Below are 72,089 nucleotides of genomic sequence, written 5' to 3' on the forward strand. Positions count from 1 at the left end.
GAAGAGTCTCAACTAATTATGAGTCTTCAAACCAAAAAAATCATATACTTATATTATTTTACAATATAAAAGTATTTAAAAATATTATTTACATATATAATTTCAATTATTTTATAATTAGTTTAAAATAAGTTTGGATAAATTTAGTCATCAATGTTATAATATATTTTATATGTTTATATTTTAATTATTTTTATGTAATATTTATGTCACAATAGCGTATGATGTCAGAAACTATTTTCATTTGCTGGTCGTGAATTTAATTCCGGTGCAGCCATTTAGTATTACATTAAATCTAGTACTATTATCCGACTCTAAATTTAAATGAATTTAAATTATTTGTTAAATATTTGTATTTAGTAAGTTTAAAGAATATCTTTTTAAAAATAATAATTGTAAAAAGATAAAAGGATAATGGATATATGATGATTCCAAAATATGCTCCAAATATTTTGTAAATAATAATTAGAATAGTGAATTAAATAGGATTTAAATTTAAATTTATAAAAGACAAGTTAAATTTCAAAATGCGAGTTAGAAACAGAATTGATAGCGAATATCGCATACCTTCACAATAATAATTTATAAATTTTTAAGGATTACCAATTTCCTACTGATCGAGGATATGACTGGCTTAACTTGCTCTGAGTGTTAATTTTGTTATCTTTGTAATCGCATCGCTGTTGTTGACTGTTTACTTCCACCGAAAAGAATTATAAGTTAAATATCTGAAAATATTCGAATTAAGTTTTACTTTTACCTTTGGTTAACTGCTAACCGTCTTGCTTAGTTACTTAACCACCGCTATCTGTCTACAAGAATCCTAATTAAAAAAACAAGAAAAATCATTTCTCCGTACTTATTTTCTCCATGGTTTTTTATGGAGTGAAGCTTAAGAGAAATCTTTCGAGAACTCAACGGCAATGGAAAAAAGAGGAGAGAATCGTAGACGAAGATTTCGATGGCTTTGAAAAATTATGATCGTTAAAATGGTTTCTTATAATTTTTGCTGAAACGCATTGGCAGCATTGAAATTGAAGCTAAGAATCCGGCAATGTTGTCGAGATCCGGGGGGGAAAGTTTTTAAGACGAAACTGAATTGATTTTCTTTCTCTCTAATTTTATTTTTCTCGCCATATTTCGAACATTTGATTTGGAAGAAGAAAAAGATCGAGCAAAGAGTTAAAAGCAATGGAGTCTCGAATGGATCAATACGAAATCATGGAACAGATCGGCCGTGGTGCTTTCGGTGCTGCCATTCTCGTCCACCACAAATCCAAGAAGAAAAAGTATTCTTCTAATTTCTACTTTCCAATTTTTTAATAACGTGTGTTTTTCTTCTTCTATTCTGAATTTTTTGGTGTTTTTTTTCAAAAATTTCAGGTATGTGTTGAAGAAGATCAGACTGGCGCGGCAAACGGAGCGTTGCAGACGATCTGCACATCAAGAAGTTAGTTAATTTATTTTGTTTAAATAATTTAATCTGTAATAGAGAGTTTAAATTTCCTTTAATTTGGTTTGAATTTTGTGGAATGTAGATGGCACTTATCGCGCGAGTTCAGCATCCTTACATTGTGGAGTTCAAGGAAGCTTGGGTTGAGAAAGTATACTCTACTACTCTTTTTTTCATTTGCTAGGATTCTCGCATAGAAATATACTTTTAAATAGTAGCTTGTAGAGTACGTGACTGCCTTTTATTGATGCTGATTTTGAGTTTTGTGATCGTAATGTAGGGTTGCTTTGTTTGCATTGTTACCGGATACTGTGAAGGCGGTGATATGTGAGTTTCCAAGCTTGTATGGAGAACTTTGCTTCTCAATTTCTGCAATATTACCAATGTGCCAATATTGTTCTTTTTGTTATTCTTTTACCACAGGGCTGGGTTGATGAAAAAATCAAATGGGGTCTATTTCCCCGAGGAGGTAATCTAATTTCACGATACCTGTTGGTTTTCCTAGTTTCTTATTGAGTTATGACTTGCAGTTAACACCACTGATTGTAAACATGTTCCAGAAACTCTGCAAGTGGTTTGTGCAGCTGCTTCTGGCAGTTGAATATCTGCATTCAAATTATGTTCTGCATCGTGACCTAAAGGTCTGTTTTTAATTAGATTAGTCTTTCTAATAACTTGATGATTTATGGACTCACTTTTTGCACTATCTTGGCAGTGTTCCAATATTTTTCTTACCAAAGATCAAGATGTCCGCCTTGGTGAGTTTGTCTTTTCCTTTTTATCCTTGGTTTCTTATGGGTTCTCTCTCTTTTTCCTTTTCTTTATCATCATTGAGTTATATTAGATATCCTACCTGACTACATATTCTTTGATTGTTATCCTAAACTATCTCTCTGGTCTGTCCTGGTTTAGGGGATTTTGGACTTGCCAAAACTCTAAAGGCAGATGATTTGGCTTCCTCGGTATGTACTATGTCATGAACTACTTTTTGATGAACTTTTTAAAATCTTTTCCAACCATCTCCAGTGATAGAAAAGATGTTTTTGATTCATTGTTTTCTACCATTTCTTTTTATTTCTTCCTACAGTTGGGTAATAAGATCTGCTACTTAGCTCAAAAACAGAGCTTGCTGTTATTATTTGTTTTCTGTTTTCTGATGCCTCAATTCCCCTGTGCATTCTATTGCAAAATCGCGCATCATAGCATGGTATTGATAGCGTTGCTAACTCATTCCTTGAAGGTTGGCTGTCTCAGCCCAACCTGTTGAGGGACTGATAGAGTAGAAAAATAATATGACTTGTCAAAAGGAACAAGCATATGTGTGTGGCACGGCTTTCAGTTACATTAGAGCTTTATCCTCTGAGAACAAATTGTTACTAATTGGCAAGCAAAATTATAATTAGACCAATTAGACTAACTTGAGGAATCACTTTTTTTCTTTGAGGAAAGAAATAAAAAAATTATTGATTGATACCTTATCACTTTCTGGATGGATGACTCCATTACTGAAAATTTGAGAATATATACATATATGCCACTTCTCGCTACTTTATCAAAGGGGGCTTATATTCAATGAATATGTCATGTCAGTTATAAATGCCAAAAGACTTAAGTTCCATACATAGCAGTATACATTAGGTACATGGTGTCTAAAGACACAAATTTTGTACGTGCCACTAATCTACTAAAACTTCATACTGACAGCCAACCATTTACAGAGTTTGGAGCTTTTTCAATTAAGATAAAAGTTATTTACCTTGGATCTCATTTTTCATACGCATTTATTCTTCCTTACCTAAGAATGTGCAAGATAATGGTTGTTTTATGCATGTCTCAGGTGGTTGGCACCCCCAATTACATGTGTCCTGAACTGCTTGCAGATATTCCTTATGGTTTCAAGTCTGATATCTGGTCTCTGGGTATGCCTTTTTCTAAATAAATTGTTGATTTGTATAGATTCTTTTTTGGCTAACTGGCTTCTTGTTGAACAGGCTGCTGTATGTATGAGATGGCTGCTCATCGCCCTGCATTTAAAGCTTTTGTAAGAGTTCTGACAGTTCCTTTGGTTGGATCTGTTTCTTGTATTCTGCTATGATAACCTTGATTTTAGGTGTAACATATATCCCATGTTGGCAAGTATAGGAAACATTAAAACTTCTATGTTTTTTTTTTTTTTCTTCCTTTAATCTTATGGTGGAATTTTCTCCATTGCCAAATGGAACACAACTTTCAGTCTGTTTATCTGAATTAGGAATTATTAGTAGTAAGCTTTGCTAGGTTCATAACAGCTTTCCATGAATCCGTCCTCTGCTCTTTTAAAAAATGCTGGCAAAGTACTTACTGTTCTCTATTTGTCTGGTGTAATGTAATGTCCTTTGAGAGGTTTTCTGCAACTACTAATTTTTTTTGCCTCCTTTAACCATGTACTAATTTTTTTTTATTCAACTAATTTTGTTGTCAAACTTGTTCTAGGACATGGCAGGTCTAATAAGCAAGATAAATCGCTCCGCCATTGGCCCTTTACCTTCTTGTTACTCTCCGTCGTTGTAAGTCTTAGTTTTTATTTTTAGAGTTCACTGTAGTATGTTTCATGATGACCAAGTATTCTCCATGATTTTTCATGCTCTGACTGTGATTCCATTCCTCCTTGTTGCTTTTAATTATTATTTTATATATTATGTTTGGACCAGGTGTAGATCTCTTAATTGAATTCCTTCTTACATGTCTCGGAAACTCTTTTATCTATTTTATTTTATAAAGCACAAGTTGTGAATTTTGTTTAAAATCCCAAGGGACTCAATAATCTGTATTTGGGGGGTGGTATGATTAATGCTTTATCATCTGTCTATTAGTCAGCTCCTCACATACATGATAGTTAATATGTATAATGTTACACTCGCAGGAAAACATTTATCAAGGGCATGCTAAGAAAGAATCCAGAGCATCGACCCAGCGTAAGTTATTTTTCTTTTCACTCAGCTCAGAATTCTTGACCTGCAGGACTTCAATGTGACAGTTTGGATTTTCTAGGCAACGGAGCTTTTGAAGCACCCTTTTTTGCAGCCATATGTTGATCAATATCGTCCATCGTTTAGCTCCCCTTCAATGAATTGCTCTGCAGATGAGCACATTTCCTCTGGTCATGGTAACAGGAAAAATATGGACGAGAGCCAGAATAGTAATAGCTCATGTAGTGATAAAGATAGTTTGCTTTCAAATGACAGAAAAACTGCCACAATCGTTACAAATAGCAATAGTGAGGTCATTGACACTGATACTATTTCTAATGATGATAAAGATGGCACCAAGCAGCACCTACCGCGTAAAGAAGAGAATGGCCCCGCTACTTTTACTTGCCAAGTTGATGGAAAAGGAATAACACATCGTTCTAATTCGGAACAGGGATCTAATGTTCAATCAAAGGAAACAAAAACCATCAAAAGCATAGGGAAAGTAATAGAAAATGGTTCCCCAATGAGAGGCAACAGCACAAAAACTGTGGATGGATTGACTCAAAAAAATAATGTGGATGCATCTCCCAAAGTTCTCAAACCACCTTCTTGCACTTCAAAGGCCAATGCAGATTCACCAACTGTTCCCTCGGCAAAGTTACCTCTAGATGCTGCAAAAAGGATGCCAGGTTCAAACCATTTGAAGCACCAGGTATAAATGCCACTTAGTAAATTTGTTTTAATTTAATTTGTTATTGGTATCGTCACTTATTTTTGCAAGATTCTTCTCTCTAGTTACCTTTAACTGAATCCTCCCCGAAGACTAAACCTAGACATGAAGGGCTTCCTCCGCCTGCACCTGGGAAGCATTTTGCTGAAGATGGACAAATTTCTAAGCCGAGGCAAAGAACTCTTCCCACTGTTGCAAGAAGATCAACTATTACAGGAAGAATGAAGCACGCTAGAACTGAAGTTTCAAATGGGCAAACCAACATACCAAAGTTAGGATCTACAGAGACAAACCAGGAGCGTGATGCTATTCCTCCTCAGCTGCACAAAGGTTGCCTTACAAATGATTCTAGGGAGATAAAACTAGAAGCTGAGATAGCTCTAACTGCAGCTACTGAGGGGGTGCAAACAGAGAGCAGCAATTCTGTCTCATCTTCCATCTCAATTCAAGCATTTGAGATTTGTGATGATGCAACAACCGCTTTTAGCAGCATGAAGGAACAGGCACATAATCATGAGATATTCACCCACGTCAATAGCTTGGAATCGTATCCACCATACAGCTCCCCTGGTCTGAAATCCGAGATGCCTGAGGTTCTATCAAGAGAAAGCCACAAGCACAATCATAAATCTGTCAGGTGTTTAACTGAAGAGTCTGCTCCAACCCAGGATCTTCCTCATTCCACTTTAGTTGATGCAAAAGTGAGTCTGAGTGTCCCATTGGACCTTACAGGCATGATTTCTGAAGAAATATCTTTTCCTAAAGATGATACTTCTGTAAGCAGGACAAAAATTAGTAGGGTTGATGCTCCTTTAATCCGGACTAGTAGCTGGGATGATGCCCTTATATGCAGCCCAAGTAGTAGGAATGATGTTCAAATAAGCAGGCCAAGTAGCAGTGATGGTGCCCCTATAAGCAGGTTAAGTAGCAGCGATGATGCCTCAATAATCAGGTTAAGTATTGGGGGAAATGCCCCTTTAAGTGGGCCAACTACTGGGGAAGGGTGCTCCATTATCAGGTCAAGTGCGAAGGATGAAACTGTGGCAAATGGACCTAGTAGGCCTGACATGATGCTCCACTCTCATATTTCTTCTGCATCGAATGGTGATGACAAGTTCACTGTAATGGAACTTCTCTCATCAGTTGCAGAAACTATGCATTGCGTTGCCTTACCAATTTCATCCAGCCAGAAGAATTCACAGCCAGATGAAGGATCAAATGTTCATAATCAAACAACTGAAAAACCAGCTGAGACCTGTCATCCTCCAGCTTTCGGTGATGTTATTCATGTTATAAGGCATAGTAGTTTCCGTGTTGGCAGTGAGCAGCCTGTAATCGAAAAAGTAGAAATGGGCACACAAAATATGGATGTTGGGAAACTCATAAATGTTGTGAGGGATGAATTGGATATAGGAAACATGAGTAGTCCAGTGACCCTTAAGTCATCAAGTTGCTCCGAAGCTTTAAATTCAAAATCAAATGGTTCTGATCATTCTGGTGTTAAAGAAATGGATGTTAGGAACTCCATTTCCTCATCTCAAAAATCTAATTCACCAGAGCCTGCAAAACCCAGCTCTTCTGTGCCAGAAGAGGAGATATCAGCAAAGGAAACTTTGGATGTCAAGTCTTTTAGGCAAAGGGCAGAGGCACTTGAAGGGCTTCTAGAATTGTCTGCAGAGTTACTGCAGCAGAACAGGTTGGAAGAGCTCGCAGTCGTTCTGAAGCCTTTTGGGAAAGATAAGGTGTCCCCAAGGGAGACGGCAATCTGGTTAGCCAAGAGTCTGAAAGGAATGATGATCGAGGACTCGGGACGGTGTTCATGAAGTATTATTTCTGGGGGTAAGTTTTTATTCCCCTTTAGTTTTTTCACATTCCTGCTCTAGTTCTTAGCTCCGTGATTACCATGCCTACCCCCTTTTACTTGCATTTGAAAATTTTTACTAGCAGGCAGCAGGTCTTATCTTTTCACCATATTCTCTCATTCTTTCAATGCAATGTCTTATTGTACATAATTGACAATACGGATCAATTAAACTTGTCCCAGATATATGTATGCATATGATGTAGAACGTACTGAATGCAAAGCAAATTGGAATCGTTTACGATTTTTATTGGTTGTTTGCTGGATACGAGGGGGACATGTTTGATATGAGTATGTTTAATTTTTCCTTTTGAGTTTTTTTTTTTTTTTTTCATGAATCTAGGGGGTTCTTATAGGATTATACCCCCATATACATGTTCAGAAATGTGTCTGAACATGAACTGTTCAATAACAATAAAGAGGCGGAGCAACATAAGTTTAAATCGACATGGCATTGCAGTTTACATTATCTGTGGATTTATTGGATGTTTTGAGCGTATCATTTGTAGCTTTGCTGTAAGTGCTTTTCATTTTCGATTTTATTACCATTTAGAGTTCCATTCTGGTAACGCTTTTGAATAACGGCGTTAAGTAAGTTAATCCCATTGCCTGCAACTCTTCTGAAAATGTGGCTGCAAAAATAAAAACGGAAGGTTGATCTTGTAAAATATTTTTTAGAAGTACAGTCACCGTTATGTATAATTACACATATGAGCAATTGTCATGAAAAGATTGATAATCGAAATAATATCTGTACTTAGATTAAAATAGAAAAATAATATTTGGATTTAAATTTGAATAAGATTCATATATAATAAATTTTATTAGAATAAAATCTAGACTGAGGTTGATATTGTAAATTTAAATACGACACTAAAAATAATTAAAATAGGTCTGGAAATAATAATCCCAAATCATAATATGCAAAAATAAAATACATAAATATGTTAAAACTTATATAAATATGTAATATTTTAAAAATAATAATGATAAGAAAAACTAATCACGTATACAAATTATTAAATTACTTACAGTTACTTCCAATACAAACGAATATAGACATACGACCCTTTATCTATTTACATAAGCAAGGTATAATTTATTTATAGGAGATAACAAATTGTAAACTTTCTGAAAAGTGGCAAAAGATGGGGGGAATAGTTGAGGGACAAAACTGAATGGCTGATTTAGTAATTGATTGTTAACACAAACTGAAAATTCAAATTATGTAATAAAAGAAAAGGAAGTAATTAAAATCTTGACTACCAAACAAGTTTTCTCATAGAGGATTAAGCAGAGACTTTGTTGGTTTTCTCTCTAAAATGAGTGCAGTTTTCTCGTTAACGAAAATTCTCCCAATTTCATTTAAGATTTTCCCAGGTCTTTCTCAAATCTTCGTCTTGTGTTGGGATGATTCTATTGTTCTCTTTCTTTTCTTTTGTTTTGATTTTGCTGGTCTATGATTGAGTTTAAGATTGCAATTGTTTGTGATTTAGATTTACAATCATGTTCGAATCCAGACCATTCATGGGTAAGTAAACATCCAGTTCATAGGTTACAACTTGATACTCATTGTAATATTTTGATTTGTTGTGATCTAGTTTGTTTTGTATCTTCAATTTGTTGTGATCATTCTATAGAGTTGTTTTGAAGTTGTACCAAAAAATAGGTATTCCTAATGAGCCAAGGTTTGTTTTAAGATTTTGATCTTAATTTAGTGAAGATAGTGTGTTTTTAAATTCTAGATGCTAATTACATAATTAGATTTCAATTTAGGTGAGTTTAGATTCAAGTTTGAGTTATTGTTTTCTATAAATTTTAAAAATGAAATAAAGTTTTTGCATCGAATGCATTAACTTTAATTGATTTAGGTGATTCGATGTTTGATTCTTGTAATACTAACTTGAATTATTGTTTTTATTGTGTTAATGAAACTAGGTGGTCAAAACTCTAAGGACAAAGGGAAGGAGAGTGTTATAAGAGTGATCGATTTTCGTTTTGCGCTCATCAATTTCCTATATATGTGTCTATCCTTCATTAGTTCGATGCACCATATCAAGAAAAAAAAAAGAACAAATGGTGTTAAGTTATTGGACTAATATATGTAACCTTTACCAAAATTAGGTATCACATTAGTCAAAAAAACCACAAGTACCAAATTAGGAAAAATCGGCAAGTTTAAGTACCAAATTGCATTTTAATTTTTAAGCCTAAATAATTTAAATTGATTATAAAACAATAATTTAATATGTTTGCATGTGATACATGTTATTAAATAAAATTATAATTTCACATATTTTTAATAATTTCATAAAAATAAAATAATTTAAAACTTCTATTATATATTATTTTTAATATAATACCTTTAATAATCATTTTATTTTCTTATTATATTTGAATTTAAACACACATCGTACCAGTAATTTTAATCTAGTTACTAAAATATCCCATCAAACCATTATAATAACTAATTTCACCACAAATATTATTTTTAACCTCAACAAAAACTAACTCTGACCATTTAAAGAAAGTTGAGAGAAAAATGCGTTCAATTCACAACATTATAGAAGGTTGGTATTTTCATCAGCTTTGTAGTACGAGTCTATCTCTATTAATTTTATGATTTTGCGGATTGAATTTTAATTTAATTTACACCATCACTGATGTGATAATAATAAAAAAAGATGTGAGCGCGAATTATTTTCAAGAACACTTTCAACTACATCAAACATTACCACGAATTACAATTCCGATTTCCAAAGTGCAGATAAATACATCAATGAAAGCCAGCTTATATACATATACTGGCCTGAAGAACAAGATGAGGAAGAAACTTGGGCATGTATATATATATACATATGTAGTTTTTCTTTGGTTTTATCAATATCCTATGCATACACGTTTACCATGTACCTTACTACACCTAGGACCTGGCTTTGGCTTCGGTATGGGATTCCTTTCCTTTTCTGCAGAAATCAACAATATCACTTATTTTAAACACAAAAACCAAAATCAGACCCAAATCTCATAATTAAGCTAATTTATTATATACTAAAAACCAAAAAAAAAAAAAACACTGTTTATATATGGATCAAAGTAAAACATTAGGTAATAAAACCAGACCCAAATCTCACAATTAAGCTGATAAATAAATTTGGTCTTACTTTGGATAACTAGAGCACGAGCTGATGTTGTAGTAGTGAAAATAACAAGAGTGGACAGCAAAAGAATGCAAGCTGCAAAAAACGCCTTCATTTTGGACGACATTATAGAGATTCGAGGTTTTGTTTCATTCAATTAATTGCAAAATTTGTCGTTCAAAGCATGAATTTCTTTCCCTCCAGTTTTATACTCAAGCTTGATTATATTATAATCTTCCCAATCACCTTAACTTATTAGATAATGATGACTAATTCAACACAATCTTTACTCTAAAATATATTTTTAATCTTTTATATTAATGTAAATTAAAGTTGTTCACGACTTTTTATACCTTAAAATTTTAACAATCTAATTATTAAATTTATTAATATATTTATATTTATTATGCATGTAAATTTCGAATCAATATGATATCTCTATTATATCAATTTAATATACCGTTTTATTAATATATATTTAATTATCAACAATTTTTAAAATAAAATATTTTTATTTATTTATTCTAAACTTTACATATATAATATAGCTAAATGAAATTGAAATAGGCTGAAAAATGATACATTATTAAAATATTATTCCATAACTCACTTCCAAATTCTATAAAACTTAAGAAAGAGATGGTGTCCAATTAAAGCCTAACTTTTGTAAGTCAAAGAACATACTTACAATTATTGCGATACAATTTAATGAATCACAATTTAGTCAAAGAACATACATTTGTATTCATATTTGGAATGAAATCCACATTTATACATAATCAACTTATATATAATTTTTGAATAATTGCAGAATTGAATAATAAGGAGAAAGAGTCAAATTCAAATATGATGATTGTTGGTAAAATGTTGATTTTCTCTCTATCAAGTTGAATATTTAGTTTTAATAAATAAATTTCAGACAAATTTGAAAATTAAAAGAAAGATAGTGTTTGATATTTTTCTATGTTATGGTTTTAATGGAATATGATTGTCGGAAAAATTATTTATGATGTTAGAATATAATTTTGATTAAAATCCCGAAAAATTACATTATCAAGTTTGATTTACTAAGTACTTTCCTAGAAATATAATGATAATTTACAATTTACCCTTATTAAATAAAATATAATATTCATGTATTTATCTTTTATAATAAACTTTATTTTTAACAAATATTTGGATTAAATATTTGATATTAAAATTTAATTGATAATTTTTACATTTTTTCAAATTCTAGTGTAACATAATTTACTTTGGATATTGAAAAAGAACATAATTTACGTGAACATAATACATAATTGCTTTGGAATTTGATTGATCACTTGCCTTATCTATTCTACTTCTAAATGGGTTGTCAACCATTTGCTCATTCTCGAAAATCATTTCAATAGATTTCTCAATCACATACAACAAACCATAACTTACAAAAGCATGCAAAAGGTTATGATCAAACTAGTCTTAAAGTTAAACCTAAACCTTTTTTTTTCCTTTTGCTCATAAAGATTCATAAATACTATGATAAATTTGATTTTTCAATTAATATAACGAAAAGGAAAGAGAAAAAATATAATATATAAACGATATAATATATAGATGATTAAATATACATATAAAAAATAAAATTATGAAAAGAAATTACTTTTCAAAAAATCTATTGAAGTAGTAGAGAAAATCAAGTAAGAGGAAGGAAATAACTTCTTCTTCTTCTTCTTTTTAATGTTTATTACTAGACTAAACCCTAAACTAATATAAAGTAGGTTAATTTTGTCTTGATATTTTTTTACTTTCCAATTTACATGGGAAAGTAATTCTCCACTTTTTATCATGGGAATCATATTACTATGTTTATGGGAAAGTAACTCTCAAAAGAAGTTAGATTCCAAGAAAAATAAATAAAATTTGACGTACCAAATGTTGGTGTAACAGACCAATTCTACTGACCCATTACAAACAAAAAAAAAACAAACCAACAAAAAATAAAAATAATAAATCCATTAAAATCCAAAGTCCATTTACAAGACCTGAAAGCCCAAAATTTACAAACCCAAATAATACAAAACCCTAAAGCCCAAATGGCTTACAACCTAAACTATTTTTAGTAAAACTAAAAACCCTAGCCGCTGCTCCTCTCACGCAGCCTGAGGCACCTTGTCCCGAGGCCTGACGCCATTGCACCAAAAAGGCAAAGGCAACCCTTCTCTCCTCTCCATTGACCACGCGTCGATACCTATAAAAAGAACTAAAAAGGACAGCAACAACAGAGAAATAGCGCAACAGAAATAGTAGAAACATTGAAAATAGATAGAAAAATCAAAATCTAATGTATTATTCGGCTATAAAAGCCAAATCCACCATGTATTCTTTTAGATATACAAGATTAATAAAAAAAAAAAACAGAACTCAAATTTCAAAGGTGACTTTTTTTCTTTTATTTCATTTTCTTGCAAATTTATTTTATAAATAAAACACAAAATAAAAAGGGAAAGTTTAAAAAATGGGTACCTGACGGTTCGCGTTCCGTCGCCTTGAATGGCCGATGCCATCACCTCTGATGAAAGGTGACTCCTTTTCAAAAACCCTAAAACCGAAGGGTTCTTCATTTCTTTTTGCTATTTTAACCTTTTTTAAAAAAAAACCCAAATAAGGGTTTGGAGAGTCGAAAAGCCCAAAAAATGGCCTTTTTTTGCTTTTTCGGCCACCGTGGGAGACAGCGCTGTCGTCGATGACCGCGGCCGCCACGGTGGCCGATGGCCGAACCCAATGGTCGGAGAAAGGAAGAGCGAAAGAGAGTCTAAGAGAATTCTCAGAATTTTTGAAAAAAATGAGGGCTGAAGTGTTTTTTTTTTTCTAACTTTTGTTATTAATATAGGGGTCAATACGGCGCCGTTTTGGACTTAAGCACCAGTTGCCAAAACGTCGTCGTTTTGCTTGAGACTCGAAACCCGACCCAATTTTAAGCTAGGATCCGTGTGTTTTTCCCTCAGAGGGATATTTACACGGTTGGTCCTTCCGCTTTTTTGCTCATTTTCAATTTAATTTTGTTCCTTTTTTTTGCCTTTTAATTTGATCCTGTAATTTGAGCATTATTTCATTTCAGTCCTCTGCGAAACGGTGTGTATATGGACAAGGGGATTATTGCCTAATTGGTCCATGTGCTTCCTTCGTGCATTCGATTTTAATCCCTTAACCCATTTTATTGTTAATTTGTTTATTTTATTATGATTTTTACTTTAAATTTTGCTTAGATTCTGATTTAGTCCCTTATTTTCGATCTTTTATACTTTATTTTTCTTTGTATTTATTTATTTATATTTATACATTTATTTGTTTTTCTTTTTTATTTATTTGTTTTTTCCTTTTTTCTCATTATTATTATTTTATCTAGTATTATTATTGTCATTTATATATTTTATTACAAATTGTACCTTTAATTTCATTTATATTTTAATATGGTTCTTCATTTTCAATATTTGATAAACTATTTTCCCTTATATTTATTTATTTATTTTTATATTTATTTCTTTGTCTTTATTATTTTTAAATTGGCATTGTCTTTTTATGTGCATACTTTATTATTATTATCATCGTTATTATTTATTTTATTTATCTTTGATTGTTCATATTAATGTTAAAATAGTGTATATTATGAGATTCTCGTAAATTGTTTTTATTAGTATATTTATTATTGTCATTTATTAATGCGACATTTCATTCATATATCACTGTTCCGTTTTCTACATCACTATATTATCTCATTTTGTTAAAATCACGTCAAAAATCGCGTTTAAACGTATTTATCCATAATAGGTCGTTTTATATTATATCTCAAATAAGAGAAATATACAGCGTTTAAATATTATGTTTGATATTATTCAAAAAGGAAAGTTTTCAAAATAAGGCAATATTTTGTACTTGAAAACTCGAGAAAGTCGTGTCCTAACTTATGGGGTTTCGATTTTTTCTCGTTGGGTCTAAATAACTGAATATCCTTTTAAAATTAAGACACGTGAGATTTCAAATAAAAAATAAAGGCAAACTCATTATCAAAAATTCAAAGTGTCGTGCTCGAACTTACGAGATGTGACATTTTGTTATCTCGAGATGAGACGGTTTTTAACATACTTTTCGATTTATTTAAGATTTTTTTAAGTAAAATTAACTTTAATACAAGAAGGGATCATATTTTAAACTCTTCCCAAGTTTTCAACTTTCGACATTAAGACATGAAGTAATCAATTAGGTATCAATTTTGGGCGTTACAAGGGTGTTAGTCCTTCCTCGTACATAATCGACTCCCGAACCCGTTTCTTGAATTTTGTAGACCAAAAAAATCTTTATTTGTAACGCCCCAATTTTCGGGAATCCTGTGAATGTTGGCATAGGTTTAATTATGTTAGTGGGCCTCTAGAAAGCCCAAACTTAAGATAGAACCCGACAATTTTAGTTAATTTTTGTTCCATAAGAAAAAGGGGGTGAAATTATGAAATAGGACCTATGTGAAAATGTTTGAAAATGCTATAGATTAAATTGAAGTGGCCAAATAAATAGGAGTGCAAAATAGGAGGATTTGCATGACAAACCTCTCATTTTACATGAAGTGGCCAGCCATCATGTTGTTGTAGACAAAATGTACACTTGATATCCATAATTTATGGTACAAATTTATACAAATTGATAATGGGTTAGGTAAATGTTTCATGACAATGGATTAGGTAAATATTCCATGATAATGGGTTAGGTAAATGTTTCATGATAATGGGTTAGATAAATGTTTCATGATAAGAATTTCATGTCTTTTGTATTAAAGAATTAAATGGATAAAATATGAAGTTTTATTAAAAGAAAAAGGGGTGAAAAGAACAAAGTTTTGTCCATCTTTGTTCATCATAGCTGAAAGTTAGAGAAGAGAAAGGAGAGGAGAAAGCTCTTGAGTATTCGGTCATTAGGAGGAGGAAAATTGAAGGTAAGTTCTTGGTACCTTGCTTTTATTTTGAGGTTCATGAGTTCTTCTTGATTCTACCTTAACTCTTGAAGTATATTTTGATTTTTGGTTGTGTTGTGAGCATTTGGTCATGAATTAAAATGAAGGAAATGGTTGTTGTTTCATATTCTTTTGATGAAAAATGGAAGATATGTGAAGTTGAGCCAAACAAATGAGCATGCATGTGCCTTAGATACTAAAGGGAAAAATCGGCGAACATGTTGTGCTTTAAAATGATGAAATGGAGATTATGCTTAAGTAAAAATCATAGATATGTGATGATTGATTGGTGATATACATGTTTAAATAACATGCATGCAAGATAGGTGTATGAAAGAGTGATTTGGTAATAAATCTGCTTGGGACAGCAGCAGTAACGTGACTTTGGAAAATCACCATAAATTGTGGGAGATGAATTAGAAGCTGAATAAATTATGTAATTAAAGCTTATTGAGTCTAGTTTCTAATGAAATAAACAAGAACATATTTTGAATTCTGTACAATGAGAAATTTGATTCGTAATGAAGAGTGGTCAGATTAGTCAAACAGTGAAACATGGGAAACTTTGAGAAAAATCTGGTATTGATTGGCTGAACCAAAAATTCTGAAAATTTTATGGATAGAAGATATATGAGTCTATTTTCAGGGAAAATTAACGGAACTTGATTTGGAGTTTTGTAGCTCCAGTTATAAATAATTTAGTGACTGTTGTTCAGGAAGACAGCTTGCAGTGAAATTATGATTATGTGGTAAACATTGACAAAAATTTGTTAATGAGTTGCTTATTGATTTCTTATAAGTTTACTATGATCTGTAGGTGTGGTTGGCCGAATATGGTATGAGGTTAATATGTAGTTCGTGTTTGAATAGTTAGATTAACGTGTTAGTAATCTAATTGTAGGCAGTTCGTGTGTGGATCTCGTCAAGATATCGTCAAGCAAATGTGTGTAACTAACACCCTCTTTCTTAGTCTGGATCGGCAAAAGTCGAAAAGCGAAATGCCGAAACCGGTATTTTGTAGATTTGCGAAAAGCGAATGCTCGTGAGGTAAATCGATTAATGTTTTTGGTAAGCTGAAAAATTTGGACTGCAAAATGCATGATTTCCATGCCCTCGATATTTTTGGACTTAATGGGCCAAAATTGGAATGATGGGCCAATGGGCCCAATTCGGTAAGAACCCTCGGTAGTGATTCTGTTAGTACGTGAAAGGTAGGAATATGCATGAAAAACCCTAAAATAGATAAATTATTGAAATACCTTTAAAAGTGAAAATTTACAGTTTTACCCCTAGGAGATAAATTACCGAAATACCCCTAGGGTTAAATTGACCTAAATGCATGTTTGACTGTTGTTATTTACTGCATGCCATGTTGTTATTATCTGATGCATGGGACTGGGATATTGACGGAGGAAGTACTGAAAGTGGCTTGTCCACGTACTGGAGGCTTTGCCTCAATTTATTTGATAGCTGAAAGAGAAAGTCTGCAATCTGTGGAGTGTTGGGCTGGGTGGGTTGAGCTATTCCCCACATGGAGTGTATGGCTGGTACGGGTGGAGTGTAGTGTTTGGTGGGTTGAGTAGTCTCCCCAAATGGGCTTGCATATGTTTACTGATGTTGCATGTATTTTGAAATGGGCCTATGGGCCATACTGTTATCTGAATAAGGGACTAAGGCCCAGTTTATTATAATCTGAAAAGGGCTCTGGCCCAGTATCACTGTTACCTGAATGGGCTTAGGTCCAATGGGCTTGAGCTGACTTGGGCTTTAAATGGGTTTTCCTTACACACTGAGTTTTCCCCAAACTCACCCCTTTTATTTTCATCCACGCAGGAAATCCCCAACCATAGTGGGCTTGGAGCTGTAAGGGAATTGAGATGGCCACCGATTCGAAAGTTTGATTTTCCTCCGTGAATGGACATCCTTTATTTACGTTTGAAGTTTTGGGTTTTAAATGTAATAAGGCCGCTTAATTATTTTTGATGGTTTTAATATGTATTACTAAGATAGGTATTACTTATTTTAACTGTTGAAATTGGATAGCTTTAGGGCGCGTTTTCAAAAACAACAATTGATTTCAAAATAACTCGACAACAAGCAAAGCTTCCGCAATGAAAGTATTTTCCAAAATTAATCACTTTTCCTAAAAATGACTTAATCAAATCGGTTTCCTAGAAATATCCATGACGTTAAGGTGTGGCAATGGCGGTATGCGTGTCAGGATTGGATCCGAAGGAGCTTGGTACTTAAGCGGTCAGATGGACTCACCACCTCTTTTCCTGGTTTCCTACCGGTGCACGACTTCCATTCACTTTAACCTATAATGAAATTATCTTTTAAAACACTAAGTAAGTTTTTCGGATCAACAATATAAAATGTTTTGAACGCTCGATGTGGCATGTCGGATCCGGTCATAACGTCTGGGCCGGGTTCGGGGTGTTACATTTAGTGGTATCAGAGCCTAGGTTGTAATAACTCGGTTGTGGAATGGGTTTACAAAAACAAAGATTTTCGAAAATGAAAATTTTATAAAGAATGCGAAAAACTCGATTTTTAAAATTTAGATCTTTAAAAGGTGGCATTCCGAATCTCCAGCTCAAGTCTGTAAGTATTACTCTGAACTCTTCTGAATATTTTTCTAACTTATCTGTCTGTACTGAAATCCTGCTAGGATACTCTAGATAGGATGATACTGAAACTATAGGAAAATCTGATAAGAGACTAAAACTGTAGCTAGACTTCGATTCTGCGAAAACAAACTTTGAACTACTGTCTGATTCATAAAACATCTGTAATAAACACTGGAATATTAATTGATGCATAAAAATTCGTAATCAAGATAATACGATATGAGTACAAGAGGCCGTGGACGGAGCCGAGGAAGTGCTTGAGCGAGATCTTCGTCTTCGAGACATATACCGGCGGTAGATGCACCGATAACACCGGCAACAGAGGTAGAGTCTCATGACCGCGGTGCCGGGGATGATGCCCTGTCATAAGCAATACTTCGTGTTCTGGAAAGGGTTGCCGGGGTAAGTACGGGCAATGGAGTTCGAGGATCTATTTCTGAACAACTTTGGGCTAACGGAGCGGAGATCTTTAGGGGCATGTCTGGTATAGCTCCGAATGTGGCGGAATGTTGGTTGGAGGCCACAGAACGGATTATGGACAACTTGGACTGCTCTGAGGAGATTGTGAGTAGGGTATCTGTAGTAAGTCCTTTGGGTTACTCGGTTAGGGTAGACAAACTGTATAGGGATGTACCATTAGAAACTCAAGGTAGGATTTTCCCTAGAGATCTGATGGAGTTACCATTCGAAAAGTTTGATCTCATTTTGGGAATGGACTGGCTTGTTAAGCAAAAAGTGACCCTGGATTGTGCTGCTAAACGAATAGTGTTAAGGACCACAAAGGATGAGGAGGTTATGGTGATAGGTGAGCGAAAGGATTATTTGTCCAATGTGGTGTCGGCATTAAGAACCGAAAAGTGGATTCGAAAAGGTTGTGAGGCCTATTTGGCATTTGTGAGTCAGTCGGAAGAGGATGGACTGACAGTGGATAAGGTTAGGACCATAAAGGAGTTCCAAGATGTTTTTCTGAAGGAGCTTCCAAGATTGCCTCCGAACCAAGAAGTTGAGTTTGGAATAGATTTGTTGCCTGGAACGACGCCCGTGTCCATCGCACCGTATAGGATGGCACCGAAGGAGTTAGTGGAGTTAAAGGCTCAAATTCAAGAGTTGTTGGACAGGGACTTCATTAGGCTAAGCGTGTCTCCATAGGGAGCACCGGTGCTATTCGTGAAAAAGAAGGATGGTACGATGCGGATGTGCATTGATTATCGCCAGTTGAACAAACTGACGATTAAGAATAAGTATCCACTGCCAAGGATTGACGATCTATTCGACCAGCTTAGAGGAGCTTCTATATTTTCCAAGATCGACCTTCGACCTGGATATCATCAGTTAAGGGTCAAGGAGACAGATATCCAAAAGACGACATTCAGGACTCGGTATGGTCATTACGAGTTTCTGGTTATGCCATTTGGACTAATGAACGCTTCTGCAGCGTTTATGGATCTGATGAATCATGTGTTCCAACCATTTTTAGATCAATTCGTAGTCGTCTTTATTGACAATATCCTGGTATATTCTGAAACTAAAACGAAACATGATGAGCATCTCCGTATAGTGCTGTAAGTATTAAAGGAGAAGGAACTCTTTGTGAAGTTCAGCAAGTGTGAATTTTGGTTGAGGGAGGTAACTTTCTTAGGACATGTGGTCTCTGCTGAGGGGATTAAAGTGGACCCTCAGAAAATTGAAGTGATTTTGGAATGGAAGCCGCCTAGGTCATTGTCGGAAATACGGAGTTTCCTAGGACTGGCAGGATACTACAGAAGGTTTGTAGAAGGTTTTTCTGTGATGGCAGTATCTCTAACAAAACTCATAAGGAAAGGAGTACCATTTGTATGGACTAAGAAGCGGTAAGAAGCTTTTGAGAAGTTGAAGAAAGTTCATCAAGCACTGTGTTAATTCAACCGAGTCTGGGAAGGATTTTACGTATGCGATGGCGCATCACACGTGCGTTTAGGCTGCGTGTTAATGCAAGAGGGTAAGGTGGTTGCATATGCATCACGATAGCTTAAGCCTCATGAGGGAAACTATTTGACTCATGATTTAGAGTTGGCAGCGATGATATTTGCACTTAAGATTTGGAGACATTACTTGTGCGGAGAAAGGTGTATTATATACACCGACCATAAGAGTCTTAAGTATTTGTTGACTCAGAAGGAGCTGAACCTTAGGCAAAGGAGATGGATTGAGTTGCTTAAGGATTATGATTGTTCGATCGAGTATCACCCAAGCAAGGCTAATGTGGTAGCCGATGCTCTAAGTCGTAGAGCTATATTTGATCTGAGAGCAATGTTTGCTCGTCTAAGTCTGTATGATGATGGAAGTCTGTTGGCTGAGTTGCAAGTGAGGCCAACCTGGGTGGATCAGATTAAGGAAAAACAGTTGAACGATGAGTCTTTGGTCGTTCGTTTTCAACAAGTTAAGGAAGGGGAAACTTCTGAGTTTGGGAGCCAGAAGAGACGATCCAACAGCAATACCCTCATCTGTTTGGATTAGGTAAATTTCGAGGACGAAATTTCTTTAAGGAGGGTAGAGTTGTAACGCCCAATTTTCGGAATCCGTGAATGTTGGCATAGGTTTAATTATGTTAGTGGGCCTCTAGAAAGCCCAAACTTAAGATAGAACCCGACAATTTTAGTTAATTTTTGTTCCATAAGAAAAAGGGGGTGAAATTATGAAATAGGACCTATGTGAAAATGTTTGAAAATGCTATAGATTAAATTGAAGTGGCCAAATAAATAGGAGTGCAAAATAGGAGGATTTGCATGACAAACCTCTCATTTTACATGAAGTGGCCAGCCATCATGTTGTTGTAGACAAAATGTACACTTGATATCCATAATTTATGGTACAAATTTATACAAATTGATAATGGGTTAGGTAAATGTTTCATGACAATGGATTAGGTAAATATTCCATGATAATGGGTTAGGTAAATGTTTCATGATAATGGGTTAGATAAATGTTTCATGATAAGAATTTCATGTCTTTTGTATTAAAGAATTAAATGGATGAAATATGAAGTTTTATTAAAAGAAAAAGGGGTGAAAAGAACAAAGTTTTGTCCATCTTTGTTCATCATAGCTGAAAGTTAGAGAAGAGAAAGGAGAGGAGAAAGCTCTTGAGTATTCGGTCATTAGGAGGAGGAAAATTGAAGGTAAGTTCTTGGTACCTTGCTTTTATTTTGAGGTTCATGAGTTCTTCTTGATTCTACCTTAACTCTTGAAGTATATTTTGATTTTTGGTTGTGTTGTGAGCATTTGGTCATGAATTAAAATGAAGGAAATGGTTGTTGTTTCATATTCTTTTGATGAAAAATGGAAGATATGTGAAGTTGAGCCAAACAAATGAGCATGCATGTGCCTTAGATACTAAAGGGAAAAATCGGCGAACATGTTGTGCTTTAAAATGATGAAATGGAGATTATGCTTAAGTAAAAATCATAGATATGTGATGATTGATTGGTGATATACATGTTTAAATAACATGCATGCAAGATAGGTGTATGAAAGAGTGATTTGGTAATAAATCTGCTTGGGACAGCAGCAGTAACATGACTTTGGAAAATCACCATAAATTGTGGGAGATGAATTAGAAGCTGAATAAATTATGTAATTAAAGCTTATTGAGTCTAGTTTCTAATGAAATAAACAAGAACATATTTTGAATTCTGTACAATGAGAAATTTGATTCGTAATGAAGAGTGGTCAGATTAGTCAAACAGTGAAACATGGGAAACTTTGAGAAAAATCTGGTATTGATTGGCTAAACCAAAACTTCTGAAAATTTTATGGATAGAAGATATATGATTCTATTTTCAGGGAAAATTAACGGAACTTGATTTGGAGTTTCGTAGCTCCAGTTATAAATAATTTAGTGACTGTTGCTCAGGAAGACAGCTTGCAGTGAAATTATGATTATGTGGTAAACATTGACAAAAATTTGTTAATGAGTTGCTTATTGATTTCTTATAAGTTTACTATGATCTGTAGGTGTGGTTGGCCGAATATGGTATGAGGTTAATATGTAGTTCGTGTTTGAATAGTTAGATTAACGTGTTAGTAATCCAATTGTAGGCAGTTCGTGTGTGTGGATCTCATCAGCATATCGTCGCAAACAGGTGTGTAACTAACACCCTCTTTCTTAGTCTGGATCGGCAAAAGTCGAAAAGCCGAAATGCCGTAAACCTGTATTTTGTAGATTTGTGAGTGTGCGAATGCTCGTGAGGTAAATCGATTAATGTTTTTGGTAAGCTGAAAAATTTGGACTGCAAAATGCATGATTTCCGTGCCCTCGATATTTTTGGACTTAATGGGCCAAAATTGGAATGATAGGCCAATGGGCCCAATTCGGTAAGAACCCTCGGTAGTGATTCTGTTAGTACGTGAAAGGTAGGAATATGCATGAAAACCCCTAAAATAGATAAATTATTGAAATACCTTTAAAAGTGAAAAATTTACAGTTTTACCCCTAGGAGATAAATTACCGAAATACCCCTAGGGTTAAATTGACCTAAATGCATGTTTGACTGTTGTTATTTATTGCATACCATGTTGTTATTATCGATGCATGGACCGGGATATTGACGGAGGAAGTACGAAAGTGGCTTGTCCACGATCTTGGAGGCTTTGCCTCAATTCTTCGATAATCTGAGCAAAGCTGCAATCAGTGAGTGTTAAATTTGGGTGGGTTGAGCTATTCCCACATGGAGTGTATGGGTGGTACGGGTGGAGTGTAGTGTTTGGTGGGTTGAGTAGTCTCCCAAATGGGCTTGCATATGTTCTTGATGTTGCATGTATTTTGAAATGGGCATATGGGCCATCATTATTATCTCAATAAGGGGCTAAGGCCCGCTTTATTATAATCTGAAAAGGGCTCGCCCAATATCACTGATTACACGAATGGGCCGAGGCCCAATGGGCTTGAGTGACTTGGGCTTTAAATGGGTTTTCCTTACACACGAGTTTTCCCCAAACTCACCCTTTTATTTTCATCCACGCAGAAATCCCCAACCATAGTGGGCTTGGAGTCAGAGGGAATTGAAGTGGCCACCAGTTCGAAAGTTTGATTTTCCTCCGTGCATTGGACATCCTTTTATTTACGTTTGAAGTTTTGGGTTTTAAATGTAATAAGGCCGCTTAATTATTTTTGATGGTTTTAATATGTATTACTAAGATAGGTATTACTTATTTTAACTGTTGAAATTGGATAGCTTTAGGCGCGTTTTCAAAAACAACAATTGATTTCAAAATAACTCGACAACAAGCAAAGCTTCCACAATGAAAGTATTTTCCAAAATTAATCACTTTTCCTAAAATGACTTAATCAAATCGGTTTCCTAGAAATATCCATGACGTTAAGGTGTGGCAATGGCGGTATCGTGTCAGGATTGGATCCGAAGGAGCTTGGTATTAGCGATCCGATGGACTCACCATCTCTTTTCCGGTTTCCTACCGGTGCACACTTCCATTCACTTTAATCCTTAATGAATTAATCTTTTGAACATCAAGTACGATTTTCTGGACTTAGAATGGAAATTTTTTTTTGAACGTTTTTGATGTGGCATGCCGGATCTGGCCATAACTTCTGGGCCGGGTTTGGGGTGCTACATTATTTTAGTAAATCAAACCGTTTATTAAAACAATCAAATTTCAAGGTGACCCGATCACACCTCATAAAAAGGATTGGTGGCGACTCCAATTTTTTGTTTTAAAATAAAAAGTCGACCTTCAAAATAATGGTTTCGACAACTTGGCGACTCTACTGGGGAACATATAAATGAGTCAAGCCACGAGTTGATTATTTCTTGTATTTTTGTTGAAAATTGATAATTTGGTTTAAATTTACGATCCTTTCGTTGCATTTCATTTTTATGGTCTGCATCATTTTGATATATTTTCTTTATTGGTTCGAGTCTTTGGATATATTTTGGCATATTGCATCTCATAACCGGTCGGTTATACCCTTTTAAGTGGGAGTGAGAAACTATTCCTTCGTGAGGTCTTCACATTGGTATAGGATAATGGATCGCTTTCAGGGTACACCCGTACCTATGTCTTTATGAGATTTTCATCTCCGTATAGTCATAGGGAAATGTATTCTCTTGAAATGAACTCGGTCCGTATAAGCCTATAATGGATGAGGATCGAAGAATCTACCGGTTCTAGTACCCTTATTTAGAACCGGACCGCATATAATGAGCCCTAAAAGCCTACCCTAGATAGAACCATACCAAACCGTAGTAGTCACTCGAAAAGGTGCTCTATTTATTATTTCTTGTTTGCTTTAAATTCTAGGTTGGTATGCAATGTACTGACTTGTTTTGTTTTGACTATGATTGCATGGCATTTTCATTATAAAAAAGGTGTTGATTCACATTCAATTACTAAATAGAGAGCTTGCCATGAAGAATGGATTTCTTGATAAAGTGGAAGATAATGCGGCTGTCCGAATATGGTCCGAGAAAACGCAATTAGAGAAGGGTGATAGCCTAACGAATGGGTATGTGTCAGAATTGTGGGATTTCACTCGTATCAGTGTGACTCAGAATAGCCTCCAAGAGTTGAAAGAAATATGGGACTGATGGGAAGATGAAATCAAGCAGCTATTTTACTGTAATTATGGTGATTTGCCTTACCTACTCGATATCAAAGTGGACAAGCACTTGTTTCGAGCTCTGGATCAATTTTAGAATCCCGCCTACAGTTGTTTTACCTTTGGGAAGGTAGATTTGGTACCTATTATAGAGGAGTATAAAACTTTGCTTCGATTCCCGAAGATTCAAGTCGACAAAGCTTACTCTAGAGCCACCAATGTCCCGACTTTCTTAAAAAAGCTAATGAGCATCACGAGGATGAGTGAGCAATGGGTCACGGCCTGGATTAAGCAAAAAGGGGATAGTAAATGTATCTCTTGGAAAAGTTTGTGAGATTTGATTTTGGCGCATCCGAACACAAAGAAAAGAGTCGATATCTTCGCCTTGAGTATCTACGGGTTGGTAATCTTTCCCAAAGCACTAAGGCACGTAGATGAGGCAGTTTCAGATTTGTTTGACCGACTTGATAAAAAGGGTCACCACCGTCCCTGCAATCTTGGCCAAAACTTTTAGATCTTTGACTGGAGAGCGAGTGAAGGTAGGTTCATCGGATGTACGCAACTCTTATTAACATGGTTTCATAGCCACTTTTGAAAGGTAAAAAAAGTTTCTTATCAAGTATTCTCTGAGAACTACTCTCCATTGAAAGAATTAGTGGCTACACTGAGGCGAGACAATATTTCAGAAGAAAAATAAATGGCGATTCTCTAAAATCTCCAAGACGAAGATGTTGAATGGAGGGCTCCTTGGATGATCCCTGATGATATTTTGTACCGGTGTGGAGACTTCGACTAGGTACCTCTACTTGGGATATAGGGAGCTGTTGGATATGTTCTTCTACTTGTATTGAGGTAGTATAAATCGAGGCAGATCATACTAGCAACGCAAGGGTTGGCTTAACGTGAGTTTTTATACAAGAGTGATAACTATAAAAAAAAGGTTTGAGAAATATCTAATGCTTGGAACCAAACCCGCAAGATGAAAAGATTTGCTGCGAGTCCCTTGACGACCCCCGAATATGATTGGTGGTAGGGTAAAAGAATCAATGACAACATCCCTGTGCCAAATGAGGAAAACACTTGACCGATAGAAGAACACCTGCAAGTGATCCCATCTGAGCTAGAGATCATTAAGTAAGATTTTGAAAAGTGGAATTTGGAGCTAGGAAAAAAGATAGAACAATTGGAGGAGGAAAAGATGCAACTAGGATTAGATGTTGATGTCTAAAAGTTAAAAGCTGAGAGATTAAGAAAAGGAAAGGACAAGGCTGAAGAAGACTTGGACAGTCTAAAAATGGATTATAAAAAGTTACGCTTGTCAATGAGGACTACTAAGCTAGGAAAGACATCAAAACAATGGTGGAAAGAGATTAAAGAAGAAAATATTAAATTTGATCGATAGGAAAGGAAGTTCCAAGATGCTCAGGCTCGAAAAGAGGCTTTAGAAAGGAGTTTGTCAGAAAGTCAAAGTGAAAGATCGAATTAAAAGCCCGGGTAGCATAACTAGAAAAGTCACTTCATCAGTATCATAGTCGCAACTCCGCAGTTGAGTTGAAAGCGAGCCTAAAAGAGATTGAAGAGCTAAAAGGAAAGATAGAAGGGCTCGAGACCGTATTACAAAATTGTGAACTCCTAGTTGAACTCTTTGAAGCAAACAATAAACATTGGAAAGAGCAACTCTATTATTCTCAAGGTCAATTCAGGGATAGAGAGCATACCATGGGTGAAGCCATAGCTCAAGTACGAGAGGTGGTCGATCATTTGCAAACCTTAGCAATTCAGGCTGATGTGCTAAGCCTGTAATACGAATTAGAATCAGATCGGGGTCGAGAGTTAGCTTGGCTTCTTAGGAAAGTTAAGGCTTTGAGTATTAGGGCACAGCCGTATATATAATTTGTTTTATGTAAAGAAATTTATTTTCTAGTAAAGTTATTCTAATAGAATTGAATCAGAGTCAATACCTCTTTTTGCATTTATTCCATGCATTTTCATTACATTGCATCATATGCATTAAATTTCACAAAAAGACCCTAATTAATCGAAATTATGACAATTAACCCGAAAACCAAAAAGAGCCAACCAACCGAATATCGCTACTGTACTCGCACCAAAACCAAAGTAAAAGATCAAAGACTAAAAAGACTAGAACGGATTCAAAAAGACATGCAAGATCAGTTGCAAACGTAGCTGCAAGAACAATTAGCAAAAGTTCAACAGGAGATGAGGGATCAAATACAGGAATCCCAAAAAAGTATGATAAGCCAATTGAAGCAGTTGCTGGCTGGAGGACTTGAAAAAGGGAAGAACACTGTGGTCAACTCAGGAGACGATAATGAAGACCCTATTTACCCCTCGGGTTTTACCCTGATAAACGCCCAGGCACAACCAGATGTGTACCCACAAAGGGTAGCCGTTACTATCAAACCCCAATAGTATCAAACCGATATTTCGACACCGACAAACTACCCAACGGGTTCAGCCTCTAATCCGAGTGATAATCCAACCAATCTTGTTGTTCCTGATCTAAATGATATGGCAGAAATGGAAAAAGCAAAAGTGGAACTGCCAAAGTAACTTGAAGATCGGTGCAGATGGTTAGAAGAAAAATTTATAGCAATGGAAAACGCTGATTATCATTGCGGAATTGAAGCTAAGGACTTGAGTTTAGTCCCAAATCTAGTGCTCCCTCTAAAGTTCAAAACTCTAGAGTTTGAAAAGTATAATGGGACTAGTTGCCATGAAGCTCACATCACGATGTTCTGTTGAAGGATGACAGGATACATTAATAATGACCAATTATTAATTCATTGCTTCAAAGACAGTCTAATCGGGTCAGCAACCAAATGGTACAACCAACTGAGTCATGCCAAAATCAATTCATAGAAAGACTTAGCACAAGCTTTTATGAAGCAATATAGTCATGTGACAGACATGATATCTGAAAGAATCATGTTGTAGAATATGGAGAAGAAGCAAAGTGAGAACTTCAAGCAATATGCCCAAAGATGGAGAGAGGTGACAACAAGTTTAGCCACCTCTTCTGGAAAAAGAAACCACAATGCTTTTCATCAATACTTTAAAATCCCCATTCATCAACCATATGTTGGGAAGGGCTACTAAGAGCTTCTCGGATATAGTAATGTCTGGTAAAATGATTAAAAACGCAATAAGAAGTGGTAAGATAGACGCGGGAGAAAGCGCCAAAAGATCAACCCCAAGGAAGAAGGAAAATGAGGTGAATAATGGAGGCACATATAACAAGGGTTATTCAAAACCAATCACTGTAGCCCCACCAAGGACAGTAACTACTAGTTATCAGGGCCCCCCAAGGTAAGAATCCAACCCAAGGCCACATACAGAAAGGCTCCAGTTCACACCCATCCCGATAACATATAGGGAGCTGTATCAGAGTCTGTTTGATGCACATATAGTATCCTCTTTCTACTTAAAACCTATGCAACCTCCATTACCCAGATGGTACGACGCGAATTCTCAATGCGAGTACCACGTGGGAATCACTGCACCGCTTTTACAAAGTTAATTGAAAGGTTCATCAAGATGGGAATTGTGAAGTTCGATGATCCATCGAGACCTAATGTAGCAGGAAATTTATTACCCAATTATTCTAATAAAGGGCTAAATGCGATAATTGAGAATAGAGGGAAGAGAACCAAGATAAATGTAGCGAAATTGAAAACCCCACTGAAATGGGTTCGGAAAAAAATGGTAAATAGAGGATTAATCAAACAGGATTCAGAGGAAAGACCCAAAAGGATGAAGACCTACTGTGAGTTCCATGCTGAAGAAAGTCATGAGATCCAAGAGTTCATTGAATTCTGAGGCCTAGTACAAAATCTGATGGATAATAAAGAGCTGGAATTCTTTGAATATGCCAAAGGCTCGGTAAGAGAAGATGTGTGTGCCTCATAAGAAAGGTCAACAAAAAAAGGTCTATAAAGTCAACCACCTAGTGGTTATCATTTCACAACCAAGAAGCACTGAAGCTGGAGTCCAAATCGCATCAAGGGTCATAATTCAGAAACATGTAATCTTTCCCTACAATGACAACAAGAGGGTTCCCTGTAATTATAACTGCAACATGACAATCCCGGGAGAAGAGAACCAAGATGTGGGTTTCTACACAAGCAGTTGGAGGCGTTATGACCCTGCAAATACAAAAACTGAGCCCATTAAAGGAAAGACCCCAGTAGTTGAGTATAAGAAGGAAAAGACGGTTAGGCTTGAATCACCAGTTAATGAGTCAGTAACAGAGAACAAGGCTAGGGAATTCTTGAAAATTTTAAAGCATGGCGAGTACAGCGTTGTAGAACAACTACATAAACAACTGGCTCGCATATTAGTACTAGCTTTGCTCTTCAGCTCAGATACTCATCGTAGCACGTTGATGAAGGCGCTAAATGAAACTTATGTCGCTAAAGATATCTCTGTAAACAAGCTAGACCGCCTAGTTAACAATATAAGTAATGACAACTTTATCTTTTTTAATGACGACGAAATACTACCAGGGGGCATGGGATCTACAAAGGCTCTGCACATCACCACCCGCTATAAAGGATATACACTGCCAGGGGTGCTAATAGACAATGGCTCTGCACTAAACGTCTTACCTCTATCCATGCTAAACAATTTACCAGTGGATAGCTCTCAGATGAAGACATGTCAAAACATAGTGAGAGCATTCGATGGTACGGAAAGGAGGGTGATCGGAAGGATTAAGATACCCCTTTTAATTAGTCCAAACACGTATAAGGTAGATTTCTTGGTAATGGACATCAAACCTTATTATAATTGCTTGTTGGGGAAGCCTTAGATTCACTCAACTAGGGCAGTGTCGTCATCACTGCACCAAAAGCTAAAGTTGGTAACTGAGGGTCAATTGATAATAATAAACGCGGAAGAAGACATTATTGCATCTGTAACTAGTGAAGCGCCATACAGGGGCAGACGATGAAGCAATAGAATGTTCCTTTCAATATTTGGAATTTCTGAATGTAACTTTCATTGTTGAAGGAAACAAGGTCCCGATACTCAAAATATCCAAAACTACGAGGATGGGTCTACAGCTGATGGTTGGGAAAGTAGCCTTGCCTGGAAGGGGTCTTGGGAAATACCTCTAAGGGAAGGTCGAAGCACCCATGCTAATGGAAAAACGACACTGCTTTGGCTTAGGATAAAAGTCGGATGTGAGGCAAAAGAAGAGAGAGCTGAAGAAGAAACAAGAAAGGAGAAAAGCGCGACTGAGTGGGGAAGAGGTCAAGTGGGAACCGATGACCTTTCCCCATATATCTAGAACTTTCGTGGTAGGAGGAACTATTCACCCTAAACGGAAGATGCTAAGAAAAGAAATTGCAGAAGAAATGTTTGGAAATCTGAACATCAACGCCATATCCGAAAAAGGAATTGGGGGAGAATTTATCAGGCATCTACCCCTATGTACCTAAAAGTGTTCTGAACAATTAGACTGTGGAAGAGATTCTTGTTATTTTTAAAGCAAATTTAGAGTAATGTTCAAAACACGCTTATTGCTCTAAGCCTAGGAGCAATAAGAATCCTTTTTTGAAATAGGCTTATGTCCAACATCTTTATTTCAATAAAATGTATCTTTACATATCATCTTGAGCAAATATTCTTTTATTATTTCCATTTCATTCATAATCATAACATACAAATAATTATTCTTAGATTTTTTTTCCTTTGTATTTTTTTTATCCCTATAATAGGTCTCTAGATATCAATGAGATGAGCGACGCTGCTACTAAATCAGAGTCTCCTTTTGAGCAAGATATGTGTATGGAGGATTCTCAGGATTTTGAAGATGATCGAGACTTTGACCTATCTCCTGATTAGTTAAGAATGGTAGAACAAAATGAGAAACAAATCCTACCTTATAAAGAATCAGTAGAAATTGTGAACTTAAGAGAAGAGAAAGAGGTGAAGAATGGAACTCGTATCACCGTAGAAACAAAACGAGACCTCATTGAGTTACTCAAAGAATTTAAGGATGTCTTCGCATGGTCATATCAAGACATGCCTGGGTTAAGTACAAATATTGTGTTACACCGGCTCCCTATAAAGAAAGAGTATGAGCCAGTTCAACAGAAGCTCTAAAAGATAAGGCCCAACGTTTTACTAAAAATAAAAGAGAGGTCAAGAAGTAATTAGATGCTAGTTTCTTCCAAGTGGTTAAATACTCAAAATGGGTAGCTAATATCGTCCCCGTCCCTAAAAAAGATAGGAAAGTACGAATGTGCGCAGACTAAAGGGATTTGAACAAAGTCAGCTCGAAAGACAATTTCCCATTGCCACATATCGATACCTTAGTGGACAACACGAAAGGTTACTCACTGTTCTCTTTTATGGACAGTTTCTCGGGATACAACCAGATAAAAATGCATCCTAAAGACATGGAGAAGACCACATTCGTGACCATGTAGGGAATATTTTGCTATAAAGTGATGCCATTTGGACTGAAAAATGCGAAAGTAACGTAACAAAGAGCCATTGTAACTTTGTTTCATAATATGATGCACAAAGAAATTGAGGTTTATGTTAACAATATGATTACAAAGTCCCGAATAGAAAAGGAGCATATACAAGTCCTAAGGAAATTGTTCTTGAGGTTGAGAAAATTTCAGTTAAAGCTTAATCCAGTAAAATGTACCTTTAGGGCTAGGTCAGGTAAATTGCTAGGATTTGTAATCAGTAAAATAGGGATAGAGATTGACCCAGACAAAGTCAAGGCTATACAAGACTTGCCTCCACTGCGTACTCAAAAAGAAATTCAGGGTTTCTTAAGGAGATTAAATTACATCGCTAGGTTCACTTCACAATTAATCGAGAAATGCGACCCCATATTCCATCTCCTTAAGAAACACAATCTAGGTGTATGGGATGAGGAATGTCAGAAAACTTTTGACAAGATTAAACATTACCTGTCTAATGCCCCAGTGTTGACGCCTCTCAGCCCAGATAAGTCGCTGATACTGTACTTGACAGTATTCAAGAATTCCATGGGATGCATGCTTAGTCAACATGATAAGTTAGGAAGCAAAAAAAGAACGCTATACTATCTCAGTAAAAAATTCACTGAATGTGAGACAAGATATTACCCAATCGAGAAGTTGTGTTGCGCCTTGATCTGGACAACCCAAAAACTGAGACAGAACATGTTGTACCACACAACTTGGCTCATCTCAAAACTAAACCCTCTAAAGTACATGATGGAGTCGACTGCTTTGAATGTAAGAATGGCCCGGTGGCAAATTCTGCTTTCCGAATTTGATAGTCTATTTAAATCAGAAGGCTATAAAAGGAAGCACTATAGCAAATTTTCTGGCCAGTAGAGCTCTAGAAGATTATGAACCTTTGAACTTTGATTTCCCGAATGAAGATCTAATGTATGTGGCAACCACTGAAGAAGACTCTCAAGAAGGTCATCCTTGGAAGCTAAACTTCGACGGAGCCTCAAATGCTATGGGTAACGAAATTGTGGCAGTCCTGGTATCCCAAAACGGAGATCATTATCCTTTTACTAGTAAATTGGATTTTGATTGCACGAATAATATGGCATAATACGAAGCATGCATCATGAGTATCCGTGCAGCCATAGAACCCAAAATCAAAGTGCTAGAGGTATATGGGGATTCTGTGCTAGTGATCTCAAGGGATAATGGGAGACAAGAGATCCCAAGTTGATCGATTATCGAAGGTTGGTTCTTGAATTAATTAAAGAATTTGATGACATCACCTTCTCTACCTTCCAAGAGATGAAAATCAGATGGCTGACGCTGTGGCTACCTTGGCTTCGATGGTCAAAGTGAACAAACAAAAGAATGTAAAACCTATCCAGATGAGTATTTATGAGATCCTGGCTCATTGTTACAACATCGAAGAAGAAGAAGAAAAAAAGGATGATCACCTTTGGTACCACGATATATTGTGATATATGAAGAATCGTGAGTGCCCTGACCAAGCAACTGAGAATGATAAAAAGATGTTGAGAAGACTGGCCAGTAAATATGTCTTAGATAGGGAGATCCTGTATAAAAGAAGAAAGGATCAGGTGCTACTAAAATGTGTAGACGTTGTCGAGGCTCAAAAAATCTTGGAAGAAGTCCACGAGGGTGTCTACGGAACACATGCCAATGGTTTTACAATGGCAAGGCAAATCATGATATTTGGGTATTATTGGTCCACCATAGAAGGAGATTGCATTAGTTATGCCAACAAATGACATAAGTGTCAAATTTATGGATATAAAATTCATGTACCTCATTCACCTCTTCATGTTATGACTTCTCCCTAGCCTTTCTCTATGTAGGGCATGGATGTCATTGGGTCAATATCGCCAAAAGCTTTCAATGGGCATCGACCCATCTTTGTGGTCATCGATTACTTCACTAAGTGGGTAGAGGCCACTTCTTACACCAATGTCACGAAGTCGGCAGTTAGCAAATTCTTGAAGAAAGAGATCATATGCCGGTATGGAATGCCAGAAAGAATTATATCTGACAATGCACTAAATTTGAACAACAGCACAATATCAGAAGTCTGCAGTTAGTCCAAGATTAAACACCACAACTCATCACCATATTGGCCAAAAATGAATGGTGCGGTGGAGGCAGCCAATAAGAACATTAAAAAGATCGTGGGGAAAATGACTGAGACTTATAAAAATTGGCATGAGAAGTTACCATTTGCCCTCTATGCTTACCGAACATCTATCAGGACCTCAACTAGGGCAATTCCTTTGTCTTTGGTTTATGGAATGGAGGCGATTTTACCCATTGAAGTTGAGATTCCTTCTTTCTGAGTTTTGGCAGAATTGAAGTTGGATGAAGCAGAACGGATCCAATCCCGATATGATCAACTAAACTTGATTGAAGAAAAAAGGTTGAAAGCCATTTGTCATGGTCAGATATACCAAAAGCGAATGATGCGAGCTTAAGACCAAGGTGAAAACCGCAAAGGGCGCGCCTTGAGACCAAAAGGATTTTGAGTTAAAAACCCAGAAAAGGGTTATTCAAAATCAAATTTTGATCGAACGTGGGCCATATAGAGGTCTTGTCCTATACGAATTAAAAAGAAAGAGGGATGCTACATCTTGGGGCATCAACAAAGTACTCTAGATCTCCTAAAACACATATCTAGTTTAAAATGGTCCTCGAGAAGTTTGTACGATGAAGCTCATATTACGTTATCTGGGGCACCTATTTTCATCTTATTTCTTTTGTATTTTAGCAAATTTGCTATGTTGATCAATCTATTTCGAGCTTTGCTCCTAATAAATTTTAATCTTATCCATTGTTACAATCTTTTTCAAGTATTTTTACATTGAAATAACGATTAATGGACTAATAATATTCAAGTAAAAGGAGTTCTGCATATTGCTCTAAAAGGTTCTCTAAATAGTACAAAGACCTGAAACAGGACCACCAGTCAGAACTAACAAAATCTAAAAGTTGGAAATTTTTGGGAACGAATAGTCTAAATTATGATTAATTCTTTGAGTTTTCTGTCAAAGATACCAGTTGAACAAGAAGGTAGGGTAATTCGTCAGTAAACCTAAGCATTAAAATGGAATCATTTTCGAAAAATAACATTCTGCATTCATGCAAATATCATTCATACACATCTAGTTAGGAGCATTTGATTCATTCTAATCATAACATCCTAATCACTTGGCATAAATATAGGCCCATGAAATGGATTCTACAGGTCATGTTCCCAGATAACGGTGTAACAAATCAGAGAAACCACAAATCCTATACCCCAAAAGTTGCAGTAGGACGGATTGAAGTTATCGTGGCAAATCTTATCTCCCTGAAGTTGCAGTGGAGTAGATTAAAGCTACAAGTTACAGATCTTTTCTCCTTGAAGTTGCAATGGAATAGATCAAATATAGCAAATCTTATCTCTCTGAAGTTGCAGTGGAGCAGATTGAAGCTATAGATCTTATCTCTTGAAGTTGCAATGGAGTAGATCGAAAATAGCAAATCTTATCTCTCTGAAGTTGCAGTAGAGTAGATTGAAGCTAGAAATCTTATCTCTCTAAAGTTGCAGTGGAGTAGATTGAACCTCTGAAATTGCAGTAGGATGGATTGAAGTCATCATTATGAATCTTATCTCCCTGAAGTTGTAGTGAAGCATATTTATCTCTCTGAAGTTGCAGTGGAGTAGATTGAAGCGGCAAGTCCTATACCTCTGAAGTTGCAGTAAGATGGATTGAAGTCATCATTGTGAATCTTATCTCCCTGAAGTTGTAGTGAAGCATATTAAAGCCACAAATCTTATCCCCCTGAAGTTGCAGTTGAGTAGATTGAATATAACAAGTCTTATCTCCCTGAAGTTACAGTGGAATAAACTATAGCTACAAGCTACAAATCTTATCTTCCTGAAGTTGCAGTGGATCAGATTAAAGATACTAATCTTATCTCCCTGAAGTTGCAGTGGAGTAGGTTGAAATTACATTTCCTACACCCCTAAAGTTGCAGTGGGTTGGAATAAGACTACTTGAAGAAGAGAGACATTCAAAGAAGTCGAGATTTGGCAAGACCAGGCAAAATTGGTCATTTTTAAAGTCTTTGCTCCATTCCCTTACACGACAATGAGCAAAGAGGGGCAGCTATAACAGGCCAATTCTGCCCGACCCACTACAAACAAAAAAAAAAACAAACCAAAAAAAAATAATAAATCCATTAAAATCCAAAGTCTATTTACAATACCTGAAAGCCTAAAATTTACAAACCCAAATAATACAAAATCCTAAAGCCCAAATGACTGACAACCTAATCTATTTTCAGTAAAACTAAAAACCCTAGCTGCCGCTCCTCTTATGTCGTCCGAGGCACCTCGTCCCAAGGTCTGACGCCACGGGCACCATTGTACCAAAACGGAAAAGGCAACCCCTCTTTTCTCTATGTTGACCGCACACCGATACCTACAAAAAGAACAAAAATGGATAGCAACAGCAAAGAAATAGCGCAGTAGAAATAGTAGAAACATTGAAAATAGATAGAAAAATCAAAATCTAATGTATTATTAGGCTATAAAAGCCAGATCCACCATGTATTCTTTTAGATATACAAGATTAATCAAAAAAACAGAACTCAAATTTCAAAGGTGACTTTTTTTCCTTTTTTTTTTTTCATTTTCTTACGAATTTATTTTATAAATAAAACACAAAATAAAAAGGAAAAGTTAAAAAAAGGGTACCTTACGGTTTGCGTTCTGTCGCCTTGAATGGCTCAGGCCGTCACCTCCGATTAAAGGTGACTCCTTTTCAAAAACCCTAAAACCAAAGGGTTTTACGTTTCTTTTTTGCGATTTTAACCTTTTTTTAAAAAAATAACCCCAAATCGAGGTTTGAAGAGTTGAAAAGTAGAGTAAGAGAGAGTCTGAGAGAATTCTCAGAATTTTTGACAAAAATAAGGGCTGAAGTGTTTTTTTTTTTTTTTTACTTTTGCTATTTATATAAGGGTTAATACGACACCGTTTTGGACTTAAGCACCAGTGGCCAAAACATCACCGTTTTGCTTGAGACCCGAAACCCGACCAGATTTTAAGCTAGGATTCGCATGTTTTTCCCTCAAAGGGATATTTACGCGATTGGTCCTTCCGCTTTTTCGCCCATTTTCAATTTAATTTTGTTCCTTATTTTGCCTTTTAATTTGACCCTGTAATTCTAGCATTATTTCATTTCAATCCTCTGCAAAACGGTGTGCATATGGACAAGGGGATTATTGCCTAATTGGTCCTTGTCCTTCCTTCGCGCATTCGGTTTTAATCCTTTAACCCATTTTATTGTTAATTTGTTATTTTATTACGATTTTTACTTTAACTTTTTGCTTAGATTCTAATTTAGTCCCTTACTTTCGATCTTTGATACTTTATTTTTCTTTGTATTTATTTATTTCTTTATATTTATACATTTATTTGTTTTTCTTTTTTTTTCTTTTTATGTTTTTTTCCTTTTTTTCTCATTATTATTATTTTATCTATTATTATTTATATATTTTATTACAAATTGTACCTTTAATTTTATTTATATTTTAATTTGGTTCTTTATTTTCAATATTTTATAAACTATTTTCCTTATATTTATTTATGTATTTATTTATTTCTTTGTCTTTATTATTTTTAAATTGACATTGTCCTTTTATGTGCATACTTTATTTTTATTATCATGATTATTATTTATTTTATTTATCTTTGATTGCTCATATTAATGTTAAAATAGCGTATATTATGTGATTCTCGTAAATTGTTTTTATTAGTATATTTATTATTGTATTTATTAATGCAACATTTCATTCATATATTATCTTCATTTTCTACATCACCATATCATCTCATTTCGTTAAAATCACGTCAAAAATCACGTTTAAACGTATTTATCCATAATAGGTCATTTTATATTATATCCCGAATAAGAGAAATATACATCATTTAAATATTACGTTTGATATTATCCAAAAAAGGAAAGTTTTCAAAATAAGGCATTGTTTTGTACTTGAAAAATCGAGAAAGTCGTGCCCTAACTTACGGGGTTTCGATTTTTTCTCGTTGGGTCTAAATAACCGAATTTTCTTTTAAAATTAAAACATGTGAGATTTCAAATAAAAAATAAAGGCAAACTCATTCTCAAGAATTTGAAGTGTCATATCCTAACTTACGGGATGTGACATTTTGTTGCCTCGAGATGAGAGGGTCTTTAATATACTTTTCGATTTATTTAAGAATTTTTTTAAGTAAAATTAACATTAATACAAGAAGGCATCATATTTTAAACTCTTCCGAAGTTTTCAACTTTTGACACTAAGACATGAAGTAATCAATTAGGTACCAATTTTGGGCATTACGAGGGTGCTAGTTCTTCCTCGTACGTAACTGACTCCCGAACCCGTTTCCTGAATTTTGTAGACCAAAAAAATCTTTGTTTTAGTAAATCAAACCATTTATTAAAATGATCAAATTACGAGGTGACTCAATCACACCGCATAAAAAGGATTAGTGGCAACTCCTATTTTTTTGTTTTAAAATAAAAAATCGACCTTTAAAAAATGGTTTTGACAGTTGGAATCACTTTTCAACTGGTTAAATTCTTAAGAAAGTGATCACTTTTCATCCTACTAAATACTACATTAATGAATCGAGACATCTATTCTAATTATTATCAAATAATATACTTCAAAGGAAAGAACTAAGATTTTTGTGGCATTTTTATTCAAATGAGTTAAAATAAAATCTTCTCAACGTTAGAAAAAAGGCATAATTATAAAAATCATTCTTAATAATTCAGGGATTTTTCACTTCAACCGTAATTTTTTTTTTGTTTCAATTTCACTCACAACATTGAAAAAAATTTCAAATATAACCAGAATTGATGGAAACTGTCAGTCAACTAACTGCCAATATTTTTATCCTATATGGCATGCCATCTCAGTCGATGAGGTGGTTGATGTGGATGACACATTGATAGAACATAACAGTAAACAAATGAAGAAAATATTTCTGACTCTTCATTTATGAATAGAGAGAATTACTTGCTTTCATAGATGAACACTGATGTGAATTTATACAAAGATTTGCTTTGCACAACTGTTGTTAACTAATTAACGACTTTAACTATACTCACAACCAACTTCAGTTATTCTACTATTCACCCATCATCCATGTTTTGTGACTCTTAGCTTGTTCCGCAATAGAGAAAAAATGTTGATGACAACGATTTGGTAAGTATAACAGCAACCTAATCATGTGCGAGAACTTCACCCAAGGCTAATTTCTCATCAACAACCTTTTCACGAAGAAAAAAAAAAAAAATCAAGCTCAACATGTTTGAATTTCGAATGAAGAATATAGCACTTGAATTATCACACCAAATAACAGACTTGCCTTTTGAATCCAAACAAAGCTCACTCAACAACGACTCGAGCCATGTTATGTCTGCAGCAGCTAGGGATGTTCAAACGGTCAACCAAACTAAACTAGTATTAATCGAATTAATCGAACCTTTTAATCCTTTAACCGTTAATCGAATTGAAATTTTTTCAAAAAAATTTAACTGAACTAAAATATTTCGGTTAACTAAAATTTATATGTTTTTGTTTTTGGTTAAAAAAGTATAAAACATATCAAAAAAAATAAATTGGTAATTTTCATTAGATCAATTAATCGAATTAACCAAATTATAAGTCTTGAAACACTACATAATTAAAAACACTACATAAGTCTTGATATTAGCATATAATTAAAATGTAATAGTCTTTAATATTCTCTATTTGCACCCATTTCTTCTCTTCAAAAGATCTCCATTTGCATTATACCTACAAAATATGTGCAAAAATGAGCATATGGTAGTAATATATGTTCAAAAAATCAAATAATATAAACAAAGGAATCAATTGTAAGTTAACAAGAATGAGATAGCAAGCATACCCTTCAATTCACGAAAGCTCATGAATTTAGAATAGGCTCTGATGCATTCCAAGAAAAGTCTAAACATTGAAATGATTAAATAAGTTAATGTAGAAGTGATGTGGTAAAAAATTGAAACTATTAAATTAAAAATAAATATATCATTTTCAATATTGTCTATTTCTTGAATTTTTTCTTCAATCTTCTCGACGTCATTTTTTGATGATGATTTCCGAATCCAATCTTGAGTACACATAAGAGCTTGTACAATTTTAGGAGTTAAAGAACTCCTAAATTGATCAAGCACATGCCCCTCGGTGCTAAAGGCAGACTCTAAATCAATCGTAGAAACCGGTATAGCTAACACATCTTTGGCCATATCTAAAAGAGTGGGAAATCTAGGGCTATTCACTTTCCACCACAATAAAATATCAAGATCTTCAATAAAATTCACATTAGTCTCAACTAGATATTTATCTAATTCAGATGTTTTGTCCTCACCACTATTTTCTAACTCACGTTTTTTATACAAAGCTTGCATACGCATTTTCATTTTTTGTTGTGGTTCATCGAGAGAAATATGTGCTGCCACACTCGATTGGCTACAAGCACTATGAAGTGGAGGCTTACACTTATCAAACAATTCATGTAAAACTTCTTTCAACTGTTGAATCATTTCATAAGCTTTTTCAGCATTAGACATTTCATTAAATGCAAATTCAATATACTTCAATTTTTTTCTAGGAACTAAACACAAGCAACAAACACAAGAAAACACACCCGATTAGCTACAAGCATTATGAAGTGGAGGCTTACACTCATCAAACAATTCATATAAATTTTATTTCAACTTTTACATCATTTCACAAGCTTTTTCAGCACTAGACATTTCACTAAGTGCAAATTTAATATATTTCAATTTTTGTCTAGGATCTAAACACAAGAAAATTCATCTCATCTTTAATGACCCGAAAGGTAGTGGTGTCGAAAATGGTGGTTTTGAAACTCCGTTATTCGATGGTCGAGTCTGTAAATATTATTTAATAATATTTACGAATTTATTTTAGTATTATATGAGATTTTTATTTGACAGATTTTATTAAGTGATCAGTTAATAAAGGTACAAATGGTTATACCGGAAGTTAGTGGTTTTGGAAAATGAGGTATCGGGACTTCATTTTCATAAATTGAGCTTGTAGATATTTTTAAATATTTAATAAAAATATTTACGGGATTATTTTATATGTGAATTGAATTTTGGTCAATTAATTGTATCGAATTAGTACTTAATTATGGTACAAGGACTAAATCATAAAAATATCAAAACTTTAATTATTTTTAAATTATAGTGTCGAACATGATTAAGGAACGTTTGTAACAATTAAACCAATGGTTTAATTGAGTGGACGGTAACATGTTCCAATATATTAGAATTTGTAATCAAATTTTAAGTAAAATAATATTAATAATAAAATAGTTAATTAAACTTAGGAAATAAAATAAGAGTGGAAGGAAAGAGAAGCTTTATTTCTCTTTGAATGCAGCAACTTTTGAAACAAATAGGGAAAGGAAGAAAACGAACGGGCCAAGGGTTTAGAAATTTTTAAGTTTTAATTGGTTAGTCAATTTAATCTCTTTTCTTATAATTTTTATATTTTCAGAATCCTGCGAGCTTAAGTTTGTTGACCCATGTCATATTTTTTAATATTGTTAAATATTGAAGATGTTACCTTGGAGGGATGACTTATCTTTTCCCAACAGTCCCCTTTGTTTAGCTTGAAGCTCTACCTACAAAATTTGTCGAAGTAGGACTAGGAGGTTTAACACTACCCTCAATAGATGTTGGTTCAGTAGACATTCTGCATTTTATATACATTTTAATATGGTTTTCAAGAGTTTAATTCAATCCATAAAAATAAGAAATCTAATAAGGTTTGCAAAACTTATCATATTCATAGTGTTTCAACAACAATTAACATAAATATAACAAAATTTAATAGTGCTTCAACAACAACTAACATAAATATCACTAAAACAACATGATAAGATTTGCATTACTTATCATATTCATAGTGTTTTAAACATAAGGATTATGTTTATTTATTAAAGACATTGTTTTTTTGTCATAAATACCTTTAACCCACAAAAGGTAAAATTATGTTTAATTACTATTCCTACGAGCTCAACAAGACACCCCCAATAAGTTGTTTATTTACCATAAATAATGTAACACCTTAAACCCAGCCTAGACGTTATGGCCGGATCTGGCTTCACATGAATTGGGATTTGAAAACAATTGTATCGAGTTAAAACTGTTTCCGTTTATTAGCCTTTATTTATCTTTCATCCATCTCAAAACCCTTTTCTCGTTAATTGATTCGTTTAAAAATATATTTTGTAGCGAAAGCTTTTAAAACCGTGAAATTTGAATAAACCCGTTCGCATTAAGAAAAAGCGTTATTACTAATTAAACCGAGTTTTCATTGAGGTTTGCAGTTTAGAAGTCCATGTAAATAGTTAAAGTCCAAAATAAAGGCAACAATCCAAATTACATCAAAAATACCCCAAAAATAATAGGAAGTAAAAACCTTAAATGAAATTTAAACAGTTCAATAGTCATGTGGTCACTATTGAGTCCTCCACTACACTGATATGCCTAAGTCTGGCGATTACCTTTACACATAAAACAGAAAGGGGTGAGTTTACGTAAACTCCGTGTGTAATCCCCATAGAAAACACAACAACCAGGTAAATGCAGTCTGGGCCTAAGCCTATTTTAATTTTAGTAACAGTTTGGGCCTTAGCCCATTTCAGTCCAGTATCAGATATGCATTAAGGCTTTAGCCCATCATAGTATCAGTAATTCAAACAGTAATCAGAAACAGAGTCCTACTCACCAGCCCCTACACACCATTTTCGTCCATCCCTACACTCCATACGGGGTTTCCAACACCCAACCATCCCTACACTCCAAGTAGTTCCGAATGCAGCACATATTCAGTATATTGCAGCTGAGCTGCCAGATAAATAGGCTTAAATCTTTCAATACACTTCTCCAAATATCATCATCCCAACCCAATGCAATGCAAACATACAATATGTCATGCTTTTATGCAACCATCATTCATACGTATACATATATATATCAGTACTCATGCATAATTTATCATGCATCACATACACTCAGATCATATATTTAGGAACTAGGTAATGCTTACCGACCCTACTGTAGGTTCACGGTCGACTTGGGCGACCTGTGCAACCCTAGGAATCATTTCAGATAAATGGGCTCACACGTCCATGTGGTTTGCCCGTGTAGGCCCACACGTCCATGTGGCCCACACGTCCCAAATTGGCCGTGGCTGTAACGCCCCAATTTTCGAGAATTCTGTGAATGTTGGTATAGGTTTAATTATGTTAGTGGGCCTCTAGAAGGCCCAAGCTTAAGATAGAACCCGACAATTTTAGTTAATTTTTGTTCCATAAGAAAAAGGGGGTGAAATTATGAAATAGAACCTATGTGAAAATGTTTGAAAATGCTATAGGCTAAATTGAAGTGGCCAAATAAATATGAGTGCAAAATAGGAGGATTTGCATGACAAACCCCCCATTTTACATGAAGTGGCCGGCCATCATGTTGTTGTAGACAAAATGTGCACTTGATATCCATAATTTATGGTACAAATTGATACAAATTGATAATGGGTTAGGTAAATGTTTCATGATAATGGGTTAGGTAAATGTTCCATGATAATGGGGTTAGGTAAATGTTCCATGATGGGAATTTCATGTCTTTTGTATTAAAGAATTAAATGGATGGAATATGAAATTCTATTAAAAAAAAAGGGGTGAAAAGAACAAAGTTTTGTCCATCTTTGTTCATCATAGCCTAAAGTTAGAGAAGAGAAAGGAGAGGAGAAAGCTCTTGAATGTTCGGTCACTTGGGGAAGAAAATTGAAGGTAAGTTCATGCTAGTTTGCTTCTATCTTGATGTTCATGAGTTCTTCTTGATTCTACCTTAACTCTTGAAGCATATTTTGGTTTTTAGTTGTGTTGTGAGCATTTAGTCATGAATTAAAATGAAGGGAATGGTTGTTGTTTCATGTTCTTTTGATGAAAAATGGAAGATAGGTGAAGTTGAGCCAAACAAATGAGCATGCATGTGCCTTAGATGCTAAGAGGAAAAATCGGCTAACATGTTGTGCTTTAAAATGATGAAATGGAGATTATACTTAAGTAAAATCATAGATATGTGATGATTGATTGGTGATATACATGTTTAAATAACAAGCATGCAAGTTAGGTGTGAAAGAGTGATTTGGTAATAAATCTGCTGGGGACAGCAACAGTAACGTGACTTTGGAAAATCACCATAAATTGTGGAAGATGAGTTAGAAGCTGCATAAATTATGTAATTAAAGCTTAATGAGTCTAGTTTCAAATGGAATAAACGAGAACATATTTTGAATTTTATACAATGAGAAATTTGATTCGTAATGAAGAGTGGTCAAATTAGTCAAATAGTGAAACATGGGAAACTTTAAGAAAAATCTGGTATTGATTGGCCAAACCAAAAATTCTAAAAATTTTATGGATAGAAGATATATTTTCAGGGAAAATTAACGGCACTTGATTTGGAGTTTCGTAACTCCAGTTATAAATGATTTAGTCATTGTTGCTCAGGAAGACAGCTTGCAGTGAAATTATGATTATGTGGTAAACATTGACAAAAATTTGTTAATGAGTTGCTTATTGATTTCTTATAAGCTTGCTATGATCTGTAGGTGTGGTTGGCCGAATATTGTAAGGGGTTAATACGTAGTTCGTATTTGAATAGTTAGATTAATGTGTTAGTAATCCAATTGTAGGCGTTAGTGTGTGGATCTCAAATCAAGATATCGTCGCAAACAGTGTGTAACTAACACCCTCTTTCTTAGTCGGATCGGCAAAAGTCGAAAAGCGAAATGCCAAAACCAGATTTTGTAGATTTGCGAGTGTGCGAATGCTCGTGAGGTAAATCGATTAATGTTTTTGGTAAGCTGCAAAATTTGGACTGCAAAGTGCATGATTTCTGTGCCCTCGATATTTTTGGGCTTAATGGGCCAAAATTGGAATGATGGGCCAACAGGCCCAATTCGGTAAGAACCCTCGGTACGTGATTCTGTAGTACGTGAAAGGTAGGAATATGCATGAAAAACCCTAAAATAGATAAATTACTGAAATACCTTTAAAAGTGGAAAATTTACAATTTTACCCTTAGGAGATAAATTATCGAAATACCCCTAGGGTTAAATTAACCTAAATGCATGTTTGACTGTTGTTATTTAGTGCATGCCATGTTGTTATTATCTGATGCATGGGATTGGGATATTGATGGAGGAAGTACTAAAAGTGGCTTGTCCACATCTTTGGAGGCTTTGCCTCAATTCTTTGATAATCGAGCAAAAAGGTCAAGCTGTGGAGTGTTAAATTTGGGTGGGTTGAGCTATTCCCCACATGGAGTGTAGGGTGTGGTACGGTGGAGTGTAGTGGTTGGTGGGTTGAGTAGTCTCCCAAATGGGCTTGCATATGTTATTGAAGTTGCATGTATTTTGAAATGGGTCTATGGGCCATACTGTTATCAGAATAAGGGGATAAGGCCCAGTTTATTGTAATCTGAAAAGGGCTCTGGTCCAGTACCACTATTACCTGAATGGGCTTAGGCCCAATAGGCTTGAGCTGACTTGGGCTTTGAATGGGTTTTCCTTACACACTGAGTTTCCTCAAACTCACCCTTTTTTATTTTCATCCACGCAGGTAATCCCCAACCATAGTGGGCTTGGAGCTGTGAGGGAATTCGGAGTGGCCACCCGTTCTGAAAGTTTGATTTTCTTCTGGTGAACTGGACATCCTTTTATTTACGTTTGAAGTTTTGGGTTTTCAAATGTAATAAGGCCGCTTAATTATTTTTGATGGTTTTAATATGTATTACTAAGATAGGTATTACTTATTTTAACTGTTGAAATTGGATAGCTTTAGGGCGCGTTTTCAAAAACAACAATTGATTTCAAAATAACACGACAACAAGCAAAGCTTCCGCAATGAAAGTATTTTCCAAAATTAATCACTTTTCCTAAAAATGACTTAATCAAATTGGTTTCCTAGAAATATCCATGACGTTAAAGTGTGGCAATGGCGGTATGCATGTCTAGGATTGGATCCGACGGGAGCTTGGTACTTAAGCAGTCCGATAAACTCACCACCTCTTTTCCAGTTTCCTACCTGGTGCACAGCTTCCATTCACTTTAACCTATAATGAAATTATCTTTTAAAACACTAAGTAAGTTTTTCTAGATCAACAATATAAAATGTTTTGAACGCTTCAATGTGGCATGTCGAATCCGGTCATAACGTCTGGGCCGGGTTTGGGGTGTTACATTGGCCGTATGGATCCCACGGCCTAGCCCAAAACCCCACACGCCCAAATGGACTACCCGTATGGGCCTGCATACCCGTGTAGCCTACACGACCCAAATCAGTCTAGTTTGTATGTTGCACACGACCTACCTAGCCATTGCACGGCCGTGTCTTGCGCACATGGTCTAGCCTCGTCGATCATACACCCGTGTTATGGCACAGGGCCTACCACATGGGCGACCACATGCCTGTGTAGCGTCGATAGTGGGGTTTTTATCTTTCGTTGAAACTCTATTTTCTACATTTTCAAGTACACACCTGGTATCAATTCGATGCTAATGCAACCACGAACACTCTACAACCTAGAAATCGACATTCTATCGCCATAAATCAGTGTCACTAACGAAACTTAAACAAAACTATAATGAGATGTTCAACCTAAAACCTTCAAAAACCTTACCTTCAATCGAGTAACCAAAATTCCACGAACCTAACTCTCCAAACAACGATTACAAATCCCTGAATCTTCCCCTAGCCAGCATTTAACGACGCACATCAATAAAAAGCTAACAATGAAAATAAAACTACATTACTCATCTTACCGAAGCAAAACGTAAACCAATATTGCACAAGAGAGAAACGAACTGAAGAGAATATCAAAAATAAAAGATGGCAGTGATGAGGCGAAAAAGAAATGGCAAAGAGGAGAAGGAAAAAGGAAAAGGAAAAATTCGACAAAGAGAGGAAAAGAACAATAGTATTTTTTTCTGCAGAGAGAATTTCAGGGCACCGATAAGTTTTTCCAAATCCCCACTACATCCAAACCCTTATTTTTCTCCCTCAATTCCTACTAACCACCCACAACTAGGAGTCCAACATGAGCCCAACTCTAGCCGAAATTAACAGCAAAATTCTACCCCCTCGCTAACGCTGAGAATCGAACACAAGACCTCCATCACCCAAGACTCCAGTTAACCACCAAACTAGCAGGCCCATTCTGACATAATTTTGTAAATAATTAACTTAAGCCTACTGACCAGAGATAAGGTTTGATTTAGAAGAAATACCAAAATTTTACCAAAGACATGGCTTGAACTTGGGACCTCTCACACACACCCAGAACGCTTAACCACTGAAGCAGATACAGAATTGTGTAACATTTTTACAATAACAAAAATAAGAATTTTGGGGTGTTACAACTCTACCCCCTAAAAGAAAATTTCATCATCGAAATTTACCTGGTCAGAAAAGGTGAGGATACTGCTGACGCATCACATCTTCAGATTCCCAAGTAGCTTCCTCACTGCTATGATTACGCCACAGAATCTTCACCAGTGGAATGGAATTCTTCTTCAGAATATTAACGTCACGATCCAAAACTTAAACTAGCTCCTCCCCAAAGGTTAAGTCTGGCCTAACCTCAATCTCCTCAACAGAGACAATATACGTGGGATCAGAGCGGTAGCACTTGAACATCGAGATGTGGAACACATCGTGAATACAGTCTAACTCTAGAGGTAACTCTAATTGATAAGCAATTGGTCCCACTCATTTCAAAATTTGGTACGGTCCAATAAACCTAAGCTCAACTTGCCCTTGCGACCAAACCTAAGAATCTTCTTCCATGGCGAAACCTTAAGAAAAACGAAGTCTCCCACAAAATACTCAATCTCACGTCTCTTCAAATCAGCATAAGATTTTCGTCTATCAGAAGCTACCTTCAGACGATCCCTAATCAATCGAACATTATCCTCAGTCTCGGAAACCAATTTAGGACCCAAAAATCGACGTTCACCCAACTCAGTCCAACATAGGGGAATGCGACACTTACGATCATACAGGGCTTCATAAGGTGCCATATGAATGCTAGACTAGAAGCTGTTATTATAGGTGAACTCTACTAGCAGCAGATACTCCTCCCAGCTGCCTCGGAAATCGATAGCATAGCTCCTCAAAACATCCTCTAGTATCTAAATCACCCTCTAGTATCTAAATCACCCTCTCCAATTAACCATCGGTCTGAGGATGGAACGTAATACTGAAGTTTGACCTTGAGCCCAGAGCATTATGTAGCTTCTTCCGAAATCGAGACGTAAAGCGAGGATCCCTATCCAAGATGATCGAAACAGGTACCCTGTACAGTCTCACTACTTCAGAAATATAGTGCTTCGCCAGCTTCTGCAAAGAATAATCTATCCTAACTAGGATAAAGTGTACAGACTTGGTCAATCAATCCATGATGACCCACACTGAATCCCTCTTAGTGGGTGTTAAAGGCAACCCACTAACAAAATCCATCATTACGCACTCTCATTTTCATACCGGATTCTTAACCAGCTACAGCAATCCCGATGGCAATTGATGCTCAGCCTTAACCTGCTGGCATGTCAGACATCTAGCCATAAAATCAGTAACTTCCCACTTCAATCTTGGCCACCAATGCAACTCTCGAAGGTCTCGGTCCATCTTATTCCCACCAAGGTGCATAGCATAAGGGCTACTATGTGCCTCTCTTAGTATAAACTGTCTCAAATCAAAATCATTCGGCACACATATCGGGCTTTAGAAACAAAACAGACCCTCAGAGTTTAACCCAAAGTTCGTAGTGCTACCACTTTCAATCTGTCAGAATCGGAGACCCAAAGACTCATCCCCCCGCTGTGTACCCTTAATCCGCTCGATCCAAGTTAGTTTGACTTATAGCTCATCCAACAAACTCTAATTGTCGAACAGGCTAAGTAGAGTGAACATCGCTCTCAAATCAATCATAGCTCTACAGCTCAATGCAGTAGCCACCACATTAGCCTTGCCCGGATGGTACTCAATAGTACAGTCGTAATCCTTAAGCAACTCAACTCATCTACGCTGCCTAAGATTCAGCTCCTTTTGAGTAAGGAGGTACTTGAGGCTATTGTGATCAGTGTAGATGACACACTTCTCACCATACAGATAGTGCATCTAAATTTTCATAGCAAAAATACGACAACCAATTCAAATCGTACGTCGAGTAGTTCGCCTCATCTGTCTTAAGCTGATGTGACGCATATGCTACCACCTTACTATCCTGCATTAACACACATCCCAAACCGACATGTGATACATTACTATAAACTGTGAACTCCTTTCCAGGTTTCGAATGTATAAGAACAGGAGCCTCAGTCAGTACAGTTTTGAGCTTCTCAAAGATCTTCTGCTACGTAGCAGACCAAACAAACGGTACACCCTTACGTAGCGGCTTAGTTAAGGGTGCTTTTATCAGTGAAAAGCCTTCCACAAACCGCTAATAATAACCTGCAAACCTGAAAAACTGTGGACCTCAGACACATTCTTAGGCTGCTTCCAATCCAATATAGCTTTAATCTTTCGAGGATCCACTCGAATCTCTTTAGCAGAAACCACAACCCAGAAACGTTACTTCACATAACCAGAACGCGTACTTTCTGAACTTAGCATAGAGCTGTTTTCCCCTCAAAATTTGAAGAACAAACCTAATGTGGTCGTCATGCTTATCCTCAGTCATCGAATAAACCAATATGTCATCGATGAATACCACCACAAATCATCCAGATAAGGCTGAAATACTCAATTCATCAAATCCATAAAAGCTACCAGTGCATTAGTTAGTCCAAATGGAATCACTAGAAATTCGTACTGAACATAAAAAGTCCCAAACACCATCTTATGTACGTCAGCCTCCTTAACCTTCAACTGCTGGTACCCAGATCGAAGATCAATATTAGAAAATATCGAAGCTCCTCAAAACTGGTCAAACAAGCCATCGATCCTCAGTAATAGATACTTGTTTTTGATGGTCAGCTTATTCAGTTGTCAGTAGTCAATACACATCCTCATAGATCCATCCTTCTTCTTAACAAATAGTACCGATGCTCCGTACAGAGACACTAGGGCGAATGAACCCACGATCCAACAACTCTTGAATCTGAGCCTTAAGCTCCGTAAGCTCTTTTTGTGCAATTCGATAAGGAGCAATTGACACCAGAGCTGTACCAGGGAAAAGCACAATCCCAAACTCCACTTCCCAATTCGAAGGTAAACCTAGTAGCTCCTTAGGAAAAAAGTTTAGAAAATCCCTTACAGTGCAGATTTCCTATACAGTAGAGTCCCTAGAAGCAGAAACACTTACGTAGGCCAAGTACGCCTCACATCCTTTACGAACTAGTTTCTTAGCTACCAGTGTAGAGATCACGTTAGCCAAGTAGTTCCAACGCTCTCCAATCAGACTACCTCATTATCTTCCTCAGTTCTCAAGACGACCCTCTTAGTCGCACAGTTCAGAGTGACATGGTGCTTGACCAACTAGTCCATACCCAGAATCAGGTCAAACTCCCCAAACAGAAGCATCATTAGATTAGCCAGAAATACCAACCCTTGAACCTCTAACGGAACATCTCTATACAGTTTGCTAACCCGAACCAATTGCCCCAGTGGACTTAGTACACTCACCTCACTAGAAGTACTCTCAACCAGAATCCCCAAGTTTCCAGACACAGTGCTAGCTGCATAGGAATCTATGAAATCTATGTCTACCAAAGCAAAGTAAAGTATATCATAAATCAAGAACATACCGGCGATAACGTCCAGAGCATATCTATCCTCTCAGTGACGTGCAGCATAAACAATAATAGGCTGTCTCGCCTTAGTCTATCCAGCACTTCTGCCCAATGCTCTCTGACCACGGCCCATACCATTACCACCCCTAGCCTCACATCCTTTACGAACTAGTTTCTCAGCTACCAGTACAGAGATCACGTTGGCCAAGTAGTTTCAACGCTCTCCAATCACGACTACCTCATTATCCTCCTCAGTTCTCAAGATGACCCTCTTAGTCGCACAATCCAAAGTGACACGGTGCTTGACCAACCAGTCCATACCCAGAATCAGGTCAAACTCCCCAAACAGAAGCACCATCAGATTAGCCAGAAATACCAACCCTTGAACCTCAACGGAACATCTCTATACAGTTTGCTAACCCGAACCGATTACCCCAGTGGACTTAGTACACTCACCTCTCTAGGAGTACTCTCAACCAGAATCCCCAAGTTTCCAGACACAGTGCTAGCTATATAGGAATCTATGAAACTTATGTCTACTAAAGCAAAGTAAGGTACATCATACATCAAGAACATACCGGTGATAACGTCCAGAGCATATTTGTCCTCTCAGTGACATGCAGCATAAACAAGAACAGGCTATCTTGCCTCAAGCTGTCCAGCACCTCTGCCCGATGCTCTCTGACCACGGCCCATACCATTACGACCCCTAGCCTGACCACAGCCTCTCGGTGGCTGCTTTGTTACCCTCTATGGCTGTGCAGTACCAATACCCTGAGCTTGCATCTATTGGGCCTTCAACGGATACTCCCTAATGCGATGATCCAATGGTTCATACCTCAAACATGCCTCAATCCTCCTCCAACACTCTCCCTGACTCTATCTACCACAATATACACATGGCTGCAGTCCAGGAGTAGTAATAGGGGGCCCAGCTCTAACTCGTCCATCAGATCTGCCATTTTTATTAGGCCTCTGTATAGAACTCAAGGGCTCTGAATCCCTCTTATTCTTACCCCTCTCTCTATCCCTATTTTGGCACTCAGCACACTTAACATCCTTAGTGATCTTCTCCTTTTCGACTAGAACAGAAAAATCTCGCTCCCTCTGCGAAGCTATATCAGAACTCTTAAATTATCTCTGAGGCCATCTTCAAAGCAAACACACCTCTCATACTCCGATGGCACCATACCTCGCGCATAGTGGCTCAATCTTAGGAACTCCACCACTGATCGATCTCCTTAAGTAAGATTCAGAAACTCTCTCCTACGAGCGTCCACATAACTGGTTCCCACATATTTTCTCTGGAAGATGGACTTAAAAAACTCCCAGGTCAGACGTTTGGGCTGAGTGTCCTCCCTAACTGTCAGCCACTATTGACAAGCCTCATCTCGTAACAGAGAGACCGCACCCTTCAGTTTCTACTTAGGGGTGCAATCTAGGACATCCATAATCCGCTCTGTGGCCTAAATTCAGTACTCGGCCACATTAGGGGCGACTCTAGTGACACCACTAAAAAGTTTAATTCCATTGGACCAGAGTCACTCTGTAACCAACCTATAGCCCTCAGATCCAGTATTAGGCCCAACGACCCTCTCCAATATCCTTAACATAGCCTGAGACAATGCGTCGTCCCTATCCATGCGATCTTGAGACACATTCTCAGTAGCAGGCGACACTAGCGTCTCACTTATGTCCATATTTGGCATACTGCCTAGTGAAAATGACTCAACTCGAGCCTCTCTACAGCCTCTACCTCAGCATCTGGTACCTCGTCTGCGGATACCTTGTACGCTCTTCACAGATTTGGGGTTTTATCTACATTAATAGTTTTATGAATCAGTTACAGTTTCGATATTTATTAGCAGATATTTTATGTAAACAATTTCAATAATTCAGAGTGATTTTCGTAAATCGCAATCTCAATCAATTTTGCTACAGTCTCAGTTTTACTACAGTTTCAGTATACACTATCTAGAGTTTTTCACATTACACTACCTACAGTAGTTTCAGTTTAAACTTATCATAGTTTCAGAATACTTACAGGATCGGCGTCGGAGACATTGTGCACCACATACTACGTCAAATCATTTCAAATAATTTCGAGATTAATTCTTTAAAAACCAATTTTTTTTAAACCCAAAATCAATAATCGAGTTTTTCAACCTGACTCTGATACCATTAAATGTCACACCCCAAACTCGGCTTAGACGTTATGGCCGAATCTGGCGATGTCACTTGAATTGGGATTTGAAAACAATTGTATCGAGTTAAAACCGTTTCCATTTATTAGCCTTTATTTATCTTTCATCCATCTCAAAACCCTTTTCTCGACATATTTTGTAGCGGAAGCTTTTAAAACCGTGAAATTTGAAGAAACTCGTTCGCGTTAAGAAAAAGAGTTATTACTACTTAAACCGAGTTTTCATTAAGGTTTGCAGTTTAAAAGTCCATGTAAATAGTTAAAGTCCAAAATAAAGGCAACAGTCCACATTACATCAAAAATACCCCAAAAATAATAGGAAGTAAAAACCTTAAATGAAATTTAAACAGTTCAATAGTCATGTGGTCACCATTGAGTCCTCCGCCGCACCAATCCGCCCAAGTCTGGGGATTACCTGTACAAATAAAACAAAAAGGGGTGAGTTTACGTAAACTCAATGTGTAATCCCCACAGAAAACACAATAAACAGTCAAACGCAGTCTGGGCCTAAGCCCATTTCAATTACAGTAGTAATTTGGGCCTTAGCCCATTTTAGTCCAGTATCAGATATGCATTAAAGCTTCAGCCCATCAAAATATTAGTAATGCAAACAGTAATCAGTAACAGAGTCCTACCCACCAGCCTCTACATACCATCTTCATCTATCCCTACACTCCATACGGGGTTTAAAACACCCATCCATCCCTACACTCCAAGTAGTACCGAATGTGGTACATATTCAGTATATTACAGCTGTGCTACCAGATAAATAGGCTTAAAGCCTTTTAATACACTTCCTCCAAATATCATCATCCCAACCCAATGCAATGCAAACATACAATATGTCATGCTTTTATGGAACCATCAGTCATACGTATACATATATATATCAGTAATCATGCATAATTTATCATGCATCACATACAGTCAGATCATATATTTAGGGGTCTAGGTAATGCTTACCGACCCTACTACAGGTTCACAGTCGACTTGGTAGACCCGTACAATCATAGGAATCATTTTAGATTAATGGGCTCACACACCCATGTGGCTTACCCGTGTGGATCACACGACCTGGCCTAAAATCCCACATGCCTATATGGGCCCATACAGCCCAAATTAGTCTAGCCCGTGTGTCGCACACGGCCTACCTGGCTATCACACGGTCGTTTCTTGCTCGCACGACCTGGCCTCGTCGATCACACACCTGTGTAATGGCATACGGCCTACCACACGGGCGACCACACGCCCTTATGTCGTCGACAGTAGGGTTTTTAGCTTTCGCTGAAACCCTATTTTCTGTATTTTTTAGTACACACCTGGTATCGATTCGATGCTAATGCAACCACGAACACTCTAGAAACTAGAAATCGACATTCTATTGCCTAAAATCAATGTTACTAATGGAACTTAAACGAAACTATAATGAGATGTTCAACCTAAAACCTTCAAAAACCTTACCTTCTATCGAGTAACCAGAATTCAACGAACCTATGTCTCCAAACAGTGATTACAAACCCCTAAATCTTCCCCTAATCAGCATTTAACGGCGCACATCAATAAAAAGCTAATAATAAAAATAAAACTACATTACTCATCTTACCGAATCAAAACGTAAACCAATGTTGCACAAGAAAGAGACGGACTGAAGAGAAGATCAAAAAAAAAATATGGCAGCGATGAGGAGAAAAAGAAACGACAAAGAGGAGAATGAAAAAGAAAGAGGAAAAATTTGGCAAAGAGAGGAGAAGAACAACAATATTTTTTTCTACAGAGAGAATTTTGGGGCACCAAAGAGTTCTACCAAATCCCCATTACATCCAAACCCTTATTTTTCTCCTTCAAATCCTACTAACCACCGACAAATCTAAGTCCAACATCAGCACAACTCTAGCCAAAATTAAGAGCAAAATTCTACCTTCTCGCTAACGCTGAGAACATGACCTCCATCACCCAAGGCTCCACTTAACAACCAGACTAACAAGCCCATTCTGACATAATTTTGCAAATAATTAACTTAAGCGTACTGACCAGAGATAGGGCTTGATTTAGAAGAAATAAAAAATTTTGCCAAAGACATGGCTTTAACTTGGGACCTCTCACACACACCCAGAACACTTAACCACTGAAGTAGATACAGAATTGTGTCACATTTTCACAATAATAAAAATAAGAATTTTGGGGCGTTACAAATAAAATTATAACTTAAGCTAAGTAAGTTTTTTTTAATGAATACTAAAATCTTGTATAATATAGTGGATGTGTTAACTATATTTTCTAGAATACATTATGGTCATTATTCAAGCGGTTTCAATTAGCAAATAAATATATTATATTATTTTTCCCTCAACAAAAATATATTCAAGACCTCTTTAAGTGATGGAATTTATTTTACCTCATTCATTAAACTTTTATCCTTTCTTTCACCAAAAAAAAAAACCTTAATATTTTCAAACCTTTCAACAATTAAAGAAAACATCCCAACTTCCTAATCCATTTCTCTTTCAACTTATTGAACACAAAACAAATCACAAAGTAACAAAATGAATCAACAAATATCTACAAACAATAAAAAGCAAAATAACCAAACACATTATAATAACATCAAAATGCAACAAATTACATCTAATTTATAATAAATTACAACACTCATACATATCAAATAGAGATCACCGCAATATAAGAATAATATAAATCAAGACGAGCCTGAAATCTAACTTTGAATTTAGGATGTACAACACTTCCAACAACCCTTGCAGCAAAATAATAATAATCAACAATAGTTTAAAAAATAATATAAAAAAACCAAAACCAAAATCGAAAAAGATGATGGTAATGAATTTAATTTCCATCATACTCTGAAGAATCCATATATAAACAGCAACATCATACATCTAAAGTACTCAAATAACTTAAAAGTTCTAACAAAGACGTACACACTAAGTTACTGGTCGTAGATTGAAACCAATTGACAACCAAAAGGAAAATTGACCTTAAAAGAAAGTGCCAATCAAGTATCTGTATTAATATCAATTTAAGAACCAAAAAATACCGCTAACAATGAACTTAAAACTTAAAATCTAACTCCTCAGTCAATCTTCCTCTAGTTTATACTAACCAACTTGTAATAAACTTTAAGGTCCCCTATCCAGAAAAAGAAACAAACACATGATATGGTGTAACCATATTGATTTTGGTGATGAATTGGTAAGGGCTTAGTTGGAAGAAGTGATGGGAAGGAGATGAATGAAGAAGTAACCATTGTAAAAATCTCAAAGCTAAAGCTATCGTGTGGCTTATGTGTGCTTTTATCTACTTCAAATTCAAAAGTCAGTGGGTCCTCCATAACAAAAGTTTTGTGGCTATGGTTACCAAGGTTTGTTTTACATAAATACTAAAAATATGTCGTAATCTACTACATTTTGCCCATTAAACTATTTTTCTAGTTAAGTGAACTATTTTTTCTAACAATCATCACTCAGGCTCCCCTCTCCACGACTATCATACCCCAATAATCCAAATAGATAGCAACCGATAAACATTATAAAAAAAGAAAGAGAAAGTAGCAAAAAAAAAAGAGAAAAAAAGGCCTCTTTCATTCATACTCAAGCCCACAAAGTAGAAGTAAAATAAAAAATAAAAGAGAAAAATAAAAATAGAAAGAGAGGAAGGGGAATTGGTTTTTGTTGTTAATTAAGAACAAGTTTCATTTCTTACCTAACAGGATTATTAACGATGGAGAAAAAATATTGAATGATGATGGTGACATGGTGGACGTTGGACAGTGGTGACTGGTGGTGAGTGTCACACCCTAGAATTGGTGAATCCAATTGAGAGTGAGATAATGCATGTTAATTCTATTTTGGTGCACTATGATAACATGATTCGCCACTAGTCTGGTTGGTTGGCGAGATAGAGTTTTGGTCATACTAACAAAGAATTCGTCCATTAGTAGGACCTAAGCAACAAAAGCAAAGATCAGAGTAAATAGCAGAGTAGCAAGATGTATGAAAGATTGCTTATACACTAAAATAAGCCAACTAAACACATCATCCCAACGGCATGGTTGGCCACTTTTCAACAAGAGTTAATTGGATTTGATTTTACTCTCCTCATGACTAGTCAACAGTAAGGTAAACCTTCACCGGATTTTCTTTTACCTACCCTGAATTTGGTAGGAAATCAAGGGGGACCAAGAGTATATTTATGAGAAGGGGATATTTCAAATAGTTTTTTTCTTCTGCTTAATGATCAAGTTCTTCTTTCTAACATCAACATTCTCTTCGTTAAGACTGAACTAAGATCTCATTTAATCAATGGATGATTCAACCTTCTAGTAAGTCTTATAGCCTTGTATGTTATAATTGTTGACAAGTGAGAATGATGAAAGGTGTAAAAGCAGTAGGGTGTGAGTGTAAGGCCCTACTTAAGGGTCACGCATAGTTAAAACGATATTAAAATAACTGTAAACAGATATTCTAATAGAAGTTCCATGATCTTTTAAATAGTTGTCGTTGTTGGATCGGGAAGGATGATTGAAACTAGAATTATGAGCCAATGTGAAGGTAAGTCTTTGATAAGCCTCTAAAACTAAATTTTGTATACCTCTAAAGCCAAATTTTGTATATCATTCTTATTTGAATAAATGTTAGATACTTCTATAGATAGGTATGTCTCCTTGAGAAGATATTTGTATAGATATAAAGGAAGAGTATTGATTTGTGTTTGAATACAAAGTTGTATGATAAGTCTTTGCCATTAAAGAGTTGGTACGTCGTCTCCAGAATGTGTGGGTGATAATAATTAGTGTTATATGTGTATATAGTCAAAGTCTAAGTAAAAAGACCTTTGTCTTGGTACGAATCCAGTACAGGCGAGTCTGTGGTATGTATAATTATGAAGAGGAGATATATTGTGTAGCCTCCGGTAAGGCATGTATATTGCTAACCGAACAAGCATATCACTATGAAGATGGAAATTTATTGTGTAGCCTCTGGTAAGGCAAGTACATTGCTAACTGGACTAGTAGATCACTGTAAAAGTGGAGATTTATTTTGTAGTCTCCGGTAGGGCAATTATAATGCTAACCAGACTAGCAGATCATGAAATAAAACTGTAGAAAATCCATGGCCATCGCATCATATGATAATATGCCAATAGGGCGTGAAGGTATAAGACCATATGGAAGAAGCCCTATGGCATCCACAAAAATGGTATGCCGGGACAGTAAACATGGATTACCTGAAAAGCCTTTGTGGCGTATTATAGGGGAAAACCTTAATGACATAGCAATCTAGAAATCCTAAGTGAGGAATTATCTGAAGAGCTTGTATGACAAAATTTGTAAATCTTATGCGGGGTCTTATATGGAGAGCCTTGGTGACAAGCCATCTAGAAAACCTGTGTATTGAATTCTAGCATACGAGTCTAATTGACAAGTTATTAACCAGTCATATGGTGAAATGTGGGTATGTCTTCGAGGCATTTTCTGAATGAATTCTCAAAACAAGGGTGATATACTGGGGAATACACCACAATGATCGTCAGGACAGAGAATTTTGTGTATTTGGAATGTTGGGTGGTGCAAGTTTCCACCAAACCTGGAATTTCTTAGGTCCTATATTGGAGATATCTAGGAATCTATTGCTTGAATCAAATTATTATATCCTTTTGAACAAGTCTGTTTGTATGGACTGATTTGAAGATACGATTTAACTAGTGTTTCAATAATCATTGAATCTTGTAGAAGAATCAGTCACAAGTAGCATCCGCTGAGTATTATTTTGAAAAGTGTATCCAACTACTGTCTCTAAAAAAATTGTGTAATGGGATTTGAAAATTGGTATAAAATATGTAATTCGCGAATCTAGTGAAATCTGTATAAGATGGTTAAGTGTAAAGATTAGCATATGGTTATCCACCAACCGGGGATCAGAAAAGTATCTGCCAATGTCTGAAAGGAAGTCCAAAATCTTAAAGTCAAAGATTTCAACAATAACGTTAAAAGATAATACTGATTGGAACTCATTAAATTCCATTGAACTTATAGGTGCTTATTTGCAAAATAGGTTATTAAGTTTGAACCAGTTCACCAAAAGGGAATAAACCAGAGACGCACCAAAGTAGTTGATTGAATAGCAATATTATGCATACAAAATGACACATTTGAAAATATGTTTTTAAATAGTGAATGGTGTTATATGCCATGGTTGGGTCTGTTTTAATAAAGTTTTAAGTAATATTATCTTATACTATCATTAAGAATCAGTTGTAATCAAATAAATGTTTATCTTTAGAACCCATGACTTAGAATAATAACAAATAGGTAAGAAGTATGTTCAGTAACGTCTTCACCCATTTTAAATTTTATGTTAAGTGTTTTAAGTTCTGGTGACAACTTATATTCGGATTTGGTAAAGCGGGTAGGGTTTATGGTGTTACAGTGAGCGTGTTGCTGATGTTGGGCTATCGGCAGTAGGGATTTTGGGAGATTCCAGAGAACTTTCAGTTTTGGGAGATCAGAAATCATAATAGGATTAGGGTCTTAAGGAATTTCAGTCTAGGATTTTTAGGTTTTTTATTAAATTATTAATTTTTTTTTTTAGGATTGGGTTGGGTTTATACTGGCAAGGGGTAGGCCGGTGGTTGTGGTTTGGTTGGGCAGTGGACTAATTAAGGGTGAGTGTTCGATCGAATCAAGTGAAAAAATTTCGAGTTAATCTAGTTGACGAGTCCTATTTTATCATCCTAACTCAATTTGAATTTTTTTCAAATCGAGTGAAATTAAACATGTCAAATTAAAACCTTCTAACAAAGATAACTAATTCCATATTAGAGCACATAAATTTGAAATAAAAATATTTAAAACTTTTCAAATAAAAATATTTTAGTATGATAAATCTGAATCGTTAATCAACTTATTTAGGTCCCAAAATTATTATTCTAGAAATTTTAATTTTTAACTTACTTTATATATTTTTTGAATTTTTTGAATTTTTATAATTTTTAAATATATATTTTGGATTTTTATAAATATTTTGATTTTTAAAATTTATTTTGAATTTTTGTAATCTTTGTTGAGAGAGAGACCAATTTGCTCATTTTCAAACTTGACAATGACCAAAAAGGTATTTACACCAATCTGTTATTCAAATTATTCGAGTTATTCGAATTGTAAAATTTAACTCAATTCGAAATTGAAATTTGAGTTTACTCGAATAACTCGAATAACTTAATTCAATTAACCTGAAATTCGATTTTTTTTAATTTTTTAGATCGAATCAAGTTTTGCTCACCCTAACATATAATATATAATATTATTTATTAAGTTTAGTTAATTCAATTAATTACCTAATTTCGAACCGAATTAACCGTTAACCGAAATTCTAAAAAAACCTTTAACCAACCTCTGACCAAACTAGATCGGTTGACCAACGAATTAACCAAATTAGATCAGTTCAGTCATTCAGTTTGAACCGGAGTTTGAACACCCCTAATTAGGGGTTAGTATTTGATCGAGTCGAGTCGAATCAAGTCAAAAAATTTTGAGTTAGTCAAGTTGACGAATCCTATTTTAGCAACCAAACTCAATTTGAATTTTTTTAATCGAATCGAGTCAAAAAATTTCGAGTCAAGTTAATAAATTTTATTATTTATACTCAATGTTGTGTTTACATGGACCGATTATTTAACTAGTAGACGAAGTACAAGATTATTTAACTATATAAACAATATAATGGTTTTGCCTTTTAACTTAATGGTTTTAACTTTTAACTTTACAAAAGGTAAACATTTATCAAAACGACATAATTTTGCCTTTTCTTATTTAGATTTTCAGATAACTCAAATTATGTAATTCATATTCAAGTTGAACCGAAAAACTTAATTTATTTTATTCAAGTTTATCCGAATTAACTCAAATAACTCAAACTATTTAATTCAAAATTTAAATTTTTTTCTCGAGTTTTTCTGAATTGAATTGGATTTTGCTCACCCCTACCCCTAATAGAAAGTAGAAGGTCCCTAATAAATATATGTGAAATTGAATTTTAATCCAAAGGTCTAGATAGAAAGTTATGATCATCCCAGGTTTAGGGATTAAATTGAATAAATTGAAAATTTTGTATGACTTTATAATTGAATGTGATTTGATATGGAATTTGATATTTTGTACTATTGAATTATTATTCGTAACTAAAGATGACGTAGGACCGTTGAAAGGGAAAGGAAAGGCGAGAGCCGACGACGAGTAATTTGAGTTTTGGGTTTGTATTTTTATGGTTTGAATCAATCTATTTATTGCATATTCATGATGTTTTGCTTGGTATGATTCTGAGATGAGTTGAAAATAGTTAATTGAATCGAATTGGCATGATTTGAATGGATTATCAAGATAGAGGACTAAACTGAATAGAATGAAAAGTAGCATAACTCATTTTATGGTCTTATATATGATATTAAGCTGAAACATGAAATATGAAATGATGAAATGGTGAATTAATGATATATTGAGATTAATAGAATGTGAATTGAACTTATAATGAAATTGGATTATTAGTTACCCTATTAACTGTTCAGGCGGAGTCGGATATAGTTGGCATGCCATAGGATAGATTGAGTTAGGTTACTTTAGTTATATTTCGATAAGCACTGGATGCATTTTCCTTCGGATGTTCCAACAAATATAGGGTGCAACTTTTATTTCTGTTATACTGATGAGTATTGGGCACAATCTATTTGCTTCAGACATTCCGATGAGGCACTGGGTATTAACTTGGTGTGTTGGTTAGGATTCATGTATCCGTTCGAGTTCGAGTCATGTTAATAGGTATTTGATTATCTATAGTATGTGAAAGACCATGTGAATCGGTTAATGAGTCTGAGGGCTAATAAGGTAAGATAAGGAACCCTCTATCGTCACAACGTCAACCTAGTGTTTTGGAATTTTTTTAATTTGGTTCTAATTTGACTTCGGGTTAGCTTTAGAGCTTTTGCAGGCTTGTATAAGACTCGAAAATAGTTGTCTATCGTATTGTATGCATGTTTTGGTTGAAATTAACCATTTTACGATATAAGTCGAATGTAGCTTGGTCATAATTGCTCTGAAAATGGATGTGACACCTTGTAACTCGGACCCGACAATCAAATCAGGTACCGAGGTGTTATAAATACATTAATTAGGTTACTTTTATCTTTGTATTATTGCATAGTTAAGGCTTAATCATTGGGTGTGTTGAAAAATTTATTTAGTGAATTCATTCTCCACATAGCTAAAATTATTATCTCAACCACCTAAATAATTACAATCTTATTCTACACTTTAGTTCTTCTATTACACTTTGTTTAACAATTCTATCAAAACACTTATTATTCTATGATTTTCAATAGTGTGCTTTTTCAAATTATTTTTTTAACAATCTCATTATATGTTCTGATGATATTTATTCTTTTTGACACAAAACCTAAAATTACTCATAGTCCCTCCTCAACCTATAAATAGAAAGATAATGCGATTTAGCGCATTCGAACCTTTATACTATTATATTGATAACAATATCCATACTAACTGAACTAAGACTCAATCAGCATTTTTTAAATTATTAAAAACAATTAAATTGAACAAAAACTAAGTAATGGATAAGGATTACTGCTATTTAAACGTACGCATAAATAAAAACTTCTACTTATCCAAACAAAAATGTTTTATTTTCTAAACACTCGCATCAAACAACAAATTCCAATTCCAATTTCCAAAGTGCAAAGTGCAAATACACACGATTCGAAGCCATCTTTTATATAATATAATCGAAGCCTGAAGAACAAGATAAAGGGGAAGCAACTTGGCCTTATTCATATCAATATCCCACGCAAACACGCTTACCACGAACCCTAGAACACCTGTGACTCGGCGTTGGCTTTGGCAACGGATAGCTACTTTTTTCTGCAAATATTAACAATACCATATATAAGCTAATTAAACCAAACCCAAATCTGAAAATTTAGTATCTACATCTTCAAAAAGAAAAAAGAACCTTTTTTATCAACATATGTTGTGGTTATTAAGAAGAATTTTGGTATAAATCAATTTGATCTTATTTTGGATAGCTAGAGATCGAGCTGAAGCTGGAGCTGTGAAAGTAAGAAGAGTGAACACCAAGAGAATGATAGCCATAAGGAACGCCTTCATTTTGGACATCATTATTGAGATTAAAGATTTTGCTTGATTCACTTTCCATTTTATAGTCACTTCAAAGCTTCATAATATTATAATCTTTATTTGATTTCACTATCCACCTTGATTTATTAAATATTCACAAACTAATTCAACGCGGAGTTGCGCTAATTAATTACTTAGAAATCATTATCCAATCAAGAAATTTTCATGTTTGAAAATAATTTCATTTCCTTTTTTAATATTTTAATTCTTATAATATTTTCTTAATTTAATAAAGGGTAGATTACACTCATGGTCACTTTTGCTTATCTCAGATTACATTTTAGTCACTTATGTGTGAAATATTACGTTTTAGTCACTTATGTTATCGTATTGTAACATTTTAGTCACTGAGCCATCAATTGCCCTTAACGGTGTAACAGTAAGCTGATGTGGCATATTAAATCATCATTTCAAACAAAAAATTTAGATTAAATTATACAATTGATCTTCATATTTTTTCATTTTGAGCACTTTAATTTTTTTTCTTTTATGTTCTTTAAACTTTCTCTTTTTTTTTTCTTTATTTTCCACTCCTTCGGTTTCCCTTCTGTTTTCCTACCTTCTCTATTTTTTTCAACATATCAAGAAGTCGAATTGGCAATGAAAAAGGAAGCAGGAAGTCGAAAGCCGTCAAAACCCATAAACTCATACCATCTGCTAACTATCAAAACCCTACTTCTTTCTTCACTGCCAATTCTACTTCCTGATATGTTAAAAGAAATGGAGAAGTAGTAAAACAAAAGGAGAAGCAAAAGAGAATGGAAACAAAATGTTTAAAGAACATAAAATAATAAAAAATTAAATTGCTCAAAACGAAAAAATATGAGGACTAATTATATAATTTAACCTAAAATGTTAGTTTGAAATATGATTTAACATGTTACGTCAGCTTACCGTTACACTGTTAATGGCAATTAACGGCTCAGTGACTAAAATGTTACAACATGATAACGTAAGTGATTAAAAACGTAACATTTCAAACATAAGTGACTAAAATATAACCTGAGGTGACAAAAGTGACCATAACCATAATTTACCCCTTAACAAATGATTTCTTTTTTTTAAATTTATGTTTTAAATATAAGTTTATTTTTAAAAAATTAAAAAAAATAAGAGTAAATAATGGATGAACATTTTTATAATGTAGGTACCACGTTGACACAATCGATAATAATTATTAATTCTTGATACCTTATGTAGTTTCCGAGAAACGAATGAGAAATTTGTTTGTTTCCTCAATATAATTTTTGTTGAATTTTATATTTCTTTGACTCTCAAAAAGAAATAATCATCTAAGATGAAGTACAATTAAATTTGTCTTCATTTTCTTTCCTCCTATTTTATAGCACCATTAAAGTGGCCGTTCAAAGCTCGAGAGTTCTAGCGATGCTAGTATTTTGAAATTTTCAGCTTATTTTATTACATCACGAAATATGAACGATTCCCTAAAATATTCGTCTTTATAAAATCTTTAACAATATATGTAGGGTGGATTAGTTGCGATAATACAGCTCAATTAATATTATATATGATTATCTTAGTTATAAATTCTTTTAATCTTTCATTTAATTTTTATTTCTTTTAACCTTAAATATTGATATTTATTAAATCACACTAAAATGAATAGAAATGCTAACACTTATTAACTTTGCCGATGCGACATCACGTTAACAATTAATTATTTTTTAAAATTTTAAAATTTAAAAAGTACAAAATTTATTTTAAAAATTATTAAAGTTATCAAAAATATAAACATATAAAAAGTTTTTCTTAATTTTAAAAATTAATTAATTACTAATGCAATATACACATAGATGACATGTCAGTAAAATTAATAAATAGTAATTTTTCATTCATTTCAAAATAATTTAATACAAATGCTTAAAAAGTATTTACGGGTAGATAGATAAAAATAAATTAATCAAATTCCAATAAAAATTGTTTAAATTCAAGTTGATATTATTTATTAGTGTCCATTGATAATATTTTGGTTTTTTAAGTGAAATTGACTTTAGAGTGACTGATTTTTAAACTGTCTTTTTAACCTAATTTATAAAATGATAAAATAATCTCATTTTCATTTTCTTTAATTGTATGAAATAAGGAAGGAAAAGGATGTTAACTTCTCCTTCACTTTCGGTTTCCTATTATCTTTTCAGGTTCAGGACAACTACAAAGTTAAATAAATAAAAGGTCAAATAACATGGGATAAGGATGCTTGCGATGCTATCCTACCATTAAGTCAAAATCTCTAAAATCTTAAATCTTCCTTTCTCCCATGTAAATATAAAATAAATAAATAAAAGAGTAAACTACAAAAATAATTACTTTTATTTACTTCAAATTATATTTTAATCACTTATATTTGAAATGTTACAATTTAGTCGCTTACATTATTGTTTTGTTACGAAGTGGTTACTCTACCGTTAAGCTCTATTACCTCTCTAACGGTGATCTTACATGGCAGTCCAAATTAAATTTATTTAATTAAAAACCTATTTTCATCCCAGCAACTGGATATCAAAGTTTACATTTAAAACTCATTTGGACTGCCACATAGGACTACTGTTAGGAAGATAACAAACCTTGACAGTAGAGTGACAACTTCGTAACAAAACGATAGTGTAAGTGATTAAAACGTAACATTTCAAATATAAGTGACTAAAATATCATATGAGACAAACAAAAGTGACTATTTTTGCAATTTACCCTAAATAAAAATGCTTTTTACTCTTCTCAATTTAAATTTATTCTTTTAAAAAAGTTAAAATAATTTTATTCTATCAAAACTCTATCAATTTAAAAATGAACAAGAAAATTAATTATGGGATTAATATTTAAAGAAAAAAGTAAACAAAGTTATTAACAGTTTAACTTTGATGGCGTACTTACAATCTTTTGGACTTCATTGCTTGCTGAAACTATCGGGTGAAATCGTTAGACCCCTATACATTGACCATGTTTATTTAATCTGTGTTTTTCCTTGTTATATATTAAAAAAATATTTTTCTATATAATTTTGATTAGTATAACAATAAATTTAATCTTTAATATTTATATATTTTATGTAAATATTTACAAAATATGTAAATTTTACAAATTAAATTTATTAAATCACTGTCAATTCGATAAAGCGTATAAATATTATGAATAAAATTTGTTAAACTGATATCGAAATGACAAAATATAAAAATTTTAAAGACAAATTTATTGTTATAATAATAAATATGTACAATTGATACACAACAAGTGATGAATTAACACATTTGAATCATTAATAAGTAAATTCATGACTGTAAAGTTAAAAATATACATTTAAATAATATTAAAATTAGTTAATATTTTGATGTATGAAATATATCAACTTAAATTATAGTGCAATATAAAAATAATTTATTGTAATTCCTTATCGACATTTTGACACAATATAAATTTTAAACATTTTAAAGTCAAAATATACCATAAGCTTTAGCACTTTTCAAAATTTTAGAATGTATTACCTATACCTATATTAAATTTGTTATTTTTATTTCCACATAGCAAAAAGAATATTTTATATTTCAATAATTTAATGAATTATTTTAAATTTTATTTTTATTCAAAATTATAGGAATGAGCACAAAATATTAACTCGGGAAAGTTCTCTACTACAATTCCACAAATACAAGTAAATTTGTTCAAAGAAAATAAATAAAAAAAAACTTTGGCCCTTATGGAACAAGGAAAAGTATTCAAAATTCAGCATGAAAATAATTTTAGTGCTGAGATTGGGATGGTGGATTAAATGAATGTAAAAAGATAACCAAAAATGCTTTTGACGAAAGCCAAAACTAGTTTCCAAGTTAGATGTAAAAGTACTTTTTGACCCCAAACAAAACATATTTAATTTAACCTTGCTGCACTCCAAAAGCACTTCCCATAAGAAAACACAGCCTTAAACTCACACAATGTCAATATGTTGAAAAAAAAAATTTATCCTTTATTTTCACATTTTTAAAACTATTTTCTATTACAAGTTCGGACACGTGTGCTTAACATACTAAAACAAAGATGTGATCATAAAGAAATTGGATATACTTGTATAAAACACACGATTCACATGAATTCTGTAATATATGTAGCATGGCATTTGAGCTAGGAACCTTACACTTTGAGAGCTTGTTAAAGAGTTCGGCCAGCCTGATCCATGTGAAGAACAAAGGACAAACTTCATGGTAAGGCCATTGCTTTGCCGGCCCCCAAACATTAAAAAAAATAACAAACGGTTTAACACTCATCAAACAAATAATTAAGTTGGTACGAACTGCTTAAAAACAATTTAGGTGCCACAAAATTATAAATGGCATAAACAAAATTCATCCTGCAATCTTCATGGCAAAATTTGTCACCTATGTGAACCCTAAATCTTTAACAAGTTCAAAGAATTGTAAAGGTCCCCTACTAGCAATCATATTTTACATGCAATCATGGTATAACCTTCTCGATAACTTCTAATTGGCAAGACCCCACCCGAGAATTCATGCTTACTCCTCGTGTACTTCCCATCTCAGCTACCCAGTTTTACCATTTAACTTAAGGGGCTTCGTCCAGCAACCCTATCAAAATCCTGTATCAGGAAGTCTAAATAATAAAAAATGTCTTGTTCAAAACTTTGCTCAGAAACATAAGAACTGGATTAAGCATAGGAGAACAACATAAAACAATTTAACTAATAATCATGCCAGTATTTGGATGCATTTGAAGAAAAGCTCACATTCAGAATCCTAAATATATAATTTTATATCATGCATAAGCAGGAATCAATCATACCAAGGCATCAATGGGGTCAGCAATCGTAAAGTCAATCCTCCTCCATAGGTACTTCAGGAATATCAAACCTGTCTTCCTCAATGGTTTTATTGATCACATGAACAGAAGATGGTAATATCAAGTCAAGGTAACAAAAAATCCAACTCCGCCAACATACCAATATGAGAAAAACAGAGAAATACAATGCATAACATTATATCTTTATTCAATATTGGAGACGTCTTCAGATATATACATATAATTAATATTAACACTGAAATGTATCTACGTGACATTTGAACTCAAGCAGACATAATTAAGATTGCAAACAGGTATAGGCAACTTCATAAAGGATATATTATTATAAATAAACCATTTATATAACGGATATTCGTCTGCTTTTCCTTTAGCAGACAAAATTAATATCAAGTGTATCCAATTTTCCAAACATGCACAATAAATTCTTGATTTTAGGATTAGGATTAATGCATGTCAATCCTAATATTCTGCCCTTCAATGAACAGTTAAACAACATACATCCTAGAGCATGGCATCTTGCCTTCTATTGCATTACAGCACAAACTCCATACTTATACGTACTAATTTAACTTATTCCTTGAATACAGTGCAACTAATGTCATCTTTAAAAACCTCAAAGCAAATAAATGAATCACAAACAAGCACCATTACCACAAAGCAACAAAATTTATAAGTTAATTCTTACATTCATAAACATGAAAAAGGAAATGACCACTTAAAAAGAAAAGGATATCTAATAGCATAGGATCATCCTCCTTCTCGCCTCGGTTACGGCTGTTATCTAGCTCCCTCATTATTTCAGGTGTAACCTATATCATGATGAGCACAAGGATCATTGACTGTCAAAATTGGACCAAAAAGGGGTAGTTAAAAGAAGCTATTCGTTATCAGTACGGATGTGAGAGCAATGTCTTACTAATTTATGCTTTTGAGTCTCAAGTAGAACTCTAAGGTTATTTTTATCTTCCTTCAGCATTTCATTTTTGTACCTGTAAGTATTTAGATAAAAATGCGGTAAACGGGGACATCGCAGAGGTGTCATGAGCTAGTGAGATACTAAAGATATGCTATAGTTCCATCAGATTAATCAACTTCAAATAACTTTTAATTCATGAAACATTCCCTCGCAATTTTAGAAGGAAAACAAATACATACAAGCGCATCACGATCCACATGGGTACTTAATAATTCATCAGTTCAAAGCGCAGAAAAGGAAATTCGAATCACCAGCATCCTCTTTTTTTTTCATATTTATTAAGTTAAAAACAGAAATCTTTTGCTACACAAACACACGATATAACCTAAGAGAATAAAATGTGGACAAGCAACAATCAATTCATCAATTGAGAAAACTGATGACTGAAACGATATCTCGGCCTTCTATTTCACTATACCTCAATGAAGAGAGACAATAATAAAATGTCTCCTCACTTCCTTAGATGAACAGAGGTCCCCTTTAAAAAACTTGTAAAAGACCATTTAATAAGAAAAAGGGAAGATCAAGAAACTTCAATAGTATCTAAAAAATAAAACTTCAACAAATATGAATGCCAAGTATAGCAGAACCAGTGAGCCAGCAATGTCATTGTGGTTGCAGAGAGTAAAGAGGGAAGGTGTCTCTCCATTACCATTTTTTCTCATCCATTTTAACCATTTCTTACCTTATTTTGCTTCAATGTAAACTAGGAACAATTCCATTGATGCTTGACATAAATATTTTCCTCAATAAAAGCCTACAATACTATCTCAAACTCAATATTATAATTTGGTGCACATTAAATAAGATGTGAAGTGGTATACTCAAGAGGCAAAGAGTATCTCAAATAAATTTCACTGACCGTTGCACAAATGCCAGAAGAGACTGATGCCATATTACTGGCATTATCCTTGTATCCTCAAGAAACCTCATAAAATGAGCAACAACAGCATCAACAACCCGATATGGCAGAGCATATTTCTTCTCCAAAAGAAGCTTTATGAAATAACTGTAACAATTTTACCAATAAACATGATACAGTTTGTAAGAAAGGGCACTACAAGAAAAAAAATGAATTGCTAATCTCTAGATTATTGATCCCTATCTGATAACTGAAAGAGATTAACGCATCAACAAGATATCAAGATCATGAAACCATGAACCATAAAACATGCTGAAACTTTACTTCTACCACCATCCACCGTTTTGCTTCTAAGAGAGAGAGAAACAACAAAAGGAAATGTCAAAATATTAAAATACCTTGTTGTGCCACAATATTCCATTTCCGCAAGCTTCATTAATGCAACACTGCAATTCCATTTACAAATTAGAGGCCCTCGTAATCATCTGAACTTAAACAATTTGAATGAGAATCCAGCAGCCTTAGAGAGAATTAAACAAGCCTACCATGCTCAGATCATCAATTCCATTTACTATAATAAACTATAAGCAATTAACTTGCTTTTAAAGATTCAAAAAACACCTCTCCGGACCACTTCATAACATCCACAATGATGAGTACCAACTTTAAAATATTCTTGCTGGAAAGGATATTATTTCATTTCCTACAAGAAGCTGCAGGCTATCCAAAATTTCTGGCAAAGCCAGCCACAAGATCCTGACTTGCAAACTCCTATTCAGTCTGTGTCCAATATTGTGATTCTTATTTAGGCATAAGTAAAATCTACATTAATTACAATCTCTAGTAACAGTAAAAACTATGATAATAAGTTTGGTAACAGGCTCAACATACTACCTGAATTCTAACATTGAAATAAAACCCCTCCTAGTATCAGATAACTAAACCACCAGTAAAATACCTTGAATGAAGCATAGGAATGGAGACTTTTTCAAGAACACTCCCAACGATAACTGCCTCTCTGAGATTGCATGTCCCTGACTGAAAATAAGCAGGGGAGAAAAAAAAAAAGCTTGTATGTCAAAATAAAAGAAAGCAGCCTATCATACAATCCAAAAATATCCTCTAACACATGGCCAAAAACCCAAAAACTTATGCAAATAAAATAAGGTATAAGTGAAGAACAATGAAGAAGCTGAAATATCAATCTAAAGAGAAAGTCTTAAGGCTAAAAGCTTACAACAGTAGCAGCAAGAAATCATGGATTATTTGAATTTTTTCAGATAGAAAAAGAAAACTAGATACCAAAGATTCATTGCGATGGGCAGAAATTTGTATACCTTACACAATGGAAACAATATTCCCTTGTTGAATGCAGCAGGTTTGTATAGAGCCTTCTTCAAAGACTGATATAGGGCAAAATGAAGTCGCTTATTCTTCCGAATATCATCTCTAACACGTGGAAGCAAGACTAGCCTATAAAAACGCTCTGCCTTCTTAGCACCCAAATTGGAAGCAAATATTCTTGTAGCCTGAAACATCGCATTTGGAGACCAATTCTCAGGCTGAGTCAAGTACAAAACATCCTCCCAGAGTTGCATTGACGGAATGTGTTTAAAGGCTTTGGGCATTTTCCCAGTTGTGTATTTGTTCAGAAACTTGCCAACTCTGCACATTTAGTTTGCATTCACCTGTTAAGGGCTCTGCACTTTCTTTTATAGAAACAAAAATAATCTTACAAACACAAGGGGAGCAATATTACCCCTTATACAAATCAATAAGAGACTCATCCAACTTAGGCAAAGGTTGTTTTTCTGCAATTAAACAATTTCAACCATAAAACCCCATTTCTAAGTAGGTAAAATTCTTTCACAATATCGGTAGATCAAATAACTGAATATAATCAACTTAAAAAGTTACCTGAAGCAGCATTTGCATCATTCTCCTTGATCTTTTGAATTATAACGTCCGCAAGTGTCCTTTGTGGACCAGCATCCTTTGATAAGAATGCCTCCAGCAATTTCTCATCATCCTCATCAATTTCCTCCTACAACATAAAATAAACGTAGAACTGACCTTTTAACCAGAATAATTGCAATGATCTGGAAATAGAGGGGGGAAAAACTAAGCGATCCTCAATAAACTAAGGCTCCATTTGGTTGTTACTTGTGAAATTTGCTTTGTCCTATTTGCTTATGTATCTTAAAATTGTTAAAAAGAAAATTAATAATTGATATTGCAACAAAATCCTGATATTTTCTTCATAAAAATAAAAGTTCAATTGTTCATACTTCACATCAAAAGGAAAATTGGAAAAAGTAACAGTAATTGGAGCCTAAGTTCCTAAGGAGCATACTAGTGAAGATAACTAGTCAGGAAAGTAATATTGAAATGTTTAATTAAATCAAATTAAACGATTAAATAAAAAGTTGTTACTTCATAGTTGCCAAATTGACTTTGTGTCTCAGAAAAGCCACCAAAATCGTCAATGTCCTCTTCTTCCTCATGCTTGTTAGGTTCTTCTTCAACCGAACCGAACGCACTCTTAGCGATCCCTCCTGACGCTTCTTCTTCTATTTCCTTCTGTTGAAGAAGCGCTTCTTTCAGGATTTTCGAGCTCATCCCCGACGAAATCATCTGCAAAAACACACACACACATATATTTAAAAAATAAAAAATAAACTAGCAACAAAAAGAATTCAAAAAATAAAGAAAAAGCTGAAGGCAGGAAGCGGAATCTTACTTTGTCTTGCTTCTGGTGGTGTTTGGGAGCTTTGGAGTGTTTCTTTGTAGAGGCGACGGAATCGTCATCTGCTAAAAATGGCTGCGGATTTTGGTTTCGCTCTCTTTTGTTCTTCGCCATTGACGGAGCTTCGGCCAAAAAGAATATGAAAATTCAATGTTCGGAAGAGTGAAAGGAATGTGGAGGCGGCTACGGTACTCAAAAGAGACGAGGTTTTAGTAACACGGTGCCAGGGTTTTAACTTGAAGCAATTTCGTAATATCTTTTTCCTTTTTGTAATTTCGATTTATTTCTAGGACATTATCTTTGTTAAAGTTGGGAAAGATTATAAATAATTTTAAATATTATATAAAAATTACAAATATTTTTATAATATATTAAAAATAAACAGTAAATTTTATACAATCTTCTCTTTTCTGCATTTAATATGTGACGCACTTTAAATTTTAAAAATAATAATATTATGCTAGATTGTCATGTGTTTATTCCTTGTGAAATTTTCATGTATTATTTCATATG

At 34.8% G+C, this 72,089-nt stretch overlaps 2 protein-coding genes, 3 long non-coding RNA genes and 1 other non-coding gene across 9 annotated transcripts; 2 read left to right on the forward strand and 4 right to left on the reverse strand.

Annotated features, from left to right (window-relative positions):
- Window positions 1–662: 662 nt before the first annotated feature.
- On the forward strand, window positions 663–7,261 carry LOC108474251 (serine/threonine-protein kinase Nek5-like). The gene is made up of 14 exons (XM_017776198.2): window positions 663–1,289; window positions 1,384–1,450; window positions 1,539–1,604; window positions 1,734–1,780; window positions 1,877–1,922; window positions 2,014–2,094; window positions 2,169–2,211; window positions 2,366–2,415; window positions 3,291–3,372; window positions 3,445–3,494; window positions 3,926–3,999; window positions 4,356–4,407; window positions 4,484–5,116; window positions 5,200–7,261. Exons 1-14 carry the CDS (start codon window positions 1,192–1,194, stop codon window positions 6,955–6,957), a joined length of 3,147 nt encoding a protein of 1,048 aa, XP_017631687.1. The 5' UTR covers window positions 663–1,191; the 3' UTR covers window positions 6,958–7,261.
- Window positions 7,262–9,692: 2,431 nt separating this feature from the next.
- On the reverse strand, window positions 9,693–10,331 carry LOC128295228 (uncharacterized). Its single transcript, XR_008285569.1, has 2 exons — window positions 10,160–10,331; window positions 9,693–9,961 (listed from the first exon to the last, which is right to left on the reverse strand). It is a non-coding gene; the product is annotated as an uncharacterized LOC128295228 (long non-coding RNA).
- Window positions 10,332–20,744: 10,413 nt separating this feature from the next.
- On the forward strand, window positions 20,745–44,768 carry LOC128295098 (uncharacterized). Its single transcript, XR_008285411.1, has 2 exons — window positions 20,745–20,903; window positions 44,576–44,768. It is a non-coding gene; the product is annotated as an uncharacterized LOC128295098 (long non-coding RNA).
- A 16,864-nt stretch (window positions 44,769–61,632) lies between these two features.
- Window positions 61,633–62,187, reverse strand: LOC128295627 (uncharacterized). The gene is made up of 2 exons (XR_008286183.1): window positions 61,981–62,187; window positions 61,633–61,889 (listed from the first exon to the last, which is right to left on the reverse strand). It is a non-coding gene; the product is annotated as an uncharacterized LOC128295627 (long non-coding RNA).
- A 4,243-nt stretch (window positions 62,188–66,430) lies between these two features.
- Window positions 66,431–71,867, reverse strand: LOC108457849 (bystin). 4 transcript variants are annotated; one of them, XM_017757042.2, is made up of 12 exons: window positions 71,571–71,867; window positions 71,264–71,464; window positions 70,748–70,874; window positions 70,590–70,641; window positions 70,168–70,495; window positions 69,789–69,868; window positions 69,229–69,276; window positions 68,831–68,977; window positions 67,909–67,981; window positions 67,726–67,801; window positions 66,975–67,085; window positions 66,431–66,785 (listed from the first exon to the last, which is right to left on the reverse strand). In XM_017757042.2, exons 1-11 carry the CDS (start codon window positions 71,688–71,690, stop codon window positions 67,006–67,008), a joined length of 1,332 nt encoding a protein of 443 aa, XP_017612531.1. In that variant the 5' UTR covers window positions 71,691–71,867; the 3' UTR covers window positions 66,431–66,785; window positions 66,975–67,005. The 4 variants fall into 4 exon arrangements, 3 of the variants coding, with proteins under 3 accessions (XP_017612531.1, XP_017612522.1, XP_017612517.1); XM_017757033.2 differs by having other exon boundaries at window positions 66,431–66,760; window positions 71,571–71,866; XM_017757028.2 differs by having other exon boundaries at window positions 66,431–66,771; window positions 71,571–71,866.
- On the reverse strand, window positions 68,307–68,429 carry LOC128295747 (small nucleolar RNA snoR111). The gene has a single exon (XR_008286305.1). It is a non-coding gene; the product is annotated as a small nucleolar RNA snoR111 (small nucleolar RNA).
- Window positions 71,868–72,089: the final 222 nt, after the last annotated feature.

Source organism: Gossypium arboreum, chromosome 7 (genome assembly GCF_025698485.1).
Source record: "Gossypium arboreum isolate Shixiya-1 chromosome 7, ASM2569848v2, whole genome shotgun sequence".
Lineage (NCBI taxonomy): Eukaryota > Viridiplantae > Streptophyta > Magnoliopsida > Malvales > Malvaceae > Gossypium > Gossypium arboreum.

Excerpts from the sequence above, each read along its gene's own strand:
- LOC108474251 (XM_017776198.2), top strand. The coding sequence starts at position 1,192 with ATGGAGTCTCGAATGGATCAATACGAAATCATGGAACAGATCGGCCGT. Across the intron at positions 1,605-1,733 it reads AGGAAGCTTGGGTTGAGAAA|GGTTGCTTTGTTTGCATTGT; the intron begins GTATACTCTACT and ends ATCGTAATGTAG. Across the intron at positions 3,495-3,925 it reads GCCCTGCATTTAAAGCTTTT|GACATGGCAGGTCTAATAAG; the intron begins GTAAGAGTTCTG and ends AACTTGTTCTAG.
- LOC108457849 (XM_017757042.2), bottom strand. The coding sequence starts at position 71,690 with ATGGCGAAGAACAAAAGAGAGCGAAACCAAAATCCGCAGCCATTTTTA. Across the intron at positions 70,642-70,747 it reads TGATGCAAATGCTGCTTCAG|AAAAACAACCTTTGCCTAAG; the intron begins GTAACTTTTTAA and ends GTTTAATTGCAG. Across the intron at positions 69,869-70,167 it reads TATTGTTTCCATTGTGTAAG|TCAGGGACATGCAATCTCAG; the intron begins GTATACAAATTT and ends GCTTATTTTCAG.